The 72,089-nt window shown below is 41.2% G+C and overlaps 1 protein-coding gene across 1 annotated transcript; it reads left to right on the top strand.

The window, feature by feature from the left end:
- The first annotated feature begins 20,551 nt into the window (after positions 1-20,551).
- Positions 20,552-70,039, top strand: wdfy1 (WD repeat and FYVE domain containing 1). Its single transcript, XM_073040961.1, has 12 exons — positions 20,552-21,127; positions 24,460-24,527; positions 31,594-31,667; positions 37,280-37,334; positions 46,420-46,570; positions 48,459-48,571; positions 54,594-54,720; positions 56,839-56,944; positions 58,839-58,940; positions 63,074-63,204; positions 66,602-66,710; positions 67,780-70,039. The coding sequence occupies exons 1-12, from the start codon at positions 20,835-20,837 to the stop codon at positions 67,837-67,839; spliced, it is 1,389 nt and encodes a 462-aa protein (XP_072897062.1). The 5' UTR covers positions 20,552-20,834; the 3' UTR covers positions 67,840-70,039.
- The last annotated feature ends 2,050 nt before the right edge of the window (positions 70,040-72,089 follow it).

Raw genomic sequence — 72,089 nt, 5'->3', positions numbered from 1 at the left:
ATCATGAAGAAAATTGCAATAGGGGCATTTTTCCTCTTTGTGTGTAAAGAAGCGCAATAAGAAATCGGCAAGTTGTATTACATGTTGGCCAAAATAGAAATAAAAATCAAGGGGAAGTCAACCAGAGGTCAGGCAGGAATTAGACGATAAGCCATGGAGCAGAATTAAGCCATTCAACCTGTCGAGTCTTATCCTCTGTTTCATCATGCTTGATCCATTTTCCTCAGAATCTCAGTCTCCCGCCTTCTTCCCATAATCATTCATGCCTGGACTAATCAAGAAGCTATCAACCTCCGTAATAAATGCACGCAATGACTGGGCCTCCACAGCCACATGGGTAATGAATTCCACAGATTCCCACCTTCATGCTGAAGAAATTCTTCCCCGTCTCTGTTCTAAATGGACATCCCTCTACTTTGAAGCTGTGTATCTGCTGCTAGACTCTCCCACCAAAGGAAACATTCTCTTCACATCCACTCTATCTAGGCCTATCAACATTTGATAGGTTTTAATGAGATCTCTCCTCATTCTTCTAAATTCCAGCGAATACAGGCCCAGAGCCTTCAATCACTGTTCACATGATAACCCTTTCATTCTCAGAATTCTCGTGAAGCTCTGCAGTACTCTCTCCATTGTCAGCACATTCTTTCTTAAATAAGGAGCCCCAAACTGCTCACTGTTGAGTGGGGCCTCCCCATCCAGCCTCAGCATTACACCTTTGCTTTTATATTCTAGTCCTCTTGAAATGATGTTAACATCACATTTGCCTCCTTCAAAAATTTTCCAACCTGTGATTTAACCTTTAGCGGACCCTGCATGAGGACTCCCAAATCCCTTTGCACCTTGGATTTTTTAATTTTCTCCCCATTTAAAAACTAAACTATCTTTTATTCCTTCTAACAAAGTGCATGACCATACACTTCCTGACAGTGTGTTCCATCTGCCACTTCTTTGCCCCTTCTCCTAATCTGTCTAAATCCTTCTACAGCCATGTGCTGTATGTGCTTCTTCAACATGTGCTTCTACAGCCTCTCTGCTTCTTCAACAGTGCATGCTACTCTACCCATCATTGTATCATCTGCAAACTTGCCCACAAAGCCATCAACTTCATCATCTGAATTGTTGAAAAACAATGTAAGCAGAAGTGGTCCCAACACAAACCATTGTGGAACACCACTAGTCACTGGCAGCAAATCAGAAAAGGTTCCCTTTTTTCCCCACACTTTGCCTCCTGTCAGTCAGCCAATGCTCCATCCATGATATTATCTTTCCTGTAATACCCTCGGCTCTTATCTTGTTTACTAGCCTCATGTGCAGCACATTGACATAGGACTTCTGAAAATCTAAGTACACATTACCCACCAATTCTCTTTTCTCTATCCTGCTTGTTATTTCTTCAAAGAATTCCCACAGACTTGTCAGGCAATGATGCCCCCTTAAGGAAACCATGCTGACTTTGGTCTACTTCATCATATGTTTCCAAGTACCCCAAAACCTCATCACTAATAATGAACTCCAACATCTTCCCAACCAATCAGGCTAACTGGTCTATAATTTTCTTCCTTCTGCCTCTCTCCCTTCTTGAAAAGTAAAGTGACATTTACAATTTTCCTGTCCTCCAGAACCATTCCAGAATCTGTTGGTTCTTGAAAGATGATTACTAATGCCTCCACAATCTCTTCCACTGCCTCTTTTAGAATCCTGGGGTGTAGTCCATCAGGTCCAGGTGACTTATTTATCATTAAACCTGTCAGTTACCCAAGTACCACTTCCATAGTAATAGCAATTGAACTCACTTCTGCCCCCCGACAATCTCAAACTTCTGGCATGCTACTAGTGTCTTCCATATTAAAGGCTGATGCAAAATACTTATTCAGTTCATCTACCATTTCCTTGTTCCCCATGACCATCTCTCCAGCAACATTTTTGCAACGGTCCAGTATCGACTCTTGCCTTGCTTTTACTCTTTACATATCTGAAAAAACCTTTGCTATTGTTGGCTAGCTTACCTTCATATTTCATCTTTTGAATTGAAAGGCAGCTGCAAGTACAAAATCATTGAAACATATTTTTGGAAGTAATAGAGTATATCACTGATAGAAGTTCAGTGGTCATCATAAATGAATGGGTACTACAACATCATTTGATTTTTTAAAAATGTATCGATATGATTGAAGGGCACTACATGGAACAACGTAAAACAATGAATGGAGCTTAGGAGCTTTGACCAGCAACCAATCAGCATTTGGGATTGACTTGGCAAGAATAGATTAAAGTAAAGAAGGGGCAAATGGAGTGGCCATCACCAGAGCGGCCACTGTCGGAGTGGACAGAGTCAGAGCGGCCACTGTCGGAGTGGACAGAGTCAGAGTGGCCACTGTCGGAGTGGACAGAGTCAGAGCGGCCACTGTCAGAGTGGACAGAGTCAGAGTGGCCACTGTCGGAGTGGACAGAGTCAGAGTGGCTTTAGCTCTTTGAGGCTTCAGTCAGATAAGGCAAAAACAAAAAGTTGAGGTACAGGATTCTACCCCCTCCCCCCCCCCCACCTCCTTTACATTAGCTCAGTTAGGACATTAGAGTTGCCAGGCAGGATAGTGGAATGTTCCTCTTGCAGGATGTAGGAAGGCAGTGTCCCTGACAACAACTCCTGTGAGAAGTGCATCCAGTTGCAGCTTCTAACAGCTGCGTTAAGGAGGTGGAGTTGGAACTGGATGAACTCCGGATCATTCTGGAAGCTGAAGTGGTGATAGATAGGACATACAGAGAGGTAGTTACACCCAAGGTGCAGGACACAAGAAACTGGGTGACAGTCAGGAAGGGGAAGGGGTTAAAGAGCCAGTGCAAAGTACCCCTATGGTCAAACCCTCAACAACAGGTATATCACTTTGTATACTGTTGGGGAGGGGGAGATGGCCTAGCAGAGAAAAGTCACAGCAGTCGGGTCTCTGGCACTGAGTCTGGCTCTGTGACTCAGAAGGGAAGAGGAGAGAAGAGGCGATCTGTGGTGATAGAGGACTCGTTAGTTAGGGAAACAGAAAGGGGGTTCTGTGAGCGAGAATGAGGTGCTCAGATGGTATGTTGCCTCCCAGGTGCCAGAGTCTGGGACATCTTGGATCGAGTTCTTGGTATTCTGAGGTGGGAGGGTGAACAGCCGGAGATCATGGGTAACCATGTAGTTACCAATGACATGGGTAGGACGAGTGACAAGGGTCTGCAAAGGAAGATTAGGGAGTTAGGTGCTGAGTTAATGGGCAAAACCTCCAGGGTTGTGATCTTGATGCACCATCAATAACTCTGAGACGTGGGTTAAAGTAGGCTTTCATTGGCTGGAAGAAAGCACATGCAGCAAGTGACCATCACACGACATCCTGGAGACTGAGGAAGGGTCTGTGGCTCCAATCGCCTTTATACCGGGGTCTGTGGGAGGAGCCACAGGAGCAGTCAGCTGGGGGGGGGGGGGGGGGGCATGTCCAGACAGGTATATGTAGTTCACCACAGATCTAAGGATTGCTACCCGTACTATGTGCTAGTGAGACGAGAAATAGGAAGATTGTACAGTTTAATATGTGGCTAACAAGTTGGTGTAGGAGGGAGGGCATACGATTTTTAGATCATTGGGCTCTCTTCCAGGGAAAGTGGGACCTGTACAGAAGAGGTGGATTGCACCTGACCTGGAAGGGAACTAATATCCTATCGGGAAGGTTTGTAAAAGCTGCATGGTGGGATTGAAACTAGAGTTGGAGGGGGATGAGAAACCCGAGTGTCAGAACAGTTAGTGGAGAGAGATATTGGTAAGACCTCAGATGAAGTCAGGAATCAAACGATTGAGCACTGTGTGACTAATGTCCAGAGTTCATGTATTTCAATGCAAGAAAGACGAATGAGCTCAGGGCACGGATCAAGACGTGGCATTATAATATTGTAGACATTTGTGAGTCTTGGTTGCAGGAGAGGGCAGGATTGGCAGGTCAATATTTTGCAGTTCCGTTGTTTTAGACATTACAGAGGGGGAGTGATTAAAGGAGGAGGGGTGGTGGTAACAGTCAGGGAAAATGATAAGGCAGTGCTCCATCAGGACAGACTGGAGAACTTGTGAGCCATGATGGGTGAAACTGTGAAATAAGAAAGGTATGACCAGGTTAATAGAGCTACGTTACAGACCACCCAACTGTCTGCGGGATTTAGAGGAGTAAGTTTGTAGAGAGATCACAGATTGTTGCAAGAAACATGAGGGTATTATAGCAGGTGATTTTAACTTTCTATATATTGACTGGGTCTCCCATACTGTCAAAGGACTAGCTGGGATAGAATTTGTCAAATGTGTTCAGGAAAGTTTCCTTAATCAGTCAATGAGAGATTGTGCAATATTGGATCTGTTATTAGGGAATGAGACAGAAGTTTATGTAGGGGAATACTTTGCATCTTGTAACCACAATGCCATTAGTTTTAAACTAAACATGCAAAAAGATAGGTCTGGCCCTCGGGTTGAGATACCTAATTGGAGAAAGGCCAGTTTTGATGGTAACAGAAGTGATCTGGCAAGTGTGGATTGGGACAGGCTGTTTTCAGACAAAGGAGTACTTGTTAAGTGGGAGGCCTTCAAAAGCAAAACTTTAAAAGTGCAAAGCTTGTACATAGCAGTCAGAATAATGGGAAAAGATAACAAGTGTAGAGAAATTGAGGCCCTGGTTAAAAGAAAAAAGGAGGTGCATAGCAGGTATAGGCAGGTAAGAACAAATGAGATACTTATGAAGTATAAGAAATGCAAGCGAACACTTAAGAAAGAAATCAAGAGGGCTAAAATAAGGCATGAAGTTTCTCTAACAGATGAGGTGAAGGAAATTCCTAAGAGATTCTACAGATATGTTAAGAACTAAAGGATTGCAACGGACAAAATTGGTCTCTAGAAGATCAGGATGATAATCTATGTGTGGAGTGTGTGGAGCCAGAAGAGATGGAGGATATCTTAAGCAATTTTATTCGATCTGTATTTACTCAGGAGATGGGCACAGAGTCTCAGGAAGTGAGGCAACACAGTGTCAACTTCATGGAACCTGTGGAGATTAGAGAGGATGAGGTGTTTGCTATCCTGAGGCAAATCAGAGTGGATAAATCCCCAGGATCCCACGGGAGGCAAGTGCAGAAATTGCTGGGGCCGTAGCAGAGATATGTAAATCATCTTTTGCTACAGGAGAGGTACCAGAGGACTGGAGGATAGCTAACATTGTTCTGCTGTTCAGGAAAGCCTCTAAACATAAACCAGGAAATTATAGGCCAGTGAGTTTGACATCAATTGTGGGAAAGTTAGTGGAAGGTATTCTAAGCGACCGATATAAACATGGACTGATTAAGAATAGACAGCATGGCTTCATGCGTGGTAGGTCATGTCTAACCTATCTTATAGAGTATTTCAAGGAAGTTCCCAAGGAAGTAGATGAAAAGAAGGCAGTGGATGCTGTCTACATGGACTTTAGTAAGGCATTTACAAAGATCCTGCATGGGAGGCAAAAGTGTTCTTGGTAAGCGTTAGGCCCTCAAAAGTGACATTCTGAGAGCACAAAGCTTGTATGTGCCTGTAATGGTAACATAGTGGTTAGCACAGCAGTTTACAGTAGAGGCAATCTGGGTTTAATTCCCTCTGCTTCCTGTAAGGAATTTGTACATTCTCCCCATGACCGCATGGGCATCTTCCAGATGCCCCAGTTTGCTCTCACAGTCCAAAAGCATACAGATTGGCAGGTTAATTAGTCACTGTAAGTTGTTCCATGATTAGGCTAGGGTTAAATTGCGGGTTGCTGGGCAGCACAGCTTGAAAAGCCAGAATGGTCTATTCTGTGCTGCATCTCAATAAATAAATAGATATATAGAAAGATAGATAGATAGATAAATAAATAAATAAATAAAAGGTAAATACAACTCTGGTTTTTAAGAGATATTGAGACCCTGGTTTAGAAAAAAAATGATGCATAGCAGGTATACACAGGTAGGAACAAGTGGGGTGCTTATGGGGTCTAAGAAATGCAAGGGAACACTTAAGAAGAAATCAGGAGGGCTAAAAGAAGCCATGAGGTTGCTCTATCTGAGAAGGTGAAGGAGAATCCTAAGGGATTCTATAGAAATGTTAAGAGCAAAAGGATTTCAAGGGACAAAATTGGTCCTCCAGAACATCAGAATAGTAATACATGGGTGGAGCCAGAAAAGGTGGGGAGATCTTAAATGCAGTTTTTGCATCTGTATTTACTTAGGAGACTGACGCAGACTCTATGGAGTAGGCCAAAGCAACAACTTCATGGACCCTATATAGATTACTGAGAAGAAGGTGCTTGTTGTCTTGAGGCAAATTAGGGTGGATAAATCCCCAGGGTCTGACAGGGTGATCCCTTGGATACTGCGAGAGGCAAGTGCAGAAATTGCTGGGGCCCTAGCAGAGATAGACAGCGGCAGGTGAGGTATCAGAGGATTAGAGAAAAGCCAATGTCGTTCTGCTGTTCAAGAAAGTTTCAAAAAATAAACCGAGAAATTACAGGTCAGTGAGCCTCACATCAGTAGTGGGAAAGGTAGTGGAAGGTATTGTGAAGGACCAGATATATAAGCTTTTGGATACACCTGGACTGATTAAGGATAGTTAGCACGACTTTGTGTGTAGCAGGTAGGAAGTTACCAGGAAAGTTGGTGAAGGCAAGGCAGTGGATGCTGTCTACATGGACTTTAGAAAGGCAAGTTCCCACATAAGTGATTCAGTTGCTTAGCATTTAAGATGAGGTAGCAAATTGGATTTGACATTGGATTTGTGGGAGAAGCCAGAAAGCGGTAGTAAACGGTTGCCTCTCTGTCTGGATGCCTGTGACTAGTGGAGTTCTACAGGGATCGGTGCTGGGTCTGTTATTGTTTGTCATTAATGTCAATGATCTGGATGTTAATGTGGTTAACTGGATAAGCAAATATGTGGAAGACACCAAGATTGGTGGTGTAGTGGACAGCAAAGAAGGGTATCATGGCTTGCAGAGGGATCTGGATCAGTTGGAAAAATGGGCTAATAAATGGCAGATGGAAATTAATGCAGACAAGTGCAAGGTGTGGCACTTCAGTAGGACCAGCAGGGGAGGTCTTACACAGTGAATAGTAGGGCTCTGAGGAGTGTAGTATAACAAAGGGAATACAGGTCCATAATTAATTGAAAGTAGCATCACAGGTATATAGGGGTCGTTAAGAAAGCTTTTGGCAATGTCTTCAGTACAGGAGATGGGATGTTATGTTGAAGTTGTATAAGACATTGTTGAGACCTACTTTGGAGTATTATGTATAGTTTAGGTCATCTACCTGCAGGAAAGATGTAAATAAATTTGAAAGAGTACAGAGAAAATTTACAAGCATGCCGCCGGGTTTGGAAGACCTGAGTAAATAGGAAAGATTGAATAGGTTGGCACTTCATTCTAGGGAATGTAGAAGATTGAGAGGAGATTTGACAGAGGTATACAAAATTATGAGGAGTATAGATAGGGGAAATGCAATCCGGCTTTTTCCACCAAGGTTGGGTGGGATTACTACCAGAGGGCATGGGTTAAGGTTGAAAGGCAAAAAATGTAAAGGAAATAGGAGGGGAAGCTTCTTCACTCAGAGGGTTTTGGGAGTGTGGAATGAGCTGCCAGCACAAGTGGTGCTGTGAGCTCAATTTCAATGTTTAAGTGAAGTTTGTATAGGTACATTGATAGTAGGGGTATGGAGGGCTACAGTCCCAGTTCAGGTCGATAGAAAAAGGTAGTTTAAATGGTTTAGTACTGACTGGATGGCCAAAGGGCCTGTTTCTGTGCTGTACTTCTCTATGACTATGAATGCTGCGAGTTACATACATTGAAGTGCAACGTATGTAACTCGCAGGATGCATAGTTATAGAGAAGTACAGCACAGAAACAGGCCCTTCGGCCATTTAGTCAGCACTGAACCATTTAAACTGCTTGTTATTTGGTTTTGGGTGGAATTTAATGCATAATGTACTTATATAGTATATTATTTTATCCTGACTTGTGAGTCAATATTTGGCGATTTTGGATTTTGACTGCAGCATGTGCATTATTTATGTAAACTAAGCCAACAGACTACAATGCCATTTCTCAAGGGATGTTGTTTGACTCTGGAACTGCCAGATTAATTCTTGGCATTGCTTTGACAGTCATGTGTTAACCAACACCAACAACATATTGTTCAGACCAAGATGAATTTTACCTGCAGCAATTTATTAATATTTCAATTGCTTTCATGTTTACTGATCTTAATGTTCTTGACATCACTGATGTTTAGCTTTGAACGGTACACCTAAACTTTAGCTTAAACCTTTTGCTGCTGGCCACAGATCACATACAGGGAGAACATAGAAGGGGCACACATAGTGACTATGCAAATGGCCACATCCGTGGTGTTAGTATTTGCATATCATTCTGGTGTGAACTGATTTATAATTTTTTACAATTAAAGTTAATGTTTTGTTTTTAATCATGTTAATAATATAATTTATATTGTTAATCTTATTAATATTAGCTGCACAACCACTCCCCTCCCCTCCATTATTATCATTTGGCCGAGAGCTCCAATTCACAAGTTTAAAAAAGACTCTGGACTCCTTGTTCAAGCAGCAATATTTTCAAAGTTGGTGAATTTAGATGAATACTGTATATGGTATGACTAACTGGCAGTGTCTAGAAACCATGATAAAATGGTAAGACTTGGATTATGAGAATATTTGACCTTAATGCTCATCCCTGTTTGGTAGAGTGCCTGCCAGTGAGTGTATTACAGGTACTAATTTTTCAGGCTTTCTTGCAGTTGATGGAAGATGGGATTTGCTGGTAGATCCACTCAACTTTGCTATTTGGATGAAATAATTAAACTTGCTATACATATTGTTGGAACTTGACTCCTCATATCAAACTTGCTTACTTCCTGATTGACAAGATCCTTAAAATGGCTTCTCTTTCACCTCAGACATGTCTCCAAGGTTTCCATCAAGTTCTGCAGTCACATTGGAAAACTGGGATCTCCTCTTCTTTCACCTGGATTCTGCCATCTCTGGTGAAGCTACTAAGTTCACCTCCAATGCAGTTGCATTCTCAGAGCCTCACCTCTTTAAGACATGAAAACCTGGCTTCAATCAATATTAGTTTTTATGATGGTTGCTCATAAAATTGAATCCATGGACATGCCTTGAGGCAATAAATAGGATTGACTATTTTTCTAGAAATTATGGAGTTAAAGTTTTATTGTGCATTTTGAATATGGGCTTTACTTGATGAGCTGGCTTGCTGAGCATGCCCTGTGATCCCAAAGCTCAGCTAAACAATCTTTGTTTATCTGATGCTGGATTAAATCGTATAATTCCATCTCTGCTACATTTAAAAACATCCATTGTGCTTTTGGCATCCTCCAAATGTCCAGAGCAGATCTCTGCTGTCAGAATTGAACGTAACAGCATCAAAGTAAAATCCAGTGGATACTAAAAACTTGAAGTAAAAATAAAATGTACTGGAAGCATAGTGTTAAGGATATTATAAGGGTCTTCAACGTGAAATCATATCTTTAGCTTTACTCCCATTCCACTGATACTGCCTCACTTGCTATGTTTTACTCACATTTTCTGTTTGACTTGAGCAGCATGTCTGTATCTTCTATGCAAAGCAAAGTAGAGAATATAACCATTTTATTTGGGGAACTGAATGGAAACTATTACTCCCTGACAAAGCAGAAAAGGGGGGGGGGTGTATAAAGGAAGTAACTGTAAATAACTCAGTAGGAATGAGATGGGTGGCAACTCATTAATTAAATATGGACAATCTTAGTTATAATTGGTAAATTGCATTATTATTGTCGCGTACTGAAGTGCAGTGAAAAACTTGCCTTGCATACTGTTCATACCACTCGATTCATTACAACAGTGCATGGAGGTAGTACAAGGTAAAACAGTAACAGAATGCAGAATAAAGTGTTACAGTTACAGAGAAAGTGAAATTCAGGTAGGTAATAAGGTGCAAGGTCATGACAAAGTAGATTGAGAGGCCAAGAGTCCATCTTATCATACTAGGGAAATAATTGATTGGATTATCACGGCAAGTCAGAACCTGTACTTGACCCTGGTGATACACTCTCAGGGTGGCAATGGCAAAACCGAGAGGACATGCTTTTAAGGTGATTAAAGGAAAGTATGTCGGGGGTGGGGGGGGATGTCAGAGGTAGATTTTTACACAGAGTGATAAGTGCATGGGGTGTACTGCTGGGGGTGATGGTAGAGATACTTTTAGATAGGCCCATGGATGAAAGGAAAATACAAAGGATTCTAAGTACATTTATTATCAAAGTATGTACACAGTGTACAACCTGAGACTTGTCTTCTCCACAGATAGCCTCGAAACAAAGAAAACCAGGGAACCAATTCAGTGGAAAAAATACGTCAACCCCCCCCCCCCCACACACACACACACACCAAAAAGCAAATCACACAAGTGGCAACATCAACACCTCCCCCCACCATGCAAAAAACAAATTGCACTAACAGCAACAAGAAAGTACAAGCAAAATCACAGAAAATAAAGCACAAAATTGAAGATCCATATTCAGCCAGCTGAGTGTTTATTATCTGCAGGCCACCCCAATTCAAGGTCGCCCAAAATAGCAAAATAGCAAAAGAAAAAGAAGCGACCAGGAACTACAGAGCAATCCGCAAAATGCAGACACAGAACTTCGGCACCACCCTCCATCAGCATCTAGGGAGCAAGAGGTCATTCAAACACAGGAGCTTTCCCACAGTTGCCACAAATGAGGGAGGGGGGGGAGAGAGAGAGTGAGAGAGAGAGAGAGAGAGAGAGAGTGTCACACACAGACACCTTCCTCCGGCAGCAGCGAGCAAGAGGCTGGTAGACAGCGCTCACCTCCAGTTCATTGGTATTTGAGATACAACCCACTATGGTGGTATCGTCTGCAAACTTGTTAAATTAGTATCCTGGCCACTCAGTCATGAGTGTACAGGGAGCTGAGTAGGGCATAGCTTGTGGAGCACCAATATTGAGAATAATCATGACAGATGGGTTGTGGTGGTCTGTTGGTCAGGAAGTTGAGGAGCTAAGTGCAGAGGGAGCTGTTGACTCCCAGGTTTCAGAGTTTGGTCATGAGTTTGCTTGGAATCATAGTACTGACGGTGGAGTTGTAAGTCAAGATTCTAACATAGGCATCCTTACTCTCCAGAAACCCCACAAATGTGTGTAGAGTCAAGGAAATGATGTCCACCAGGGACCTGTTTCAGCGGTAGGTGAACTTCAGTGGGTCAAGTTTGTCTGGAAGACTGGAACTAATGCATGGCATTACCAGCCTCCCAAAGCACTTCACGATGGTGATGTCAGAGCCACTGGGTGTTAGTCATTAAGACATGTTACCTGTTCTCCTTTGTACCAGGATCATAGCGGTCTTCTTAAAGCAAATGTCTGAAAATTCCCCCCACCCCACTGCCAGATGATCTGCATAGGAACTAAGGACAATGCCAGGGCCGCCATCCAGGCCAAATGCTTTCAGTGGGTTCCCCCCCCAGAACACTGCAGTGGTGATTTGGGCTTATGTGTATTGAAGACTATCTGGGTGGCTGGTGACATAGTAACCACTTGTGTTCAAAATGTGCAAAGAATGCATAAAACTCATTCACTAAGGGATGTGCTGTTGTTGGTGATGCTGCCTGACTTTGTTTTGTACCCTATTATAACATGTAGGCTCTGCCACAGCTGTCAGCTGGTCTTGGACTCAGCTTTGGACAGTATTATCCAGAATACTACTCTGGATTATGGCGGTCATAACACAATGTCTTTTACAGGTCAGGGGCACCTGATTTGAACCCTGCAATCCTGGACTTCTGGTTTGGGTTTGGGTTTGGGTATTTGATCCTCCACAATATTCCGCATGGGAATTTAAACTGAAGGTGGCAGTATTTTTTTTACGAGGTCGAGTTGCAAGCTCGACATCAACCAGGCATGGATGGAGGGTGCGCTTGGGAGCGGTCTGTCACTGGATTGAACTCGGGGACCTCCGTTCTCGAGCCTGGCGCTGATCTCACTGCACCACTAGCTGACCTCATCCATGGTTTCTAGTTAGGAAACATCTGGATTGTCCTCTTTGGTACACAGTCCTGAAAATACATTCTGATAAAGTCCATGACAGTGGTAACATACTCACCTAGGCTGGCATTTGAGTTTTTGAACATGAACCAATCTTCTGACTCAAAGCAGTTCACCTAATTATTCAGAGTAGCTCTGCACACCTTTCTGCATTGGTTCCTTTTGCTTCAGCTTCTGCTTATACGCAGGGAGCAGGGAGCAGGGCTTGGTCTGATTTACCGAAGTGTGAATGGGGAATTGCTTGGTAGGAATTGTTGTAGGTTACAATGGGATATAGACAACAGGCTGCATAGCAATGGTCAGGGATGCTTGTGCACCTACTGGGACAGGAATCATGGTACAGTAGTAGCATTTTAGTAACATGCTCTTGTAGGTGGCCTTTTTGAAATCACAAGCAATGATGAAGAGGGCCTCCAGGTTTCCTGTTTCAAGGCTGTTCATTGAGGTTGGTGATTCTGAGGTGGGATGTAGGCTGCCAGCAGGTGAGCAGGATCTTGCCAGAACTATCATTCCAAGGATCATGAGATGATGATTAAGAAGCAGATCCCTACATCTCTAACTTTATCCAAGGACGCCATGCAATCCATCCAGTGAATTGAAAAGCTCTCAGGTTCAATGGTGTAGTCAGATGAAGCAGGTGTAATCCATGTTTTTGTGAGACAGAGCACACAGCGGTCCCTCAGTTCTCAACAGTAGGTCAGTCTTATACAGGTTTGAGTCTGTCAAGTTTGTCCAGGTTTGTTTAGAAAGAAATAGGTTAGTAAGTTTGCAGATTATGAGAAGTTTGATAGTGTTGTGGATAGTGTAGAAGGTTGGTGTAGATTAAAATGGGATATAGACAGGATGTAGAATTGGACTGAGAAGTGGCAGTTGGAGTTAAATATAGAAAAGTGAGAAGTGATACACTTTGAAAGGTCAAACTCAAAGGCAAAGTGCAAAGTTAAAGGGTTTTTACACAGTGGAACACACTGCTAGGGATGGTGGTAGAGCCTGACAGAATAGGGGCACTCAAAGGAGCCTCAGAGTGGAAGCTGGATGTAAGAAAAATGGTGGGTTATGAGCTGTGTAGGAGGGAAGGGTTAGATTGATTGTGGAGCAAGTTTATATAATTCAGTTTAACATTATGGGTCTATGCTCTACATTCCAAATCTAGAGAAATTAAAATAATCTGGTTGCAAAGGTAATGTAACTTTCTGGATCAGGAGGACAAAGTATATTCCTAGACAAAATGGTGCATCAGAGTAACTAAATATAAATAAATAGGATATGACATTCATAATATTATGATGAAAAACAGAAAACTGAAAGTACAAGTAATAATAGCATGAACATTACACATGGAAACTTATCAAACTAGTTGGAGACATTAAAAGGCAGAACTGATGCTGACATCTGCTCTCAATTCAATAGCCCCAATGCTAAGTTTCTATATGCTCCATTGTGCTAGACTGGCTGGTCATTTGCCCAAAACCAGCCTTCTGAAACAAACCTTCCATTATGAACCGTGCAATGGCATGAAATTGCAAGTTGGGCAAAGGAAAAGATTCAAAGAAGTATTCAAAACCTCCTTTAGAAATGTGACATCCTCACTGACTCACAGTAACCTCAGAGTCATGAAGTTCCATTATGTGTTGTGTTGACAACCTTGAGCCAAGGACACTCAGCAAACCAAAATAAATGATGGGAATGCGCCATTTCACAAACAACATCCCACGAACGATCATAAATCACATTTTACCCCATGTGTTGTGAATCTTGGATTGATACCACTTTATTACTGATGAATGTAACAACTTGAAACAGTGCATAATGCTGACCTCTACTAAGCCAAAGAAACATTACTTCAATTACTTCAGAGGAGTGGCAGACACTTCATTCTAATTACAAAAGCTGGCACCTGCAATTGAGGAGATAACAACCCAAAAGATAACCACTTCCCTCCTCCCTCCTCCCTCCAATCCCAGAATTACCTCCTGTGTCTATTAAAGTTACTTAACAAAATCTTGCATGCCTCAGAATTCTAAGACAAATTATTGCAAATCCTTTATTATTTATAGTGTCAATATGTTGCAAATTGTCATTTAATTCCACTTGAGGTAAGCCATCCCCTTATTGAGAATAAACTGCTTTTAAGAAGAACTTCAAGTAGAATAGTATTATTTTTCACATATATACACTTCATATCTGCAATGCTGATTTTCGTACTTGAACATATTTCTTATATGCTTTTGGGTTTCCAGCTCTGGTAAGTTCTTCATAAATTTAAAATTTCTTATTATTGAGGGTATATCTAAAGTGTGTCATCTCAAAACATAGCATATTTTAACATTCTATGCCTTACATGTGGAGTGGAGGCCAAGTGACTGATTATGTTAAAAGTGGAAGTTGATGAGGTTCTTCAAATCACAGACAAGCGAGAATCTGAAGATCCTGGAAATCCAAATAACTAACACACACACACACACACACACACACACTCCCCCCCCCCCCCCTCTACCTACCTACCTGGAGGAACTCAGGAGGCCAGGCAGCATCTATGGAAAAAAAAATACAGTGGATGTTTTGGGCTGAGAAGGGTTCCTGATTAGTAAGGATGTCAAAGGTTACGGCTAGAAGACAGGAGACTGAGGTTGAAAGGGAAAATAAATCAGCCATGATGAAAAGAAAGGTTCAAAAAACTAGGTAATAATAGATATCAAGAAAATGATAAGGCTAGCAGAAGGAGCTTAAGAATGAAATTAGGAGAGCCAGAAGGCCTTGGCGAGCAGGGTTAAGGAAAACCCCAAGGCATTCTACAAGTATGTGAAGAGCAAGAGGATAACATGTGAGAGAATAGGATCAATTAAGTGCGACAGTGGAAAAGTGTGTATGGAACCGGAGGAGATAGTGGAGGTACTTAACGAATACTTTGCTTCAGTATTACATATGGAAAAGGACCTTGGCGATTGTAGGGATGACATACAGCAGACTGAAAATCTTGAACATATAGACATTAAGAAAGAGAATGTGTTGGAGCTTTTGAATAGCATCAAGTTGGATAAATCACTGGGACCAGATGAGATGTACCCCAGGAGATTGCTGAGCCTCTGGCAATGATCTTTGCATCATCAATAGGGACAGAAGAGGTTCCGGAGGATTGTAGGATTGCAGATGTTGTTCCCATGTTCAAGAAAGGGAGTAAAGATAGCCCAGAAAATTATAGACCACTGAATCTTACTTCAGTGGTTGATAAGTTGATGGAGAAGATACTGAGAGGCAGGATTTATGAACATTTGGAGAGGCATAATATGAAAAGTAATAGCCAGCATGGCTTTGTCAAAGGCAGGTCGTGCCCTATGAACCTGATTGAATTTTTTGAGGATGTGACTAAACACATTGATGAAGGTAGAGCAGTAAATGTAGTGTATATGGATTTCAGCAAGGCATTTGATAAGGCATGCCATGCAAAGCTTATTGAGAAAGTAAGGAGGCATGGGATCCAAGGGAACCTTGCTTTGTGGATCCAGAATTGCTTGCCCACAGAGGACGAAGAGTAGTTGTAGACAGGTCATATTCTGCATGGAGATCAGTGACCAGTGGTGTGTCTCAGGGATCTGTTCTGGGACCCTTACTCTTCGTGATTTTTATAAATAACCTGGATGAGGAAGTGGAGGGATGGGTTAGTAAATTTGCTGCTGACACAAAAGTTGGGGGTGTTGTGGATAGTGTGGAGGGCTGTCAGAGGTGAGAGCAGGACATTGATAGAATGCAAAACTGGGCTGAGAAGTGGCAGATGGAGTTCAACTCAGATAAGTGTGAGGTGGTTCATTTTGGTAGGTCAAATATGATGGCAGAATATAGTATTAATGGTAAGACGGGATCAGCATGGAGGATCAGAGGGATCTTGGGGTCCGAGTCCTTAGGACAATCAAAGCTGCTGTGCAGGTCAACCGTATGGTTAAGAAGGTATACGGTGTATTGGCCTTCATCAATCGTGGAATTGAGTTTAGGAGCCGAGAGGTAATGTTGCAGCTATATAGGACCCTGGTCAGACCCCACCTGGAGTACTGTGCTCAGTTCTGGTCACCTCACTACAGGGAGGATGTGGAAACCACAGAAAGGGTGCAGAGGAGATTTTCAAGGATGTTGCCTGGATTGGGGAGCATACCTTATGAGAATAGGTTGAGTGAACTCGGCCTTTTCTCCTTGGAGCGATGGAGGATGAGAGGTGACCTGATAGAGGTGTATAAGATAATGAGAGGCATTGATTGTGTGGATAATTAGAGGCTTTTTCCCAGGGCTGAAATGGCTAAAACTCGAGGGCACAGTTTTAAGGTGCTTGGAAGTAGGTACAGAGGAGATGTCAGGGGTAAGTTTCTTATGCAGAGAGTGGTGAGTGCGTGGAATGGGCTGCCAGCGAAGGTGGTGGAGGCAGATGTGATAGAGTCTTTTAAGAGACTCCTGAATTGGTACATGGAGCTTAGAAAGATAGAGGGCTAGGGGGTAACCCTAGGTAATTTCTAAAGTAAGTACATGCTCGGCACAGCGTTGTAGGCCAAAGGGACTGTATTGTTCTGTAGGTTTTCTATGTTTCTAAATGGCAGAGCAGACTCAATGACCTGAATGGCCTAATTCTGCTCTGTATCTTATGGTCTGATAAAATGACAATCTAAATTCTAAGTTAAATTGTACTACTGATCAATTGTTCATTTTTCTTTTTTCCTCTGTGCAGCCCTTGAGATTGATGATGATGATTGCTTCCATTCCAGTTCTATGAGTTCTCAAGTCACTGATGAGGTTAATGTGGTACCTGAAACTTCTACCATACGTGAGTGGTAGAGTTATGGAATGATAGTCATAGAGCTGTTGAGGTGCTGCTGTGGGTGATTTATGTTTGGGTGTGGGACGATTTTTGTGAAATGTTGCATTCCCACCAATTTTTTTTTGGTTTACTGAGTGTCCTTGGCTCAAGATTCTCAATACAATGCCAAATGCTCCTTCATTGCCCATAGATTAATGTGAGTTACTGAGAATGTTATACCTTTAAAAGAGGTTTTGAATACTTCTCTGAATCTTTGCCTTTGCCCATTTTGCAATTTCATGTCATGATGTAACTCATAATGGAGTGTTTGTTCCAGGAGTTTGGTTTGGCATATCTGAACAACATATCTAGCACAAAGGAGCTTATGGAAGCTCAAGACAAGGGCTATTGATTTGGGATGTTTGTCAACATTAATTCATTGATTCTGGTAATGGACTTGGAGAAGTTTGCAGAGACTGCATTAGTGATATCTCTCCAACATTTTCAGTTGCTGCAGTCCATGTCTTGGAAGCACACAGTAAGGCAAAGATCATTGATGCCTGGTATAGAATGAGGTTTGTGTCTGTTTTTAGGACTTGATCTTCAAATACTTCTTTGGCACCCAGAGGCTGGATTGACACGCTTAAGGTAATGGTCATCATCAATATCTGTCTTCAGTCAGTGATGGCTCCCAAGAAATGGGAGATGATCCACCTTTTCCAGGATTTCACTGCGAGCCTTTATTTTTGGAGGTGGTGTTGGTGTTATTTTTGGTGTACTTCCATTCACCATTGGAAGTACACCAAAGGTAGAAGACCGCTGTTTTGTGGCTCTTGAATGTAAAGGCCCACTCTCCTGAATTTGGTGAATGATCTGGCAAAGACTTAGATCTTGGAACTTAGAACATCAATTGTCAGATTGATATGCAAACACACAGACAATATGATTTGATGTATTCCAGGTTGGTTGCTGGATGTGAATCACAAGATTCTTGCCATATATATAAATTCTGTAAACATTTAGTAATTGGTCTGAAACTATTCCCATCAGATGCTTTATAATAAATAATACACTGAAGCAAATGAAATGCATTTTTTTTACAATAGTTGATTATTTTCTAGGAGAGAAAGTGAGGACCATGGCGACTTGGGCTCCTTGGAAATTTTGACCCTTCGGAAGTATCTTAAAGCATATTGTGGTTTTGAATTTGAAGCTAAAAATAACTGAATGTTTCTTTTTATTATTGAGGGATGATTTTAATTTTAGTTTGACTTATATTCAAAGATCAGTGAAAACATAATAAAATTATATATAAGTACTGATCAAGAGGACATATTAATTTTATTGCATACTCTAAATTGAGAAAGATGTCTTATCTATCCTTGAGAGTAATGGTAGCATTCATGCATATACATTGATGAAGGGTTTTGAGAGGCTGGTGTTGAAGCATTTCAGCTCCTGACTGAATAGTGACTTGGATCCACTCCAATTCATCTACTGAAGCAACAGGTCTACAGCAGATACCATCTCATTGTCTCTTCACACAACCCTGGAACACCTGGACATCAAAGATGCATATATCAGGATGTTCTTTATCGATTACAGCTTGGCATTTAACACCATCGTCCCCTCAAAACTAATCAGTAAACTCCAAGACCTGGGCCTCAATACCCTTTCGTGCAATTGGATGCTGGATTTTCCTCACTTGTGGACCCCAGTCAGTTCAGATTGGCAAAAACACCTCCTCCACAATCTCCATCAGCACAGGAACACCACAGGGATGTGTACTTTGCCTCCTACTCTACTCCTTTTACATCTATCACTGTGGCTAAGTACAGCTCCAACACCATATACAAATTTACTGATGACACCACTGTTGTGTCATACAGGAGGGAAATTGAAAACTTGGCTGAATGGTGCAATAACAACAACCTCTCACTCTATGTCAATAAGACCAAGGAATTGATAGTAGACTTCAGGAGAGGGAAACCCGAGGTCCATGAGCCAGTAATCATTGGTGGATCAGAGTGGAGAGGGACAGTAACTTTACATTCCTGGGAGTCACTATCTCAGAGGACCTGTCCTGGACCCATCATATAAATACTATTACGAAGAAAGCACAACAGTGCCTCTACTTCCTCAGGAGTCAGCGGAGGTTCGGCATGTCATTGAAAACCTTGGCAAACTTCTATAGATGTGTGATGGAAAGCCCGCTGACTGGCTGCATTATGGCCCATTATGGGAACATAATGAGTGGAAAATCCCACAAAAAGTAGTGGATTCTGCCTCCCAACCATAGAAACACATCTACATGAAACATTGCTGTAGAAAAACAGCACCCTCATCAGAGATCCTCACCACACAGGCCATGCTCTTTACTCACTGCTGCCATCAGGTAGAAGGTACAGGTGCCGCAGGACTGGTTTCAAGAACAGTTAACTACCCCTCAACCATCTCTTGAACAAAAAGGGACAGCTACACTCATTTAAGGACTCTGTTATATTGTTAGCTCATGCTTGTTATTTATTGCCATTTATTTATATCTGCATTTGCACAGTTTGTTTACAGTTTACAGCTACTGTTCTATAGATTTGCTAAATACGCCCGCAGAAAAAGAATCTCAGGGTTGTATGTGGTGACATGTATGCACTGAGATAACAAATTTTACTTTGAACATCCGGCCAATCAATGATGCATGGTGTGTTTTCCATTTATACATGTGATAAATCTTTCTTCTGTCCTTACTTTCCACGTGTTTCCTTCAACAGTTTTTAAAATCAAACACCATTGATCTGTAACTTCCAATGGACGGTCTTCTGAGTTGTCCAAAGGTGCTGACTGGAACAGTTTTCACAATACTTCCTGCTGGGGAATGTTACCAAACACCAAAGTTCATTTATTGTCAACTGGAGATATGCCTTAATAGGGTATTTATGAGTGTTTCCTTTTGCTGTCAGAATGACATAATTGAAAAGTGTCACAATGTGATAAGAAAACATAATTACTGTATGTCAGTCCAACAGTTTATCATTCACCACTCTGATGAAACAGGCAGTTGGGAGAAAAATAGATAAGCAATATATGACCATAAGACATAAAAGTATAATTAGTCCATTTGGCCCATCGAGTCTGCTCTACCATTCAATCAAGGCAGATCCTTGTTTTTGTAATTACATATTAAAATATATGTAATGTATTTTAATAATTGTCTATTGTCTAATATGCTACATTATATTCTGTGGCAATATCTGAATTTTATTTGCATTTTAATATTTTAGTTCTTTCATGTACACAATATGCCATTATTTCTCCAAATCATTGGTAAAACATAAATATTTAGCATTCAAAGGCAACATGAGTGAATCTGCAGATGCTGGAAATAAATAAAAAACACAAAATGCTGGCAGAACTCAGCAGGCCAGACAGCATCTATGGGAGGAGGTAATAACGACGTTTCGGCCCCCCCCCCCATGATTAAGTCATCCCTCCCCCCACTTCTTATCCCCCCTCGACCATCCCATGTTACTTCACTCCTGATGAAGGGTTTCAGCCCGAAACGTCGTTATTACCTCCTCCCATAGATGCTGTCTGGCCTGCTGAGTTCTGCCAGCATTTTGTGTTTTTTAAATATTTAGTATTCAATTGCAAGCAATGGGATGGACAGATAGATTTACAGAGTGGGGAGAAAATGGTATATTAACATATGTTGGAAACGTTCATAATAGTTGAAGTATGGTTATAAGAAACGTGTTGTAAGCTTGGAGACACGAGCGTCTGCAGATACTGAAACCGCGGCACAAAAATAGCAAACTGCCGGAGGAGCTCAGCGGGTCGAGTAGCGCTTGTGGAGGAAAAAGAGAGTGTCAAACACCTGCATCAGGACTGGCGAATTTATAACATGCTTTTTTATGCCCATGTATCTCGATCAAACCAATTGCATTTGCAGCCCGAAGCTGGATGCCAATCATTTGCTAATTACAGCTTGTTTCGGCCTCCTCTATTGGAGTGAATACGGTAAACAGAAAGAAAACCTGTCAGCTGATCACTGTCTAAAAGGCAGAAAGATGGCGGCAGAAATCCATTCTAGGATGCAAAGCAGTCGGCCGGTGCTGCTGAACAAAATCGAGGGGCACCAGGACACGGTAAATGCGGCGATCCTTATCCCGAAGGAGGACGGGGTGATCACAGTGAGCGAGGACAGGTATGGAGAAGCATCTGGGGCTGCAGATTTGGGGTCGGGAACTCTTCTTACGTAAAAAAAAGCAGTGTAAATGTTGGGAAGACAAGAAATTCTGCAGATGCTGGAAATCCAACTCACACAAAATGCTGGAGGAGCTCAGCAGGTCAGGCAGCATCTATGGAAACGAATAAACAGTCGACTTTTCGGGCCGAGACCCTAGTCAGACTCAGAAGCCTTGTAGGAGGAGTGCGTGCGGATTCCGTGTGTGTCCGTGTGCATCCGTGTGCATCACTCTCGTCCCGAGCAGACATCGGTTTCTTTGTGAAACTAACGAGCTCCTGGGCGATTTCACCACCGGTACATTTGTTTACATCCTGTTAGGGCGCACAACAGTCACTCAACTCACCACCTCTCCTGGCTCCTGGTGTGTGTGAGCAACGATGGAGTTTTTCCCACCCTTAGTATTTTTGGAAGAAGTCGGTTTCGGTTGTAAAAGAAATCGTCATTCTTCTGGCTTCGCCTGTTTCTTTTTCAACTGGAAACATTTTACGACCTGAGGGATGTTTTACGAGGTTTGAACACGTACATTAAACATCCCGAGGTGGGAGATAGACTGAGCTAACTTTATTAAAAGTCTTAAAAAGAAAGCACTGTCTATCAATTGTCATTCTGAGACGTTAATTGGCGCTGATCCAGATATTGACAGCTGCATCTCTTTTGAAATTTTCATGGCTTGCACAAGGGAAGTAAGTTATGTTTTTCAACAAACTTTTTTTCAGGTTGTACTGTGGTCGCAATCTCTTTATAATTGGTAAAATTAACATTACATTTAAAATGATATGGAGGAATGGAATGAGATTTTATATAAATGACTAAAGTTTATTTTTTTCTCTGGTACGTTAAAGTTTTCTGCCTTCGTGGAAAATATTCTGACTATTTAACCTAATCCCTACAACAAAATGTGTGTTAAAACGTGTTAATAGCTGTTCATTGTTACCTTATATGGCTTAAATGATAAATTCAGTTTTGATTTAAACAAAATATTTAGTTTTGCATGTTGAATGAGCTATTACCTTTCCAGTTTATATGTATCCCAAGTATTAATGAAAGTCAAAGGTGTGTAACGTTTATAAATCCTGCTATACTGTTTCTTTCCTCAAGATCAAAGATTTATTTCAACCAGATATCCTGATTCTAAATATTAGACTAATTTCATATTTTTAAGAAAAACAATCTGTAAACTGCCACTACTCAAATATTTTGAATTAGAAAATGTACTAAAGTTTCCGTATTGGTTCTTAATCATTGCCTATGCTACTTACTGCTTCATTAAAGCAGCGAGAATAATCAGAGACCACACCCATCCTGGATACTCTCTTTTTCCTCTCCCGTCAGGTAGAAAGGAGTGAAATCAGGCATCACCAGGTTTAATGAATGACAGCTTCTATCCCACTATTATCAAACACTTCAATGGGTCTCTTGTATGATAAGGTGGACTCTTGACCTCACAATCTACCTCCTCGTGATCTTACACTTTATCGTTACCTGCACTCAATTTTTAGGTAGCTTTTACACTTTTTATTGCATAGTTTTGTTTTACCTTTTTCTAGCTCAATGCACTGTGTCACTGTATAATAGCTAGATAGTTACTTTATTGATCCCAAAGAAAATGATAGTGTCACAGTAGCATCACAAATGCACAGATATATAAATATTAGAAGAGAATAGAAAGAATAAAAATAAGTTGCCTCAAACAGTGTAACAGGTGGGGGGGGGGGGTCATTACTTTCCTGGCTATAGTTGACTCATTTTTGAGCCTAATGACTAAGGGTAAGAATGGCCTCATAGCACTCTTTGGAGCAGGGCAGTTGTCTCAGTCTATTACTAAAAGTGCTCCTCTGATCAGCCGAGGTGGCATGCAGAGGGTGGAAGACATTATCCAGAATTGCCAGGATTTTCTGTAGGGTCCTTTGTTCTGCCACAGCCTCCAGTGTGTCCAGTCTGACTCCTATAATAGAGCCAGCCTTTCTAATCAGCCTATTGTGCCTGGTGGCATCACCCATGTTGATGCCTTTTGCCCCAGCACACCTCCACATAGAAGATTGTACTGGTTGGTGACAGCAGACTGGTAGAACATGTGATGGAGAGGCTTGCATCCTCATTCTCCTCAGGAGGTAGAGGCAACTCTGGTCCTTCTAGTTCACAGTCTCTGTGTTGGTGGCCCACTCAAGCCTGTCATCCAGGTACACCCCCTGGTACTTGTAGGTTCAATTTGGTCTGTGGAAACAGTAGGTATGACAAGTTTTTCATTGTAACCTTGGTACATGTGACAATAATAAACCAATTACCATACAATGAATTAATAGACCTATCAAGTAATAAATGAATTGATTTTCATTTTTGTTGACGAAAGTGACGCTCGCACGCCCCCCCCCCCCACACACACACACACACACACACACACACACACACACACACACACACACACACACACACACACACACACACACACACACACACACACACACACACACACACACACACACACTTCAAGCACCCTTATCCATATAAATTTTCTGTCCTACAATAGACATTTTTCATTTTGGAATATTCTGAGAAAATTGAAACAAATATTTTAGTAGTCAAATTGACTTTGCTAGCTATTTACTTCAAAAACTGGACTTTTAATAATGAGGATTGTTTTGTTTTAATTTGCCAACAAAGTAGATGTGCTTTTTTTTATTTGAATATTTCACTGTTCTAATGGAAATCACATAGTTATGCCGGTCATGATATGACTGTTGAATTTATTCTGAAGAAAAATTTTAATCTTAACTAGTAGCAGCAACTGGGAGACTTTATTAATGCTTCCTTCATTCTGCTTGCGATGCTGTGTTTATGAAATTTTAACTCGTATTTCTGACTCGTTTTGTTTATGTTCTCTTACACTCACTATACTTATATGAGACTTCTGAAATATTTGTACTGTCTTGAACTGTTTTTCAATGTAAGTGTATTTGTTTTAATTAAGTTTGATGCAGAAAGCCAGTCTCCTTTTGCAATTATATTAGGCCTGGTATATCCTGCACAGCAAGTAATACAGTTCCCTTCTTAAAAGGAATTCAATATTTCCCTTGTTCAAGATCCTAAATATATGAATTTGAAATTAAGGAAAACTAAATTGCTGAATAGATATAAATGTGTAGGTTTTTTTTCCATATGGGGGAGAGAAAGTGTCTGCATTTTGCTATGGTTGGAGCATTTTTATTGGGGGAAAGACTTCCATTCCAGTTGGGATATTTGCAAGAATTTTTCGTGCACTATTTATAAGTATTTTCATGTACTTTCTGCAGAACAATACGTGTGTGGTTGAAACGAGACAGTGGTCAGTACTGGCCAAGCATCTTTCACACAGTATCAGGTGAGAAGAGTGTTTAAAAGTGTATTTTCTAATTGCCTTCAATAGAGCTTTTACCAGGTGTGACCCTTCTCCCTTCCTTGGTTGATGTGAGGAGCTTGTTTTGCAACAAAGTACTGCAATGCCAGATCAGCTTCTGTTGTTGCTTTAAGGATCCTCCTTCATTAATCTGATATGCAAAAAGGAAGCATCAACCGTGTCTATGATTCTTTGATAATCTTTTTCCCCACGTTGTGATGATTGAGAAGCATGAATGACGTAGGTGGAATTTTACAGAATACACTGCATTCTGATGGGCAGTAAAAGCTCAACATCATTTGACAAAGCAGGTTTTAGTGTGTACTGGTGACAACTGACCAAATTTACAAATTACATAATGAGACCCGCTGAGGAAGTGTTTCACCAGTGGCAGGGAGGTGATAAATCTGATTGTACTATCAACTATTTGAAATTGTGGATTCAGGAGATGCCTCATTACAACCCATGATCTATGGTCAAGTAAGGAGAACAGCTGATAAAGTATAAATGTGAACTTGAAATATTTAGTTATTAGGCCTGTTGACTTCCTTTTAGCCCAATCTCTTGACAATGACCCAACTCCCCTCCCCCCCCCCCCCCCCCCCCCCCACCCAAGCAATCTACGCAGTCGATTTGGAGCTCCCTATTGTTTTGTTGCCTGGCTGCCCATCCCAACGTTTGGAAAATCAGAACTAGTAGACATAATCCAAGGAGGACCTGTAGCAGGAGAAGGCAAATGAGAGTCAGGTTGAATATCACTGGCATGTGACATGAAAGTTGCTGTTTTGTGGCAGCAGTACATTGTAATACATAATGATTTAAAAATAACTATAAATTACAATAAGGAATATATATAAAATTTTAAATTAACATGTGCAAGAAGAGAGTGAAACAAAATAGTGAGATTGTTTTCATGGGTTCATTGTCCATTCAGAAATCTGATGGTGGAGGGAAGAAGCTGTTCTTAAAATGTTGACTGTATGTTTTCAAGCTCCTGCACCACCTCCTTGATGGTAGCAATGAGAAGAAGGCATGTCCTGGGTGATGGGGGGTCCTTAATGATGGATGCCACCTTCTTGAGGCATCTGAAGGTGTCCTCAGTGCTGGGGAGGCTAGTGTCCATGGCTTAGGTTTAGACTTTCTGCATATTTTTCTAATCCTGTGCAGTGGCTGCTCCATACTAGATGTTGATGTAACCAGTTAGAATGCTCTCCATGGTACAACTGTAGAAATTTGCGAGACTTTGGTGACGTACCAAATCTCCTTAAACTCCCAATGAAATATAGCCACTGTCATGTCTCCTTTGTAATTGCATCAGTATATTGGACCCAGGATAGATCTTCAGAGATGTTGATACCTGGGAACTTTTTCCACTGCTGATCTCTCAATGAGAACTCTCAGTGAGTGAAAGGTTGTTGCTGTGACACCTCTCAACCAGCTAATCTGTCTCACTCCTGTACATTTGCTCATCACCATCAGAAATTCTGCGGACAATAGTTGTGTCATTCTCAAATTCGTAGATGGCATCTGAGCTGTGCCTAGCCACACAGTCATGGGTGTGGAGAAATTAGAGCAGTGGGCTGAGTTTGCATCCTTGAATTGCGACAGTGTTGATTGTGATTTCTGATCCGCACTGACTGTGGTCTCCTGGTGAGGTAGTCAAGGATCTAGTTGCAGCGAGAGGTATAGAGGCCCCGATTTCTGACCTTATTAATTAGAATTGAGGGTATGATTGTGTTGAATGTTTAGCTATTATCAATAAATAGCAGCCTGACATAGGTATTACTATTGTCCAGGTGATCCAAAACCTATTGGAGAGACAGTGATCGCATCTGCTGTAGACCTATTGTGGCGATTGGCAAATTGTAGTGCGTTCAGGTCCTTTCTTAGGTAGGAGTTGATTCTGGCCATGACCAACCTCTCAAAGCATTTCATCACCGTAGATGTGAGTGCAATTGAGGGATAGTTGTTGAGGCAGCTTGCCTTGCTCTTTTTGGGCACAGGTATGATTGTTGTCCCTTTGAAGCAAATGGGAGCCTCGAACTGCAACAGTGAGAGATTGAAGATGTCATTAAACATTCCCACCAGTTGGTAGGCACAGATTTTCAATGTCCTACCAGGTACACCATCAGTGCTTGACACCTTGCTGGGGTTCATGCCCCTGAAAGATGCTCTGCCGTCAGCCTCTGAGACAAAGATCACAGGATCACTAGATGCTGCAGGGATTCTCAAAGTGTAGCTTTTTCTCCCTTTCAAAGCATGCATAAAAGCATTAAGTTCATCTAGGAGTAAAGTATCACAGCCATTCTTGATAATAGACAATAGGTGCAGGAGTAGGCCATTCGGCCCTTCTAGCCAGCACCGCCATTCACTGTGATCATGGCTGATCATACACAATCAGTACCCCGTTCCTGCCCTCATATCCCTTGACCCCGCTATCTATAAGAGCTCTATCTAACTCTCTCTTGAATGCATCCAGAGACTTGGCCTCCACTGCCTTCTGGGGCAGAGCATTCCACATATCCACCACTCTCGGGGTGAAAAAGTTTTTCTGCATCTCTGTTCTAAATGGCCTACCCCTTATTCTTAAACTGTGGCTCTAGTTCTGGACTCGCCCATCAGCGGGAACATGCTTCCTGCCTCCAGCGTGTCCAATCCCTTAATAATCTTATATGTTTCAATCAGATCCCCTCTCATCCTTCTAAATTCCAGTGTATACAAGCCCAGTCACTCCAATCTTTCAACATATGACAGTCCTGCCATTCCGGGAATTAACCTTGTGAACCTACGCTGTACTCCCTCAATAGCAAGAATGTCCTTCCTCAAATTTGGAGACCAAAACTGCACACAATACTCCAGGTGGGGTCTCACCAGGGCCCTGTACAGCTGCAGAAGGACCTCTTTACTCCTATACTCAATTCCTCTTGTTATAAAGGCCAGCATGCCATTAGCTTTCTTCACTGCGTGCTGTACCTGCATGCTTGCTTTCATTGACTGATGTACAAGAACACCTAGATCTCATTGTGCTTCCCCTTTTCCTAACTTGACTCCATTTAGATAGTAATCTGCCTTCCTGTTCTTGCCACCAAAGTGGATAACCTCACATTTATCCACATTAAACTGCATCTGCCATACATTTGCCCACTCACCCAACCTGTCCAAGTCACCTTGCATTCTCATAACATCCTCCTGACATTTCACACTGCCACCCAGCTTTGTGTCATCAGCAAATTTGCTAATGTTATCTTTAGTCCCTTCATCTAAATCATTAATGTATATTGTAAACAGCTGCGGTCCCAGCACCGAACCTTGCGGTACCCCACTGGTCACAGCCTGCCATTCCAAAAGGGACCCATTAATCGCTACTCTTTGTTTCCTGTCAGCCAGCTAATTTTCAATCCATGTCAGTACTCTGCCCCCAATAACATGTGCCCTAATTTTGCCCACTAATCTCCTATGTGGGACTTTATCAAAAGTTTTCTGGAAGTTCAGGTACACTACATCCACTGGCTCTCCCTTAGATGTTAGGTTTTGCCTTGTAGGAAATAATGGCCCACAAACTCTACCAGAGCCGACGAGCATCCGATTCTGTTTCTCCCATCAGTGGGAATTGTATTTTTGCCCTTAAAATAGTCTTCTGTAGGTCGTACCAGGACTCCTTGAATAGTTCTGGATCAACTGGTCCACTGGTACCCATGGCTGTGTCTGTGGATTTCAGCTCTAAAAGTCCTAAACAAGAATATTTGATTATTGCCATCAGAGCTACATGCAAAGAGTTGCCACTTATCAGCAAAATCTTGTAAGATAAGTGTGCTGGATGAATGATGTTTCTGATTAACCTAAAACAAATTCTTTCTCCATGGTGTTATTTGTCCATTTATTTCCAGCACCCGTAATATTTTTATATTCTTGTACTCATTGAGCTTGGCTTTCTGATAGCTTCCATTTATTAGGCTGCCTGATTGGTCTGGCTCTGATCCCTTTACTTTTTAGAAAATGACAATCGAGAAACTGCAGATGCTAGAAACACAAAACAAAAACAAGAAAAGTTTGGCAGCCTCTCTGGAAAGAGAAGTAGAGTTAATGTTTCAGGTTACAGATCCTCCTCGTCACAGGCCCTGCACAGAATCTGTAGGTTGTTCTTGAAATGTGTTGCTGTCCCAGTCACTTACCAGTCATGTGTCTCCTATCCCCACACAATCAATGGCTTTATTCTTTCTTTGTTGCTCTGCTTAGATCAGCTTGATGGCAATTTTCTGCCCCACTGATCTGCTGAATTTGTTTATATCATTGTGCTGCACTTATGTCCCATCTTCTTCTGACATTATTCCTGTCCCTTCCTGCGCCCGTGTATTATTATTACTGGTAAGCTTGGAGTCTGAGTCTGGCATGCTACTCCTTCAACAGAGCCTCACAAGAAGCCCTGGGGCTTTTCCTATCTACAACTCCTTTCTATTCTATCAAGTGTTAAAAAGAGCATGTTGTAAATATATTGCAGGCTTCTAACTCAACTGTGCTTTTGGACCGTCACTTAAGACCTTTGGTATTCTCTAGGGTGAGATAATTTTCCTCAATTGTTCTGTAATCATTCTGCCAATTGCATTACGTCCATGCTTCCTAATCATTTACCTCACAGTGGAGGGAGGGAGGTGTTTCAGTATTTAGGCCTCTCAGTTTTATGCATACTTTTTTTGCTCTTCTGTCTTTTGGAAAGAGTTGATGAATTTCATTAATTTCTTCTGTTACTGTAGCATCTTTCCTTTAATGAGGCAGTTCCATGTTGTACTGCAGCTGTGCTTGAACTAGTCCTCTGGTTCCTGATTATATACAGGGCACCCCAGGTTACAGATGACATGACTTCCAGAAATCTGATTTTGCACAAATTCTCTGAATTTTTTTCAAGATAGTTACAATATTAATAAAATGGTTCATGGTATTTTTAACAACTGGATATAGAACCTATACCATTAATTTAATTATGGGTAGCATTGTGATGAATCTTCAATGTAAGTAAAAGAATCAAAGTGTATGCAGAGTGATACAAAATGGATAGCTATGGAAAATAGACATTTCTGACTTAAGAAAATTCAGATTCTTGGGAAGAGAACCTGAGAGCTGCTTGTATTTTAGATTTTCATTACCACAAACTATTAGGTTAGATTAGATTCAACTTTATTGTCATTGCGCTGAGTACAGATACAAAGCCAAGTGAAATGCAATTAGCATCTAACCAGAAATGCAAAGAATAGTTACAAATTAACTGCGAATAAAAAGTAAGTGCTACAGCACACAAATATAAAAGTACTGAGACAGTCCAAAATGGGTGCAATACTGCTTAGCGCTGTGATGTGAGGTTCAGCAGGGTCACAGCCTCAGGGAAGAAGTTCTTCCTGTGCCTGCTGGTGAGGGAGCGGAGGCTCCTGTAGCACCTACCGGATGGGAGGAGAGTTAAAATGTCCATGGTTATGGTGAGATCCATCTTTGATGATGCTTTTCGCCCTGCCCAGGTAGCGTTTATGGTAGATGCTCTCAGTGGTGGGCAATTGAGTGCCGATAATCCACTAGGTAGTTTACACCACCCGCTGGAGTGCTTTGCAGTCCGAAACAGGACAATTGCCATACCACACTGAGATGCAGTTGGTGAGTATGCTCTCAGTGGTACAGCGGTAAAACTCCGTCAGTATCCTGGGACAGAGGTGAGCTTTCTTGATGCTCCACAGGAAATAAAGGCGCTGTTGTGCCTTTTTGATCAGGATGGAGGAGTTCAGGGACCAGGTGAGATCATTGGAAATGTAGACACCAAGGAATTTGAAGCGTGATACACGCACCACTACAGCTCCATTGATGTAGATGGGGTCGTGAGTGTGGCTCCTAGCATGCCTGAAGTCCACAATGATCTCCTTGGTCTTCTGGGTGTTAAGGGCCAGGTTGTTGTCACCACACCACATGGCCAGATGCTGGACCTCGTCCCTGTAGGCCGTCTCGTTATCCCCTCTGATCAGGCCAACCACCGTGGTGTCATCTGTGAACTTGATTATGGAGTTAGAACCATGTATAGGAGCGCAGTCATAGGTGAAAAGGGAGTACAGAAGAGGGCTCAGCACACAGCCTTGAGGCACACCGGTGTTCAGGGTGAGAATGGAGAGGAGAGGTTGTCTAACTTAACAGATTGGGGTCTGTTAGTCAGAAAGCCCAAGGTCCAGTTGCAGAGGGATGAGCTGATACCAAGCTGGCAAAGTTTGGCGATCAGCTTGAGGGGGTCACAGTATTGAATGCCAAACTAAAGTCAATGAACAGCATTCTGACGTAAGAGTTGGGGCTGTCCAGGTGGGTCAGGGCAGAGTGGAGTGTCGTGGAGATGGTGTCCTCTGTTGACCTGTTGGTGCAATAAGCAAATTGATGGGGAGTGTTGTAATATCACAGATTGTGGCTTTCAGAGTACATGTAATAGTGCATCACAAACTGAGTGAAAAACACCAAAACTGATCTTGTTCCTCTTTCTAACAAACATAAAGCAAAGTGGGAACTTGTGTATAAATTGCTGAACTTGTTTATGTGGCTTGAACGTAAGTAATTTCTGTACAATGAAGAATTTGGGATGTCCCAGGGCCATGACAGATCCCACTCAAGAACACTTTTGTTCTTTTTATATAAACGGGGTTATTTCTTTGTTTACAATGTTCTTTGATTTAAGGGATATTACATGAGCTAAAGCTGCTGCTGCTACTTCTGCACTAACAGCATTATCAATGTAAGGAGCTCTTGCATTTTCAGTTCCTTCTAAGAGTGTCATTAGCATGTTATTGAAAGGTTTGAGTTAGGATTATTACTGGAAACTATTCTAGTGCCACCGATTATCTTTGTGGCTAGATCAACAAAAGGAAAAGCTAAAATATTGAAGTAGCCCTGTTTGAAGGGGAGAAACCAATCTAACAGGTATGAATTTCGCAGTTACAGAAATTTGTGAATCTCCTGTGTATTTTCCTTCAAAGAGTAATCTTTTGTGATGTGATCAGATGACATTAATAACTAAATTTCATTTTTTTTAAAGCACCCTGTTCTGCCATTTCCTACAACCACGATAACAAACGGATTTTTATTGGACAAGATAATGGAGCAATTGTGGTATGTTTGCCTGCCTGCATTATGTTCTATTTCTCTTCTGGGCATACTGGTTAAGATTAAAATAGATTAAGTTTTTTTTAATCGCCATAGCAAGAATAAAACTGATCTATGTTCAGTGTTAGATGTAAAGTCTGTTTACTTTCATTCTTTTGTATCTTTGCTAAGTCCTAAATGTGTACATTCAAATGTTGTTTCACTTGGGTATTTATGGCTTCCTGCTCCCTCCACACCCCCTCCTCATTCTACAATTTTTTTTGCTGTTGTTGGTGATTAACTGTTTTGGAAGATTTTATTAATGCTCCACTTATACTCGCTGTTAGCCTCAAAGAATGTGACATGAAGTCATTTTCTCCAGAAGGATGAACTGCTTCGAATTCCAATTATTATTCACCACTTCCTGAACTCACCAGGGCATGGCAGATTTGGCATTTGCCCCAAGATCTTTGCATGCTAAGCTGTTTTGCTGCTGCACCTTGTGTAACATTCAGCTTCTATCCTAAACCATTAGGATTTCCAAATGAATGGGTTGCACAGTGAATTCATGAAGGGTGTCAGTCATAGAAAATGACAGCACAGAAAGGGGTAATTCTCCCTATAGTGTCCATACTAGCCAAAACTATGGACAATGTTGGCTGCTTTGGCTTTCCAACTTAGCCTTTTATATTCCATCATTTCAAGTGCTCGCTCAGGATTTTGATTGCTTTTGTCTCTGTTGCTCTTTTAAGTGGTAAGTTCAAGAACCCCACTTCTCTCTGGGGCAAAGATCTTTGGATGATTTTATATTTCTTCCCCCAATTCATTCTGTTTTTTAAAAATCTGTATTTTAGTGAATCAGAGTCATACTCCGTGGAAATAGGCCACAAGCCCACCAAGTCCATGCCTACCATCATGTAACCATTTATAGCGATCGCCTTTTATTTTTCCCACAATGCCACCCACTCTCTACAGATACTGCAACTTACTTGTACATTAGTTTACAGTTGGGACTTAAATAATCAGCCTACATATCATTCTGATATGAGAAGAGACCCATGTTATTACAGGAAGAGCATGAGCTGCAGCTGAGTTCAGGATTGAACCAGGGATGCTGAGGCTGTGACGTAGCAGAGCTCTTAAAAGCATCACTGCCTCCCCTGGTTATTGACCTATTTTCTAAAAAAAAAAGATTAGTCCTTCCTAATTATTCTTTCTGGAACTCCTGGTTTCAGACACTTGATTAAAGCTGATTCTGGAAAATAGGATTAAGCTGCTACAGTCTTGGCAACATTCTCTCCTAAATCTCTCTCTGGTGCTGTTAAGTCTTTCCTGTGGTGTGAACTGAGCTGTACCCAGTCTTTCAGCTGTGGCCTAACTTGAGTAAAGTACTCAGTTCTGACATGATCTGCCTGTTCTTGTTTTCTGTGCTGAATAATAAGGACTCTAGTACCTGGTTAGTGCTCAGAATACATACCCTGGAAAGAGCACCAATGGAACCAAAGCCTTAAAGGAGTCAGTGTATTTGTATACAGACTGGTCTTTGGCTATTGAGCTCATTACCTCTGGTTGGGAAAAGAAATGCAGCCAAACAAGGAGGGATGGGTGGAGATTGCAGCTTCCATTGCACCCAGGTAAATTGTCAATATGTGGAGAGGCTGCTGGTGGTTCTCAGCAATCACCCACACTAAAAAGGATGCAGCCTTAGGTAAAGCTGAGTGGCAGGCCATTTCCTCCAGCCCTCACTTCTTGGAGCATGCCATGGATGATTCATTCTGTGGGAGTACCATTGGAGGGAGGGCAGTCATTCCTGGCAGAGAGTTGAGCAGAGCTTCGCAAGTTTCCAGTGCAGCCTTTCTGCCCCTGTGATCTAGGTTCGCTCCTGATCTTTGGTGCTGTGAGTGTGGATTTTGCATATTCTTCCTATGACTACAGGCATTTTCGTTCAGTCCTCCAGAATCCTCCCAAATCTTAAAGTTTCAAAATGTAATTAGGCTGTTGCCAATTGACCCTAGTGTGTAGCTGAAAGGTTACATCTTGAAGGAGTTGAGAGGACTGCAGGGAGAATAAAGTGGAATTAGTGTGTACGTAGGTATTTAATAGTAGGTGTGGTCCCAGTAGGCAGGCCGAAGGTCCTGTTTTTATACTCTGATTCCATGATAGATGTTGTTTTGTTAAAGCTCATTGAGGTATGATATTGTGAATACTCAGACTCTCAGAGTAATTGTGTGGTAACTAATCAGCATTCTGTGGGATGGTACTAAACAAATTTTTTTGTACTAATTATTCATAAAATGTGCTCTGATCTTCATCTAAGTCACAGTAATGGACAAACACAATCTGCTTAAACTAATAACACACGAACAATTGTACTTTTTCTCTAATCAATACTGAGTACACCATTAAAACAATCACAGTCCAGGTTCAAAAAAAGTATGTGAACCTCTGGGGTAATGCCTCTTACAAAAGTTATATTGAGTCAGGTGTTCCAATCAATGAGATGAGATTGGAGGTGTGGGTTGTAGAGGTGCCCTCCCTATGCAAGAAAGACACACAGTCAGGTTACTGACAGAGCCTGCTCTTCTCAAGAAAGATCTGTTTATGTGCACCATGCCTCGATTAAAACAATTTTCAGAGGTCCTTAGAGGAAGAATTGTAAAGATGCATGAATCTGGAAAAGACAACAAAAGCATCTCCAAAGACCTGAGAGTTCATCAGTCCACAGTTGGAGAAAGTGTCTACAAATAGAAGAAATTCAGACCTGTTAGATAGATAGATACTTTATTCATCCCCATGGGGAAATTCAACTTTTTTTTTCCAATGTCCCATACACTTGATGTGTACACTTGATGTAGCAAAACTAATTACATACAACTAATTAACTAATTAACTAACTAACTAATTGCTACTCTCTCTAGGAGTGGAAGTCCTGCAAAGTTTACACCAAGAGTACAATGTGCAATGCTGAAAGAGGTGAAAAAGAACCCAAGGGTAACAGCAAAAGACCTGCAGAAATTTCTAGAACTTGCTGAAGTCTCTGTTCATGTGTCCACAATAAGAAAAACACTGATCAACAATGGTGTTAACATAAGAGATAGGAGCAGGAGTAGGCCAATCGGCCCCTCAAGCCTGCTCCGCCATTCAACAAGATCATGGCTGATCCAATCTTAACTCTAGTTTTCACCGAATCCCACAAGGCAACAGTGCCAACCAACAGGGTACCATGCCGCCCATTTTATTTTATCATTCATCCCGCCCAAACCCATGTGATCACCCGGGGAAAAAAAACGAATTGCCAATTGAGGAGAAAAAATCTGGAAAATTCCTCTCCGACCCATCCAGTGCTATCGAAAACTGGTCCAGGAGATCACATGGCTGATCTAAACCTAGCCTCATGTCCACTTACCTGCTCGCTCACCGTATCCCCTAATGCCATTTTTATCCAGGAAAATGTCTATCTCCGTTTTGAATTTATTGAGTGTAGTAGCTTCCACAGCTCTCTGGGGCAGTAAGTTCCACAGCCCCACTACCCTCTGAGTGAAGAAATCTCAGTCCTGGAACGGCATCCCCTTATTTTAAGATTATGCCCCTAGTCCTAGTTTCACCCATCATTGTGAACATTCGACCCGCATCCACCCGATCAAGCCACTTCACAGTCTTATATGTTTCAATAAGATCGCCTCTCATTCTTTCGAACTCCAATCAGTAGAGTCCCAATCTACTCAACCTCTCATCATACATCAACCCACCCATCCCCGGAATTAACCTAGTGAACCTTCTCTGCACTGCCTCGAGAGCCAGTATGTCCTTTCTTAAATATGGACACCAGAACTGCACGCAGTACTCCAGGTGTGGTCTCACAATACCCGGTACAACTGCAGTTGTTCATGGAAGGATGCCATGGAGGAAACCACTGCTCTCCAAAATAAAAAATTGCTGCACATCCCAAATTTGCAAAAGACCACCTGGATGTTCCACAACACTTCTGGGACAATGTTCTGTGGGCAGATGACACAAAGTTGAACTTTTTGGAAGAAATGTTCTGACGAACAAGGGCACTGCACACCAACACCAAAATCTCATTGCATCTGTGAAGCAAGGTGGAAGGAGCATCATGGTTTGGGGCTGCATTGCTGCCTCAGGGCCTGGGCAGCTTGCAATCGTGAGCAAACGATGTATTTAAAATTCTATCAAGATATTTTACAGGTGAATGTTGGGGTAGTGGTCCATTCCCTGAAGCTTATTGGAAATTGGTTGATGCAATAAGACAATGACCCGAAACACAAGAGTAAATCAACAACAGAATGGTTTAAAAAGAAGAACATTTGCGTTTTGGAATGGCCAAGTCAGAGTCCAGACCTTAGCCCATGTTGTGGCATGACCTGAAGAGGGCTGTTCAAGCAATTATCTGAGAAGTATTGATGAACTGAAACAGTTTTGTATGGAGGAATAGTTTAAAATTTCTCCTCCATTATGCAAGGCTGATCAGCAGCTACAGGAAACCGTTTGGTGGAGATTATTGCTACTAAAGGAGGTTCTATGAGTTATTAAATACAAGGGTTCACATACTTTTTCCAGCCTGGGCTGTGAATGGTTAAACAATGTGTTCAATAAAGACATGAAAAGTCCAATTGTTTGTGTGTTACTAGTTTAGGCAGATTGTGTTTGTCTACTGTTGTGACTTAGATGAAGATCAGACCATATTTTAAGTGTAATTAATGCAGAATACCAAGTAATTGCAAAGGATTCACAAACTAATTCCAATCTCTATCCATATGGCAGTGACAAAGCCCAATTTGGTTGTTTCCTTCTACAATACCTTATTAAAAGAATCCAGCTTTTTCCCCCCCTTTTTGATATTGAAGGATTTTTTTAACAAATTGGACCAAAAGGAACCACCAATATTGTGTAGACTGCTGAGGTTAAATGGTATCTTTACCTGGGTCCCACAGTGCAATTATTAGTTAAGGGCTGTGACAGTGATTTTCTAGAAAGGACTTTGATATACATCAATTGCCAAGTTTGTGTGTGTGTGTGTGCATGAGTGAATGAGAGAGACCGACCTAAAAATATTGATTATGACCTCTTTTTGAAAATATAGTTATGAACTCATAACTAACTCGAGTATGTAAGAACAATAAACTTCATCTAGCCCACAAAGATGGATTATGACTGTACCGTCTGCATAGCACTAGCTGACAGCTGTACATTATTCATAGAATGCAATCTAGAATTTATTCCTCTGACCATCAATGTTGGCAATTCCCAACTGAGTCAACCGGAGCAAGGTTCAAACTCCAGTCACAGTTGTTTCAGAGCTCTTGTTATCTATCTGCATGATGCTTTCCCTGCTGGGTGTGGTTGCTCCTTCCTGTTGTTATTATGGGAACCCATAAAGTCACTGGTGGTTTAGAAATGATATCCTGTAAACTGGTATAATATCTTTGCAGTTAATTTCACCATTTCACAGTAATCTCACAAGGCATTTGTGGGCATGAAAACAATAAGATGGCATGTTGTACTACCCTTCTTTTTACCAACACTACATAGCCTTTGGGCTTTGGTAATTATACCTTTGTAATCATTTTGTCTAAATTATTGAATAAGTATTGATTACAGATATTTACATATATTTTAAGGAGTTCCTCATGGCTGAAGATTTCAATAAAATGACTTACGTAAAGACTTACCCAGGTATGTTGCCTTAATTATTTCGTATCAGTCATCACTATTTGACACATAGCAGTATCAAATGTTATGTCTTTTGAGCTGGCAGTTTATTGGTAAATCTTGACTATAGCTTATGAATATTTGGTGTAGGAAAATCTTGGTACTATTTACTACTGATCTGACCTTTGTATTATTTGACAGACTGGTGGTGACTGAGGTCCTAAATGAGTTTTAAAAAAAGCTGGCCCAATCATGATGTTGGAAGGATATGATTACAAGAAATAATTAACAACTTTGGTTTTGCCTTGGTTGGTCAGATTTCTCATCTTTTTTGTCTCCAGTCCTGCTGAAGGGTCTTGGCTCAAATCGTTGATTGTTTACTCTTTTCCATGGATGCTGCCTGGCCTGCTGAGTTCCTCTAGCATTTTGTGTGTGTTGCTTGGATTTCCAGCATCCACAGATTTTCTCTTGTTTGTGTCTTAAGAAGGATTTTGCTTTGATTAATTCTGTTTTGAACCCATTGATTTTTCAGTGGGGAGGTTTGAGATATGATTGTTTTTTTAGTGGAATGGTTTTAAATCTGAATTGATTTTGTGACAATAATTGAAATTCCGATTTCAGATTTTAAAATCTCTGGTTCACTGTTTCACTACAGGCTGACTAAATATGCATTTGAGCCTGTTACTTTAGAGCTACAGTTTATTAGAGAAGCAAGCATCTGTTTCTCATTGTAATCTGCATTGGGCTGACTTTAATGACTATTATTAAACTAGTGGCATGTAGAATAATATAGAATAAGTCCATATGTACCTTTCAAATTGCTCTATATTTTAACTAGATTGATCTGCAGGCATGGTAAGGGAGGTACGAATTCAGTGTGCCCTTATGCTGATTATACCTGCGGGGTGTTTTACATGTTGACACACAATATCTTTTTGAGATAAATGATAATGTTTTAAATTATAGCCTCTTGGTTATATCTTAGAAATAATAAAACAATATCTTGAAATAATAAAACTTTATTGAAAGGCAACATTCAGTAACCTTCAGAACAGTGGCTTCTCTAAGACAAACATAAAATTGCAATTAAAGGTTAAAGTATAAACAAGATGCTAGAAATGCTGATATCTGACAACATGCGTTGGTAGTGGGGCAGGGGTGGAAAGGTTAATAATTCAAGCTGAGGCTTTTCATTGGAAATATTAAAAGTTGAACCTTTTGAAGAGGAGGAGGGGAGTAGAAAACAAAGGGATCACCAGGATTTCAAGACTGATGAAAACCATTAAGCTGCGTTAATTCTTTCTCTTTCTCCACATGTGTTGTCTAACCTGCTGCATATTGCCAACATTAATTTCTTATTTTGAACTTCTAGCATTTGTAATGCTTTTCTTTCTCTTGCAATTCAGCAACTTTTTCCTCTATCCATGTTTTTATTTGCCGCCTTTAATCCGCCTGCCCCCCAGCAAAGATTCACCTGTTTCCTGGGAAGAGTGTTGGAGAAGACTCAGAATATATTTTCTAGAATTTAGAAGAATGAGAACTAATTCATTGAAGTTTGTGAAGGACTAGATGCAGAGAGGATAGGAGTGAGATGAGTTCAGTTGCCAATACCACTGCTTCAATACACACCATGAATTGTATCATTCCAACGCCACAAGAAACTCTACAAGAGAAATTTCTCCAACCTGTCCCATTCTCTGCAATTTGAAACATGCTTTGTGTTTTGAATTTTACTGGTACTCGTGAACCAGTAACCTGAAAAGTTTAACTCTTGAGTTTTTCTAGCATTTTCACATTTGCGTTTCAAGAGTGTTTTTGTTTACAAAATTTTTAAAGGTTGATGGTTTTGGCAGAGGGAACTTAAACTATGATCACTGATTTATTTGGAAATTAAAATATGTATAAAACATTAATTCCAAAATTGTTTATTGTCATTTGTCAGTGTAATGGAGAATAAAATGATTATTACTTTGGATCCGATGCAGCATAGAAAACACTAGGCATAAAGAACGCAATAAGTATAAATGCACAAAATTAGTGTATATACATGTGCTGATTGCATGTACATAAAATGATGCTAGGTGCAGGAGTGTCTGTACGTAAGGTGACTCTGAAAGGAAATGATAGTGATGGTGGGGGATGTAGTGGGCTTTAAGAAAACTTAAAGAATCTACTAAAAAGGGTGGAGGAATTTGTCATCATGATGTCTTGGTTTTGAATCTGGTGGCCCTGGTCTATGGAGAGAGTGTTCTGGGACCATGAGAGGCTATGCGAGATGTGATCCCAGGAGTTTGAAACAGCTCGCAGTTTCCACTGCTGTACTGTCAATGTTAAGAGTGAGTTTTCCTCAAGTCGATAACCATCCCCTTTGCTTGTTGACATTGAGGAGGAGGTTATTTTCCTGGCATCAGGCCTCGAGCTCCAGCTCCTCTCTGTGGGCGTCTCATCATCGATGATGATGACCCCCACCTCTGCCTTGTCTTCGGCGAACTTAACACTGAGATTGCTGGGATGTTTGGCCATGCAGTCATGTGTGAGTAGAGTGCACGGCCATGGGCTCAGCACACAGCCCTGGGAGACGTCTGTGTTGAGGATGATGGGGAAGGAGGAGCTGTTGTGCATCCTGACTATCTGAGGTCTGTTGGTTAGAACTTTTGAATAAGTACTTTGCCTGCTATGACTAAAAGATACTTCGAGATTTCTTTTGGAGTGACCAGTCTGATTTTTCTCTTGCTCTTAGCAGTCAATATCTATTCATGTTTGAACTTATTTTATATATGATGCTGACCAGCATTTCCTAGTCTGCTTTGCCTGGGATCAGTGAATGAAAATCTCAAATTTCATTATTTGCACTATTGAAGTATTCTCTTTGAAAAACCTAGATTGTTTTGAGGAAAGGAAACAGGAAGCACACAAGATAAATTGCTTTTTGTATCAAATGTCTAGCTATATATTGCTGGAGTAATTAGTATACAGTGCTTTGTGATAGTTAACCTGCACTCATATTAATGCTTCTGCCTAGTACTCATTTTTTATAAATGAGCACCACAGCCCCTGGCTTTAAGCTTGATGACATAATAGTGTTCAGTTACCCTTCTGTAACTTGAGTACATCTATCTGTGGATGCAGCACATTTAGCTTTAGCATGGTGCCTAATAGAAATACTCAAAATGAACAATTCACAGCTGACTGTGTAATGTTTCCGGGTCTTAGCTTGCATGCCTTCTTTTTTTTTTTGCTTTGCATCGTAGTTGCTGCCTTTTGCCCTTTCTTGATTGTTTGGAGCAGAACGTCGTGCTGCAAATGTATAGTACCTTGGTGAGACTGCATCTGGAACATTGTCTATGGCGTTGGACTCTTTACTCAAGAAAGGATGTTTTTGTCTCCAGAGGGAGTGCAAAGAATCTATGATGTTTCCAGGGATAATGAGAGAGAGAGAGAGAGTTTGGGGAAAAAATGACACTATATTTTCCAGAGATTAGAAGAATGAGAGGCAATTTCATTGAATTTTATAAAATTTTTAGGGGTCCGACAGTCTAGATGGATATTTTCCCTGACTGAGGGTACAGTTTGAGAATAAAGAACAGGTTGTTTAGAGTCATAGAGCATAGAAAACAGGCCTCTCGGCCCAACTGGTCCACACCAACCAACATTCCAAATTTGCCCCTCGGGTTACAATTAAATTCCTCCCCTCGCTGTATAAACCTACGCTCTCTGATTCTTGATTTCCCCCAACCCTCAGGGAAAGATTCTACTAGGCAAGTATGCATCTCCCTTCAAGACTTGTTCACAATGCATATGGCTTTGTTTGCCATGAAACAAACTACGATTTGTTTCTTTTTTACCAAATTGAAGACTAAAGCGCAAGTTAACATAAAAATGTCATGATTTCAGAATGGAGGTGATGATGACTCGGAAAGGACTTTATGACTGCTCAGAACGCAGGGGAGAGTGACTCATAGTGACCATCCATAGAAGAGTTTGAATTTACCTGCAAAGTTGTGATTTGCTTGATGTGTTCACACACAAGTTGTTTCTTCTCCTGAAGCCAAACATTTAATCAATGATCAGTGTTTGGAGAAGTATGGGGAGCTATGGTCCAGGTGCCGGTAAATGGGATTAGGCAGAATTATAGCATAGATTAGATGGGCCAAGGGGCCTGTATCTGTACTGTAGTGCTCTATGACTCTTAAATGCCTACTGTTTATTTTGATTGGTCAGGGCATGAAGGGATATGGGAAGAAGGTGGGAAATTGAATCTGAGAGGAAAATTGGATCAGACATGATGAAATGGTGGAGCAGACTCGATGGCTCAAATGACCTAATTCTGATCTTATATCTCATGATCTTCCATAAAATTTTGGTAAGTCTCTTGGCAGTGTGGAGGATCAGCGAGATCAGAGGGCAAGGATTCAAATTTCTGGATCATTGGCACCTCTTTTGATGCAGGTGTGACCTGTACAAAAAGGATGGGTTGCACTTGAATCCCAGGGGGACCAACATCCTGGTGGGGAGGTTTGCAAAGGCTATTGGGGAGAGTTTAAAATTGACCCGCTGGGGGGGGGGGGGAGTGGGAACCGAACTGAAGAGACCGAGGAAGAGGCCGCTGGCTCACAAATAGAGAAAGCTTGGAGACAGTGCAAAAGGGAGGATAGGCAGGTGATAGAGAAGGAACGCGCTCAGACTGATGGCTTGAGATGTGTCTATTTTAATGCAAGGAGTAAAATGAACAGAGTGGATGAGCTTAGAGAGTGGATCTGCACTTGGAGCTATGATGTTGTGGACATTACAGAGACTTGGATGGTTCAGGGGCAGGACTGGTTACTTGGAGTGCCAGGCTTTAGATGTTTCAGAAAGGACAGGGAGGGAGGCAAAAGAGGTGGGGGTGTGGCACTGCTGATCAGAGATAGTGTCACAGCTGCAGAAAATGAAGAAGTCATGGAGGGATTGTCTACAGAGTCTCTGTGGGTAGAAGTTAGAAACAGGAAGGGGTCAATAACTCTACTGGGTGTTTTTTATAGACCACACAATAGTAACAGGGACATCGAGGAGCAGATTGGGAGACAGATTCTGGAAAGGTGTAATAATAACAAGATTGTTGTGGTGGGAGATTTTAATTTCCCAAATATCGATTGGCATCTCCCTAGAGTGAGGGGTTTAGATGGTGTGGAGTTTGTTAGTTCAGTTCAGTTGAGTTCAGTTTCAGTTTATTTTCATTTAGAAACCACAAATGCAATACAGTTTAAAAATTAGACAACGTTCTCCAGAATGATATCACAAAAGCACACGACAAAACAGACTACACCAGAAAATCCACATAACATTTGGCAATCCCCAATCCAGAGTCCGGAGAGGCTGCTGCATATTAATATTGCGCTACCATCTTAGCGCATTCCCCAGAAAGGAGCTCCGAATCCACCAGACAAAACAAGACTACCCAGACACACCAAATCAGGAGATCAACTCTACCACCCAACAAACCAAAAACTAAAGCTACAAGACCTACACAAAACCACATAGTTACATATAGTTATAGTTAACATGTAGTTACAACAGTGTAGACAATACCATAGTTGATTTAAAAAAAACAGACCATGGGCACAGTAAAAATAGTCCAAAGATGTTTAAAAAAAACTATAAGTTCTAAAGAAACCACCACACACAGTTTCCACAAGTCCTCAGGGTCCTGATAGACTCGTCATCCCACGCCGGCGGCAGAAAGGAATACCCCCGCTATGGACTTCCACAGTGCGCTGGACTCGGCCTCGCAGACGCAGCACACAGTGAAAGCACTCCAACCACAGCGGACTCCGAGTCCATTGAACCTCCGAGCCTCTGACCACCCCTCCGGCACAGCCTCTCTGAGCACCATGCTCTGCCGAGCGCACTACGAAGCCCTCGCCACCGGCAACGCGACCCCGAGGACTGGGGGCCTGTTCTTCTCAGCAGAGACCTGGACCTCACAACAGCAGCAACGAAGAAGGCCTTCCTGGAGATTTACAGATGTTCCTTCGTGCTCCCACATGTTTTTCATCAGATTAGGATTGTGCACGGCACCCCGCTTAACAAATAACAGATAGGTGTGTTCAGGAAGGTTTCTTGACACAGTATGTAGAAAAGTCTACAAGAGGAGAGGCTGTACTTGATCTGGTATTGGGAAATTAACCTGGTCATGTGTCAGATCTCTCAGTTGGAGAGCAATTTTGAGATAGTGATCATAATTCTATCTCCTTTACCATAGCATTGGAGAGAGATAGGAACAGACAAGTTGGGAAAGTGTTTAATTGCAGTAAGGGGAAATTATGAGGCTATCAGGTAGGAACTTGGAAGCATAAATTGAAAAGAGGTGTTCTCGGGGAAAAGTACAGAAGAAAAGTGGCAAATATTCAGGGGTATTTGCATGGAGTTCTGCATAGGTACTTTCCAATGAGACAGGGAAAGGATGGTAAGGTACAGGATCGGTGGTGTACAAAGGCTGTTGTAAATCTAGTCAAGAAGATGAGCTTATGGAAAGTTTAAAAAAACTAGGTAGTGGTAGAGATCTAGAAGATTATAAGGCTAGCAGAAAGGAGCTTAAGAATGAAATTAGGAGAGCCAGAAGGGGCCATAAGAAGGCCTTAGCGGACAGCATTAAGGAAAACCCCAAGGTATTCTACAAGTATGTGAAGAGCAACAGGATAAGACATGAGAGAATAGGATCAATCAAGTATGACAATAGAAAATGTGTTTATGCAACTGACGGAGATAGCAGATGTACTTAATGAATACTTTGCTTCAGTATTCACTACGGAAAAGGATCTTGGCACTTTTAGGGATGACTTACAGTGGACTGAAAAGCTTGAGCATGTAGATATTAAGGAAGAGGATGTGCTGGAAAGCATCAAGTTGGATAGGTCACCAGGACTGGATGAGATGTACCCCAGGCTACTGTGGAAGGCGAGGGAGGAGATTGTTGAGCTTCTGGTGATGATTTTTGCATCATCAATGGAGACAGAAGAGGTTCTGGAGGATTGGAGGGTTGCGGATGTTGTTCCCTTATTCAAGAAAGGGAGTAAAGATAGCCCAGGAAATTATAGACCTGTGAGTCTTACTTCAGTGGTTGGTAAGTTGATGGAGAAGATCCTGAGAGGCAGGATTTATGAACATTTGGAGAGGCATAGTATGATTTGGAATAGTCAGCATGGCTTTGTCAAAGGCAGGTCGTGCTTTATGAGCCTGATTGAATTTTTTGAGGATGTGACTGAACACATTGATGAAGAAAGAGCAGTAGATGTAGTATATCTGGATTTCAGCAAGGCTTTTGATAAAGTACCCCATGAAAGGCTTATTGAGAAATTAAGGAGGCAGGGGATCCAAGGGGAAATTGCTTTGTGGGTCCAGAACTGGCTTGCCCACAGAAGGCAAAGAGTAGTTGTAGACGAGTCATATTCCGCATGGAGGTCGGTGACCAGTGGTGTGCCTCAGAGATCTGTTCTGGGACCCCTACGCTTCGTGATTTTTGTAAATGACCTGGATGAGGAAGTGGAGTGATGGGTTAGTAAATTTGCTGATGACACAAAGGTTTGGGGTGTTGTGGATAGTGTGGAGTGCTGTCAGAAGTTATAGCAGGACATTGATAGGATGCAAAACTGGGCTGAGAAGTGGCAGATGGAGTTCAACCCAGATAAGTGTGAGGTGGTTCATTTTGGTAGGTCAAATATGATGGCAGAATATAGTATTAATGGTAAGACTTGGCAGTGTGAAGGATCAGAGGGATCTTGGGGTCCGAGTCCATAGGATACTCAAAGCTGCTGCGCAGGTTGACTCTGTGGTTAAGAAAGCATATGGTGCACTGGCCTTCATCAACCGTGGGATTGAGTTTAACAGCCGAGAGGTAATGTTACAGCTATATAGGACCCTGGTCAGACCCCACTTGGAGTACTGTGCTCCATTCTGGTCGCCTCACTATAGGAAGGATGTGGAAACAATAGAAAGGGTGCAGAGGAGATTTACAAGGATGTTGCCTGGATTGGGGAGCATGCCTTATAGGTTGAGTGAACTAGGCCTTTTCTCTTTGGAGTGACGGAGGATGAGAGGTGACCTGTTAGAGGCGTATGAGATGATGAGTAGCATTGATCTTGTGGATAGTCAGAGGCTTTTTCCTAGGGCTGAAATGGCTAACACGAGGGGGCAAAGTTTTAAGGTGCTTGGAAGCAGGTACAAGGGGAATGACAGAGGTAAGATTTTTACACAGAGAGTGGTGAGAGCGTGGAATGCACTGCCAGCGACAGTGATAGGGACAGATACAATAGGGTCTTTTAAGAGACTCTTAGACAGGTACATGGAACTCAGAACAATAGAAGTTTATGCAGTTTGGAATTTCTAGGCAGTTTCTAGAGTAGGTCATAGTCGGCACAACATTGTGGGCCTGTAATGTGCTGTAGATTTTTACGTTCTAATATTTTCTATAAGCTGACTGACCCATTATGCCTTAATATTTCTGGTTTTAATCTATTCTTTTGTAATTGTAATATTTTACAATAATGCGATTTTTTACAATAATAAGGATCAGTTCAGCTTATCTGTTGTTTGCTGAGTCTTCCTGACCACCACCCCACACCCCCACCAAAGCACTTGAGAACACTGTCTAGAGTGAAGTTTAATGTCGAAGGGTTGGGCCAGCAGAACTCTCTCAGTCCTAAGCATCAATTTTCTCCAAAATCAGAAATATAATGTTAGCATATTGTATGATTCAGATGACTAATCATCAAGATAGTTATGCTTGCACTAAACCACATTGGGAAGGTCTGAATTTTTGAAAGATTAAATGAAATGGAAGCTCTTTAGTTTATAATGTTCAGAAAGCACTCTCCCTTTGAGTTGAAGGGGATACTTTGTAATTCTGACAGATTGTTTTCATTGCCACAAGTGGAGGAAAGTTCATCCTTGCACTCGACATAATTGACTGCTAAATTTGATTCCATGAGTTAAAAATTTGCCCTCGGTTTAGCAAAGCTGCATTTGGGTATTTGGTTTGAGAGATTTTCAACATGCCCTCAGTGTTTTAATTGGCTTTCTAATTAGTAAAATGTTAATGTGTTTTTTTTTTCCCTCTCCTCTGCCCTTCCAGCACATCAACATCGTGTTTCCGCAATCATATTTTCTCCAGAGAGTGAATGGGTTATAAGCACGGGGCACGACAAATACCTCAGCTGGATGTGTACCAGAAGTGGATGTCTGCAGGGAAGACACTGCTTTAGTGCTTGGGCTTCATGTTTACAGTATCCTTAACATTTTGTCTGAGAATGCATTACTTGATATCAAGATGGGTTACTGCAGAGGTTCCCAACCCTTCTTTATCCCTTCGAGCCTTACCATTAACTAAGGGGTTCATGGAACACAGGTTGGGAACCCCTGGGAAACTAACGGTCCCTTGAGTGGTGGGAATAAAGTAAGAGAAGCAACAGTAGTTACACCCCAGGAACGTGCATTTTTTTATCCCAACAATTTAACCAATGCTTTGTGTATCCCTCTGGTTCATCATTTTAAATGACATGCCATAATTTACAATCCAGACCACAATAACTGAAGCAGCAGAAATCTAAAGAGCTAATACCTTCAGAATGACAAGTAATCTGTTTTTGATTGTTCACTTTTATGACACTTTGGAAATGATAGTATTTCAGCAAATAATTAGCGTTTAACTGTATTTTTTAAAGGTTTCACACAGAATAATAAATAGATCTTTTGTTACTTCCTACTGTGAGCCTTTGAGCTATAAGGAAAAAAATGACCTTTCAAACCATGCCTTGGCCCAGAGTATGTTGGTTCCTTTCCTTTTGCTAATCTGATAGGAGATCTTGAAAAATGTTTTCAGAAGAGTTACCCAGACCACCTTTTGAACCATTTCAGAGCCTTGGCCTTCGGCACACTTATTTCTGTTAGACACCGAGAACCTGAGAATGTTTTTCTAATCGTGTGTGCATTATCTGTATTTCTGAAAGTCAAATCAGATTTCCCACAGGAGTCTAACCAGAATAACTAATTGTCCTTTTTAAAAATAAAAAAAATCACCAACTGGTGATTCCAGAAAGGGAGAAGGTATCCATTCCCACGTAAACTGATTAACAGTTAACTGGGTTCAATGGAATAGTGGTTCGACTGCTGGACTAATGTCTCGAAACTTGGGTACTCATTAGAAATTTGATTCTGGACCTCAACAAGGCAAGTGGGGAGTTCCAATTTGGATATTTAAGGAAAGCTACTTATGTAGCTAGTGACAACACACACAAAATGCTGGTGGAACACAGCAGGCCAGGCAGCATCTGTAGGGAGAAGCAATGTCGACGTTTCAGGCCGAGACCCTTCGTCAGGACCAGCATTTTGTGTGTGTTGTTTGAATTTCCAGCATCTGCAGATTTCCTCGTGTTTGCTATGTAGCTAGTGACTACAGCAGGGACCTCAAAACCACAATACAACCACGAAAACACCTGGTTTAATGATTTCCTCAAATTTTCTTTCACTGCCCTGTACATGACCTCTGAACCACAATGCAGAGGAGGAGCCTTTAACTGCTTTCTGAAATGGCATACAGGCCACCTCATTCAGGGAAGGTCAAGAGATGGTCAAAAACTGCTGACAAGGCAGCCACTTCCCCATCTGATGAGGATTTGCTGTTGCCTTCAGTAATGCTTGTTGATCCAGTAGGATCTGGTATGGATTTGGGTTCCAAGCCAAATACTTTAGACCCACAATACTGCAGAGAAGGGGAGAAACTCTACTCCCGTCATACTACTTAAAAACAATTTTAGTTAGGTGAGAATTTATAGTCAAACTGTTTCTGAAAGTAATTTGATTTATTTTCATCTTTTGAAAATGAGAACTGGGCTATGTGTTATCTGCTGTCTGCTAAGTTAGTATCAAGGGAAGGCTACCTGTTTCTGTGCATCATTGTCGTAAACATCGGTATTTTGTTTTTAAAACACACTTTAATGTAAATGCACCTTTTGACATTGGTACAAAATGCAGTAAATTCAGCAGTCACTTTACACACTGGCCACTTTTAATTGCTCTCTGAAAATCATAATTTAACCATGTAAGCTAGTGGGGCTGGCTGGAGAAAACTACTTATTTTCATCTGATTTTTTTTTTGACTACCAATTTATTAAGATATGATATGGAAACCAGCTATGCATTTGTTGGTGATGCCTCTGGACAGATCACATTATTGAAGCTCGAACAGAATTCTTGCAGTACCATTTCAACGTTAAAAGGACATGAAGGTAAAATGTTTCTCTTTTTTTTGCATTTTTCTGCCCCCCCCCCCACCCAGAATCAGAAAGGATGATTAGTACCCAGTTTCTTGATATTAAATTTCAAGTTATAAGAGCATTTATTCTTAAAAGTCAGGTAATTTGGAACCGGAGCTGTTTCAGAGTCTGGCTGCTTCCTCAAAACTGGGGGCAGGACAAGCGGGCATGGTGAACACTGCCATCTGCTGAATATTTCCTGACCTCTTGCTTTATCAGTGCCATACTCCCTCCGTTCCTGCCTGGAAAGGACCTTCCCTACTCATTCAGTGTATTAGGTGGTACCATCTAGATGATGGGCATCAGCCTGAAATGTCAACTGTTTCAAGTTCAAGTTCAAATTTTAATGTAGTTCTCGTTCATCCGTACACATGAATACAGCCAAATGTAACAATGTTTCTCCAGAGCCAACAGCACTTGGCATATATAGTTCTGGTAGCTGGAAAACATACAGTCACAAAAAAATTTGTAGCCCAAGTCCTTGAGTGGCATGGCCTGTGGATTAATGGCACATGGTCCTGGTCCAGTTTGCCTTATGCCAAGCGAACACTGGGGGCAGCACTGAGCAAACACTGGAGGACAGCAGTGAGTGACCGTGGAGCAGCACTGACAAAAGGGGCCAGTCCCCAACCCAGTCCAGATTCTAGCAGCTCTCTCCCACACTGCCTCTGGCATCTCCTCGCCTGGGCAGCTGCAACAGGTATGAATGCCTGGTCCATGCACAACCGAGGCAACGCAGCTCCCCCACTGTTGGTCTCACCAATAAACCAGTGAACTGGACTTGCAGTATTCTACATTACCAATGTCCAACAAGAGTCCTACGATCACAGTAACAATGTCCAAGGCAATCATCTGCACTATTTGTTGGACTGTAAGTACAGAAGATAACACAGCGGTATGCAACAAGTCCAGCTCCATCGCTGTTGAACAAGTTGCTGATGGGTTAGCCCTGCAGTTCTTGATGTTCTCAATATCCTGCAGTGTATTGCAATTGAAAAAAAGACAAAGGATGAGCAATTACACCTTTGGTTGGATCCAGAGAGGCCTCTGCGATTGTGTGTGCTGACATCTTCTTGGAAGGTCCATCTGTGTAGATGCTGCCTGACCTGCTGACTTTCTCCAGCAATCTAAAGGCCAATTTATACTTCTGTGTCGAATCTATGCTGCAGGTATGGCATAGCCGCGTACCCTACGCCGTAGCCTGACGCGCACCTCCTCAAAATTGTAACTACATGTCGCGGCGGCGCAGACCACAACAAATGTGATTGGTCCACTTGTACCATCACATTTCCTCCTACGCATTTCTGGTTGCTGCTGCTTTTCCGCCATTTTCGAATTAAGAGAGAAGAACGTAAGTTGGAAAATGGACCAAATCTTGTTCATTTATTAGTTCCAACTCCAACATGATACGCTCAGTATCAGTCGCCATTGTTTGAAATACGCAAAGAAACGCAACGCAGTGCCATAGAAACCCCACCGCCAACTAGCGTTTTGGTGGTGAATTACAGAGCTACGCAGACACACCAGTGCACAAGTATAAATGCTCACAACGGCGTAGGCCACTTGCGTAGGCTATGGCATAGAGCCTACGCAGAAGTATACATCAGCCTCGTGTTGCTCCAGTTTCCAGGGTCTGCAGTCTCTTGTATGTCCACTAGGTGGTGCATTGATCAATGATGCCAGCAGAAGCTAAATGCCTTGATCCATTTCTGGGCAGAGAACAATGTTCCCTCTAATTTATAATGACCAGTGTGCACAAAAATCTTGTGCTGAGCAATTTTGTGACCAGCAACAGCAACATATGTACACTGAATTTTGTAGAAAGAGGTATTCACTTTAACAGCTTGCAAAAAGCTGTCATTAAGAACTTTGATCTTTGGGTTTGACCGTTTTTGCTCTCATTCATCTGCACTTTCACAAAACATACGTAGCGGGCAATGAAGAATTTTGGCGCCAGAGCTTTTGCACACTGTCCATATGTGATATGCTTGCTAAATTACTCTTGGAAAAAGTCAAGTTTCCATATATCGCTCCACCTGCAAGTACTCCAGCAGCATTTGCATCACAACAATTCTCATAGGTAAGACCGATTTTGTATTGTACATAAATATTTCTCATAGCTGCACATTCCTGACCTCATGAGCTTTTGGTGTGGCAGTTTCTACTGTTTCATTAAGCAATTTTGCTTTAAGTGAACTTACAGTTCTTTTGCACTTCACACATTTTGCTTCTTTGGAATTCAACACAGTGAATCAATAATTTCTTCAATAAAAGCAGTATAACTAAGCCAGTTCTAAAACTTGCAGACAAGTTATTGCAAACTCCACATTGTCAACAGCGTCCTCATCGGAAACGGGAAAAGGAAATGTGATTATGTACAATCATGAAGCATACTTAACATGCCAGGCGTATTACAGGGTGACAACCTTTTGTGCACAGTTTACCAATAGTAGCACTAGTAGCAAAAGATGTGTGTGCGCACATGTGCACACCTTAGATGGAACATTGGTGGAGAAAAAGCTAATAAATTTCAAGAAAGGTGATGGAGCTAACCCTGGGAATTATAGACCAGTGAGTTTTATGCCAGTGATGGGCAAACTCTTGGAGAGGATTCTTAGAGACAGGATTTATGAGCATTGAGCGAAGCAAAGTCTGATTAGGGGTAGTAGGTGGGTGGGGGAGGGTATGAAGAGAAGCTGGAAGGTGAGAGGTGGAACAAGTAAAAAGCTGGAGAAGAAGCAATCTGGTAGGAGAGGACCGCAGACCATGGGAGAAAAAAGAGAAAGGATCGCAGGTAAAGAGAAGCGAAGATCAAACTTGGGCAAAATCCAGGATTAATGCCAGGATTCTTAACAGTCCGGTGGAACAGAGGGATCTTTGGGTCAATCTGCAGAAATCCCTCAAAGTTACAGCGCAAGTTGATGAGGTGATTGAGAATGTGTATGTTGTGTTGGCCTTTATTAATCGGGGGATTGAGTTCAAGACCTGCCAGGAAATGTTGTCACTCTATAAAACTCTGTTTAGAACATGTAGGGAATACTGTGTTCTATTCTGGTCAACTCATTATATGAAGGATGTAGGAGGTTTAGAGAGGTTATAGAGGAGATTTATGAGAAGGTGGCCTGGATTAGCAAGCATGTCTTAGGAGAGGTTCAGCTAGCTAAGGCTTTTCTCTTTGGTGAGATGAAGGATGAGTGGTGACTTGATAGAGGTGTACAAGATCATAGGAGGTGTAGATAGAGTGGACAGCCAGAGACCCTGTTCCTAGGGTGGATCTGGCTAATAAAAGGAGAATTAATTTTTTTTTACAGAGCGGTAGATGCATGGAATTTGCTGTCAGGGTGATGATAGAGGCAGATAGATTAGAGATATTTAAGAGATTTTCTTTCATAGGTGAAAGAAAACTGGAAGGGCTATGTAGGAGGGAAGGGTTAGATTGATCATGGATAGTTAAGTTGTTAGCACAACATCATGGACAGTAGGGCCTGCACTGTTCTGTGTTCTGAATTCCTTAATGTTTCCTCTGTGAACTGGATTTGATTTCTGATAAGTGATGGAAATGTGGCTTCAATAAATATTTTTTGGGAATGGTCCTCATTTTGTAATATTGTCCATCATAATGAGTTGTTTTGATGCCAGGGGTGCCTTGAATGGCAAATTTATGAAATTTAGACTGGAAATGGTAATTATAGAATAGTACTGCACAGCTGGAGGCTATTTAGTCCATTGTGGCTGTACCAGCTTGTTTGAAAACACCGTGGAAAAAATCTCATTAAGCTTCTCTCCCTCTAATTCTGAAATAATTTTCACTTAGGTACTTGTTGAAACTTGTTTGCAAGTTATTACGAAATCTTATTTTCCCACCCTAACAGGCAGGGCATTTCACAACTACCCTATACAGGTTTATCATCTCTTTTTCATCAGCCTATTTATTGACTTAGTACAGTGGTGTAGCAGTGTGCTACACGCAGCGCTAAAATAACAACACGGAGTCGGTAAACGGCAGTCAAAGATAAAGTTTATTCCAACTTCACAGTCTTGCTTTTAAAGCCTCCCTCCCCCGCCGGATGCCTCGAGAGGCACGTACTGACCAACCGCCTCAGGCTTTCTCCCTTTGTTCTGGACCTAGCCTTTGTGCCTGCACGCTGGCTAATTGTCAGCCGGTTCGAGTGTGCTAGTAATTGGGTCGCCACAGTGGTTCCCAACCTTTTCTATGCCCCATACCCCTAGGAAATGTTTGATTAATGTTCGCACCCCCTACAAAAGTAATATCACATTTGAAGATGAAGAAGTCTAATTTCTAATTTCTGATCCACATACAATACTGCGGGTGAACAAATTGAACTTAAAAAAAAAATAAGCCTTTAACTCACTGCATAAAATGCAAATATAAATTGAGCAATTAGATTCTAATTTATTCAGGAAAAATTGTAAACAGTAAGTTGATGAGACTCCTCAACTCTGAGGTGTAACTCCCAGGTAACACTGATGAGAATCCTCAATGCTGAGTCAGGCAGCGGGAGACTGGAGTGTGCTTGGGACTAACGTTACTACCACTTCTCAAGGCACACTGGCAGCTGGCTGAGTGATGACTCGTGACTTGTCACTCAAACACACAAGCCACTCTTTGTCGCACCCCCTGAAATTCCATCTTGCACCCCCAGGGGGTGCAGGCACCCCAGGTTGGGAACCCCTGACATAATATTTGTTTATTGGTTCCTGAGCTTTCAGCCACCAGATGCAGTTTCTCTCTATTTGCTCTACCAACACCCTTTGTGATTTTAAACACTTCAAATAAATGATTTAACTGGGAAGCAGCCTAAATTTATTGTTTTCTCCAGATAACTGAGATAGCCATCCAGTGCCATTGTAGAAAGTTACATGATGCTATTGGACTTTGAAGTATACTTTCCATATTCCCCAATTTCATCTGGGTGTAACCAAATTTCCAAATCTTTAAAATCTTTAAAAAGTTTCAGCCCCTTTCTTTCCCTTTAACATCTCCCCACTTCTACAGTTATGTGCTCCTCAAATTCTTGTGTCTGCTTCTTGTCACACCAGCTGTGCAGTCTTCCATTTGGACAGTTCAGAACTTAACATTTGTATCTTAATGTCTACTTTCTTCCAAGACAAATTTTTTTTGTAATTTTTTTATTGAAGTTCATCAAACAAACATTTCCGTAAGATGTATTTCAGACATTGTACATATATATCATATAATCATATATGTCACAAAATCTCCACAAAGTATTTATCTGGGGTATGCATTTAAAGAAAAGAGTGGAAAGAAAAAACAAGCAAAAGTAAAGAACTATGTACAAGTAGGGAGTGATCTTTTTTTTTACAACAGATTCATTGATTTGTGAGAATAAAATCAGGCCTATGAGGCATTATGTAGTTAAACCATTTTTCCCAGTATGAATCAAATTGTTCCAGCTTATGATTAATAGATGCTGTTATCTTCTCCATTGTAATTTCCATTCATGTATTTAAAGTTGGGCTCTCCTGTGATAACCATTTCCTAGTAAGACTCTTTTTACCAGCCACCAACAGTATATTCATTAAATATACGTATATCTCTTTTCAACCATTCTTGAGGTATATATCCAAAAATATATGGTCTAACTCTCAAAGGGTATTTCACATTTAAAGATGTCTTGAAGGGCATTGTGTATCCCCCTCCAATAGTTTTTGATAACAGAGCAGTCCCAAAAAATCTACTCTTGCAACAGAATCTTTGTTATTTGCCCTAATATCAGTTTGGGGCTCTATTCAAATTTCTTGTTTTCTCTGAAATTTTTTAATACATTTAAGTCAAATATCTTTCACTTCTGCACACTAATATGCCAGTGCTACCCATGATCACTAATCCCAGGCTGTTTGAAAACTGCAGTTAAAATATGTGTGTTACTGTATATAATGTTATAGTAAAATGTTTTACTGTTTCAAGGAAGATTGGATTTGTAGGCCCAATGTTTCTTTGCTTTTGTAACAGGTGGCATAGGCGCCCTTTGGTGGGATCCTCTCCAACGGCTACTCTTCTCTGGGGCATCTGACAACAGTATTATTATGTGGGACATTGGTGGGAGAAAAGGCAGGACTTTACTACTTCAAGGTCATCAGTAAGTGAAGAACCAAACCTAAATGTCACAATGGTTATATGCTACTGAAACCCAAGGCACCTTTTGCTAATTAAATATTCAGAAGTCCATCTCACCTAAAAATGTTAGGTTAGCTTTGCTGGTTTGATAAGGTTTTATTTTGTTTATTGTAAGGTTCAGTTTGTTTTAAGAAATTCCATTGAAAAATGTGGGGAAATTTTCTGTTTAGTTTCCCTTGTAAGCATTCCATTACTAATCTATTTCATCTGATACGTATTATGTTGTTTATTTGAATTATTTAAATTGTTCACATTCACTGCACTGTCTCTGCACTAAAGGCTATAGAGGATATGCCTAATGTGAGTTTACACCCATATAGATAATGTAAACTATAAAGACATATCCTGGAACTTGTATACTATGAAAGAGGTGGAAGTGAAATCATATCACTGACTTCAAACTGAATTAGATAGACATTTGCGAGAAATAGAATAGTCAGGGCTGCAGCAATAGAATGGTATTGTGACTGTATTGCCGTATGAAAAATGGGCCGAGGCTTGACAGAGGTATAAAATAACCTCCAAATTATAATAACACCGACTATACTGTATATTGAAATATTTTGGTTGTCTGCATCAAAGATGCTTTCTACCTGAAGGAAAGAAACTTGAATAAATACCAGAGAAACTAAATTGAATGGCCCCTGAAAAGAGACTCGTACTTAAATACTGTTTGTACTGTGATTGCTAACTCTGTAGGATAGATATTACTGAAACCATATAGATTGTGTCTCGTGTTGGTCAGGATCTGGTTGAAAGAATGAAAGTAAATTGAGGGATTTTTTTTTTTAAAGTCATGAAATGCAGCGTACAAGCATTTGAAAAAAGTGGAATGATTCTTGCCAAGTGCTGGCTTTGGTTCATAATTGTTCTCGGTCTCATTGCAACTTCCAAACAATTGGTTTAAACATAGGACCATAAGATATAGGAACAGAATTAGGCCTTTTGGCCCATAGAGTCTGCTCCACCATAGGGGAATTAAGGGTTATGGGGAAAGGGCTGGTAAGTGGAGTTGAGTCCATGGCCAAGTTAGCCATGATCTTACTGAATGGTGGACAGGCTCGATGGGCCGGATGGCCTACTCCTGCCCCTATTTCTCATTTCACCATGGCTGATTCCCTCTTAGGCCCAACTTCCTGCTTTCTTCCCAAATCCCTTCATGCCCTGACTAATCAAAAATCTACCAACCTCTGCCTTAAACATACCCAATGACTTGGCCTCCACAGCCACCTGAGGCAATTAATTCCATAGATTTACCACTCTCTGGTTAAAGAAATTCCTCCTCATCTCCATTCTAAATGGATGTCCCTCTATTCAGAGGCTGTATCCTCTGGTCTTAGACTCCCCCACCACAGGAAACATCCTCTCCAAATCTACTCCATCAAGGCCTTTCAACATTCGATAGGTTTCAGTGAGATTCCCCCTCATTCTTTTGAATTCTATATAGTACAGGTTCAGAGCCATCAAATGCTTGTCATATGATGAGCTTTTCAATCCTGGAATCATTTTTATGAATCTCCTCTGAACCCTCTCCAATGTAAGTGCACCCTTTCTTAAATAAGGGGCCCTAAACTGCTCACAATACTTGAAATGAAGTCTCACCAGTGCGTTATAAACCTCAGCATTACATCCTTGTTTTTATATTCTAATCCCCTTGAAATGAATGCTAACATTACATTTGCCTTCCTCACCACCACCTCAACCTGCAAATTAACCTTCAGGGAATCCTGCACAAGGTCTTTCCAAGTCCCTTTGCACTTCAAGGTTTTTGAATTTTCTCTCCATTTAGAAAATAGTCTGTACTTTTCTTTCTTCTACCAAAGTGCATGACTATACATTTCCTGATCTTGTATTCCATCTGCCACTTACTTGCCCATTCTCCTATTCTGTGTTGGTCCTTCTGTAGCTTCTCTGCTTCCTCAACACTTCCTGCCCTTCCACCTATCTTCGTATTGTCCTCAAACTTGGCCACAAAGCTATCAAATCCTTTATCCAAGTAGATGTTCCAATAGAATTCAGTAGCCATGTATTTTGGAAATGGGGGTCTCCATTTTTTAACAGACTTCTGATTTACTCACAGTGACAAAGTACAGTCTCTATGCTACTTGCAGCTAACACGACAGCTGATCTCCTGTGCAGCTGATGGGGGAATTGTGGTTTGGAACATGGATGTCAACAGAGAAGAGGTAATCAACTTCACTCTTACTTCAAACATGAACATGCAATTTTGTTAAATTTCCTGCTGCAACTCTTCAAGGTCTGTAAGCTAACTTGCAATGCACAGATATTAGATCATGATTCACAGATTGATTGAAAGTAACTAGATTGTTCAATTATCCAGTTAAATCATTGTAGTTGCTAAATGGCCCCAAGGTATCCCTGCTGCATCTTCTGTATTTGAAATTAACAGCTGTGACTCAAACGGGGTTATTTTTAGTTTGTTATTTGTATCATCATATTATTTCCATCCTTTCGTTAGTATCACCTGCTCTATCTACAATAATGAGAAGATTAATTGATATCTACTGAAGTATTCAAGGAAGGTTACTGATGTCAATGATGATGTGATGGTATATTAACAACAAATCTGTTTTATCAGATTATCCGGTTATCAGATCAGGCACAGAGTTTTAACAGCTTTGGAATGATAGGTAGTTACCTGTTTAATTTCAGCAGTAAACATCTTGTGCTAACAGTTATCTTTAATCAATTTGTGCACTTCTGCACACTATTTAGAAATGAGGAATATAGAGCAAACAAAAAGTAATAAATTAGTTGATTATTGTCGCATGTACCAAGATACAGTGAAAGCTTTATTTTGATGCCATTAATGCAGATCATTTCATCACATCAGAATGCCAAGGTAGTACGAGGGGAAACAATAATACAATGCAGAATAGTGTTACAGTTAGAGGAAGTGAAATGTGGGCAGACAGTCAGGTGCAGGACCACAAAACAGTTAATTGTGAGGTCACGGGATCACCTTATTGTGCTAGTGCCTGTTGGATAATTCTATAACAGCAGGATAGAAGCTGCTTTGAGCCTGGTGGTGTGTGCTTTCAGGCATTTGAATCTTCTGCCTGGTAAGGGAGAGGCAAAGGGGGAATGTCTGGAATGACTGGGATCTTTGGTTATGCTGACTGATTTACTGACATAGTGAGAAATGTATTTGGAGTCCATGGAGAGGATGCTAGTTTCTGTGATGTGCTGAGCTGTGACCAATGACAATGCAACATCTATTTCATCCTGAGGGAAACAGTGTAAAAATATATTGGGTGGGTTTAACAACATGGCAGCTAATCTCCCACCCTTCATAGCACAATAAGTCATGCTGAAGGAATCATGAAAAAGCTTCTACTAAATTTAAGGCATTTATATTAAAGAAAGGCAGTCAGATCTGATCTGGGCCTGATAAGTTTAGTGTCAGGTTATAAAATGAAATGTTTTCAATAATTATTTTGCATCCACAGTGCTTACCGTCGGAGCAAGATTGTTAATGGAGTGAGAAGAAGAAGATGATGCTTAGCATCAGATTTGCCTTTTTTTTTTGGATGATACAGATGCAACTATGCCATTGAAACAGGCTGTTCAGTTAAATGCTCATATTCCACTTTAGCAAAACCCGATCACCATATATCCTTACCGATTCCAAGCCCTTCGTATCTTTTTCTTTAGCTACCCACTAAACTTGTTTGTAAATGATAAACTTGTTTTAATCATCAACTCTGATAGAGGGATTTAAAAAGAAAGTGAAAATTAAAATCAGCACAATGTAAAGGGTACAAAATAATCAATACTAAATAGGTGCACAGACTCAGATTAATAAAAAATCATTGACTGCTGTATTTTCGCCATAAATAGAGGAATATGTATTTGATTGCAATGCGCTGCAAATATGGTATTGTAAGATGTTTTCCTTTTTATTTACCAATCAATAGCTGTATCCCAGTTGACCATGTCATTAATCACAAATTTATATTGTACTATTGGAAAATTATTCTAGACTGATTATTGTTATAATAATGGCACTGGCATCCATTTGCGTAGTCAAGTTATTTTTAAATCCTTGTTGCTCCATAGGCTCCTATATGGCAAGAAAGTGATTCTTGCCAAAACTGCAAACAGCCATTCTTCTGGAATTTCAAACAGATGTGGGATACAAAGTGCCTTGGTCTGCGACAGGTGGGTGCTGTGTGACTCTTCATAAATCTGAACTACTTCATAGCTTTCTCTAATGCCACGTCAGCATATTCCAGTTTTCTGTTTTTGGGTTAGATTGCACAGATCACTTTGTGTATTTCACTTGGTCTTTTTGTTTAAAGACGTTAGGGGCTACTTTGTCTGCAGCCTAGAGTTTGGGAGTCCATCACTTACCACTGATGACTTTTGCCTGTCTTCTCCAGCGAGTGAGGTAGAGAATTAAGAATTGTAAGTCAGACAGAGCAACATGTAGTCAGTACTTTTAGGTGGAAGACTTTCTTTGGTTCAGCATAACATTAGGGTTTTGTAACAGAATTGGACTGATTCATTTTCAAGTTACTTAAACATTATGTAAAAAATAAAATCTGAGCATCAAGTGTATTTACACTAATGTAAAATACTAGCAAGTTCCATAATCTTGGTTAGCCCAGTCCTTCTGTTAAACTTTTGCTAATGTAAAAATATTATACCTTCTGGGCTGCTTGTGGACTACAAAGGTCATCTCTGTTAAATAAAGGTCTGTTGGCTTGGCTCAGTAGCAGGGAAGCAGTAAATAAATTTACTCCCTCCCAAAGATTCCCTTTTCCACTTCAAAAACTTAATTATTTTCCATATTTGAACAAACCAAATTTGTGCCATTTTTTCAAAAGTTACTGCAGACCCCCTTTCCTGGATTGATAGACAGTCCCTAACCTCTTCCACATGAATACATGCTCCACAACACACAAGCTATGTTTTCTGCCTGAAGCTCACATGTAGTGTATCTGTCCAGATCATGGAGATCTATGCAATGGGTGTATGAACATTATGATATAGAAGGTGACCTTTCGGCCCATTAATTTTGTGCAATCCCATTAGCTTCATTCCCCTTATGCATATTTCTCTGTAGACCTGCAGTTTATTCACCACATGCCCTCCAGCTCCTTTGATTCTTTTGCTTCCTACCTACACTAATGGGTAATTTTTTACATTTTCACCTCCTATCACCTCCCTCTGGTGCCCGTCCTCCTTTCTCCTATGGTCCACTCTCCTCTCCTAATAAATTCCTTCCTCTCCAGCCTTTTACCTTTCCCACCCATCTGGTTTCACTTATCACCTTCTAGTTATCCTTCTGCCCCTTTCCCACCTTTTTATTCTGGCATCCTCCCTCTTCCTTTCCAGTCCTCATGAAGGGTCTTGCCCTGAAACGTTGACTATTTATTCATTTCCAGAGATGCTGCATGACCTGCTGAGTTCCTCCAGCATTTTGTGTGCGTTGCTTTGGATTTCCAGCATCTTCAGAATTTCCTGTGTTTATAATTTTTTTAAGGTGACCAGTTCAACTGCTGGTGTGTTTGTGAGATGTAGGAAGAAACCAGTGTTCCTGGTGTAAATCTGCGCAGTCGTGTGGAGACCATGTAAACTCCAGTGTCTGATGTCAGGATTTAATTGTTGCCTTTTTCTGACACTGTGAAATCACCATCTAAATCTTGCGCAGAATAATAATTGTGTCTTAATCTTTAATATAGACCATCATAGACCATCATATAATATAGGTAATCAGGAAGGCAGATTATTATCTGAACGGTGTAAAGTTAGGTAAGGGAGAAATACAAAGAGATCTAGGAGTCCTTGTTCATCAGTCACTGAAGGTGAATGAGCAAGTGCAGCAGGCAGTGAAGAAGGCTAATGGAATGTTGGCCTTTATTACAAAGGGAATTGAGTACAAGAGCAAGGAAATCCTCTTGCATTTGTACAGAGCCCTGGTGAGACCACACCTGGAGTATTGTGTACAGTTTTGGTCTCCAGGGTTAAGGAAGGACATCCTGGCTATAGAGGAAGTGCAGCGTAGATTCACAAGGTTAATTCCTGGGATGTCCGGACTGTCTTACGCAGAGAGGTTAGAGAGACTGGGCTTGTACACGCTGGAATTAAGGAGATTGAGAGGGGATCTGATTGCAACTTATAAGATTATTAAGGGATTGGACAAGATAGAGGCAGGAAATATGTTCCAGATGCTGGGAGAGTCCAGTACCAGAGGGCATGGTTTGAGAATAAGGGGTAGGTCATTTAGGACAGAGTTAAGGAAAAACTTCTTCTCCCAGAGAGTTGTGGGGGTCTGGAATGCACTGCCTCGGAAGGCAGTGGAGGCCAATTCTCTGGATGCTTTCAAGAAGGAACTAGATAGGTATCTTATGGATAGGGGAATCAAGGGATATGGGGACAGGGCAGGAACCGGGTATTGATAGTAGACGATCAGCCATGATCTCAGAATGGCAGTGCAGGCTCGAAGGGCCGAATAGTCTACTTCTGCACCTATTGTCTATTTAACAGCACAATGTCAGTAGTTACTGATTAGCTGCCTATTGGGATTCCCTTTGCTTTAATGCAACAGATTCCCTACCGTAGTGCTGCATGGAAAGGCAGGGACTGTCATTTTCCTGATGACACTGTGCCAGAAGTAACCAGGTTAGAGGGCTCAGAGCCACCACGAGAGACACCCAAGATAGAATGAGAAAGGAATGGAACATTCTCCCACTCAGAAACTTTCTCTCAGAAAATTAAATTTTATCTGCAAGCACTTTTTATAACATTGCACAGATGAATTTTAGCAGTTGTCTGAACAAGGTTATAACTGAATCAAAAATAGAAGGCCAGTGTCAGGATTATTAAAATGATGCTGAAAATCCGCCATATTGTTGAAATGCAACTTGCAATACAGTGTCTTTTGCATTGATTGAATTCCAAACGCTTGCACCAAGTGATCAAAGTTAATCATCAGCTGATGACAGCTCTTGTGGCAAAATGCAGGGTGGTTGTCCATTTCATTGTCTTAAGTGCCAGACGATGAGCTAGTGTTGACTTCAGTATGTCTACAAGGCTTTTGAATATGCTTTCTTCTTCTCTATCTTCCCACCATCACCCCCATAACAAAGACCAGCCTTTCACTGTAGTGCCCCCTTCCCATCTTGAACGTAGCTGGACATTTCAGTGTGTATGAGCCAAAGACCTGTAGTCTTAATAAAGATTCAAAATACATTTATTATCCAAGTATGTATGCGGAATGTAATTCTGAGATTCATTTTCCAGCAGGCTGCCATGAAATACCATGTAACCCATTCAAACAAAAACATCAAACACCTAACATGTGGAAAAAAGGAACAAATTGGGAAAATGACAAAAAGCAAGCGGACGACATATAGAATATAAAATATCAAACCAGGAGTTCAGTTTAATTCAGTTCAGCATTGCACCAATAACCAACTGCAGGACACAGAGCTGCTCTTCATTGTAGTGGCCCAGTCTGCATCGATCAAACCGCTCAAAGACAGCAGGAAAAAAGATCAGAATCTAGAATATGCAGCATGAAGCTGAAAGTCACCCCAAAGTGAGTCCTCAGCCTCCAGTATCACTGACCAATCCTTGCCACGTGGATCCCAAGACTCCTGCTCTTTCCTCCGACAGCAGCTAGCAAGAGGGAGAGGAGGGCGGGTCAAACACGGACAGGTGGCGGCAAACACCTGCCTGTCCTCCACTTTCATCTTCATCAACATCAACCTTGACCTAGCTCAGCGCCTCAATCACAGAGAAGCAATGGCGTTGATCATGGGCTCATACCCCACACCCAAGCTTCCAGGTCGCACACTCACTCCCAACTTCACCGAACTTTCCCAGAGACAACTAAGTGCCAGATTGTTCAATTGGTCCAAAAAACACACCATCAGAGTGTAAATCACAGGTTCCAATCGCACATAGCTTAGTAGTAGAATCATATTTGAAAGAAGCAAAAGAAATTAACTGTCTGGAAGATGTCGCTGTTGGTCACATAGTTCGCTGGTGCTGTCTTGAACATCCAACCTACATTTGTAGCAGAAAAATTTGTTTGAAAAAGTACATTTGTTTAGAAAGCACAATTGCTACTAGAAGTGTCATATTTCAATACGGATTGATGTCATATTTTCCTGCATATAATTAAATAGAAATTCATTGAAAAGAATCTGAATAACTTTCTTAAGTCTGACACAGACTACTTTAGAAATCCATGCCCTATTTGGAGAATGTTTTTGCTTTGCGTAGGGAATAGAGTGAAATGTTAACATTTTCTACAAATCTCTCCTTTCCACTTTTCTATTCAGCATCATTGTAGAAAATGTGGTAAAGCAATATGTGGGAAATGCAGCACAAAACGTTCCACCTACCCGGTGATGGGCTTTGAGTTTCAGGTACGAGTCTGCGATGACTGCTTCAGCACTGTCAAGGATGAAGAGTGAGTACATTTTAACTTCTGCCTGGTCTTTAGAGTTAAAATTTTCCATTTGGAATGGAGAATACTCTTCAAATCAATCTGGAATTTGGAGAGAGCACATTCCCAAATCTAAAGTCCTTTCAAGCAACACACACAAATGCTGGTGGAACACAGCAGGCCAGGCAGCATCTATAGGAGAAGCACTGTCGACGTTTCGGGCTGAGACCCTTCGTCAGGACTAACTGAAAGGAAAGATAGTAAGAGATTTCAAAGTAGGAGGGGGAGGGGGAAATGCGAAATGATAGGAGAAGACTGGAGGGGGTGGGGTGAAGCTGAGAGCCAGAAAGGTGATTGGCAAAAGGGATTCAGAGCTGGAGAAGGGAAAGGATCATGGGACGGGAGGCCTCAGGAGAAAGAAAGGGGGAGGAGAGCACCAGAGGGAGATGGAGGACAGGCAGAATGATGGGCAGAGAGAGAAAGAAAACAAAGGGAGGGGGAAAAAAAAAGCTATATATATCAGAGATGGGGTAAGAAGGGGAGGAGGGGCATTAACGGAAGTTAGAGAAGTCAATGTTCATGCCATCAGGTTGGAGGCTACCCAGCAAGGTTTTGTTCCTCCAACCTGAGTGTTGCTTCATCTTGACAGTAGAGGAGGCCATGGACAGACATATCAGAATGGGAATGGGACGTGGAATTAAAATGTGTGGCCACTGGGAGGTCCTGCTTTCTCTGGCAGACTGAGCGTAGGTGTTCAGCAAAACGGTCTCCCAGACTGCGTCGAGTCTCACCAATATATAAAAGGCCACACCAGGAGCACCGAATGCAGTATACCACACCAGCCCACTCACAGGTGAAGTGTCACCTCACCTGGAAGGACTGTCTGGGGCCCTGAATGGTGGTGAGGGAGGAAGTGTAAGGGCAGGTGTAGCACTTGTTCCGTTTACAAGTGCCAGGAGGGAGATCGGTGGGAAGGGATGGGAGGAATGAACGGACAAGGGAGTCGCATAGGGAGCGATCCCTGCGGAAAGCAGAAAGGTGGGGGAGGGAAAGATGTGCTTGGTAGTGGGATCCCGTTGGAGGTAGCAGAAGTTACGGAGAATTATACGTTGGATCCGGAGGCTGGTGGTGTTGTAGGTGAGGACAAGGGGGACCCTATCCCAAGTGGGGTGGTGGGCGGATGGGGTGAGGGCAGATGTGCGGGAAATGGGTGAGATGCATTTGAGAGCAGAGTTGATGGTGGAAGAAGCGAAGCCCCTTTGTTTAAAAAAGGAGGACATCTCCTTTGTCTTGGAATGAAAAGCCTCATCCTGAGAGCAGATGCGGCAGAGACAGAGGAATTGTGAGAAGGGGATAGCATTTTTGCAAGAGACAGGGTGGGAAGAGGAATAGTCCAGGTAGCTATGAGAGTCTGTAGGCTTATAGTAGATATCAGTGCATAGGCCGTTTCCAGAGATGGAGATAGAAAGATCAAGAAAGGGAAGGGAGGTGTCAGAAATGGACCAGGTAAGTTTGAGGGCAGGGTGAAAGTTGGAGGCAAAGTTAATGAAGTCAACGAGCTCAGCATGCGTGCAGGAGGCAGCACCATTGCAGTCGTCGATGTAGCGAAGGAAAAGAGGGGGATGGATACCCATATAGGCTTGGAACATGGACTGTTCGACAAAGCCAACAAAAAGGCAGGCATAACTGGGACCCATGCGGGTGCCCATGGCTACACCCTTGGTTTGGAGGAAGTGGGAGGAGCCAAAGGAGAAATTATTGAGGGTAAGAACTAATTCCGCTAGACGGAGGAGAGTGGTGGTAGAGGGGAATTGGTTAGGTCTGGAATCCAAAAAGAAGCGGAGAGCTTTGAGACCTTCCTGGTGGGGGATGGAGGTATATAGGGACTGGACATCCATGGTGAAAATAAGGCGGTGGTTACCAGGGGATTTAAAATCATTGAACAAATTCAAAGTGTGAGAAGTGTCCCAAACATAGGTGGGAAGGGATTGAACAAGGGGGGATAAAACAGTGTCAAGGTATGTAGAAATGTGTTCGGTGGGGCAGGAGCAAGCTGAGACAATGGGTCTACCATTCATTTTTTAAAGTCCTTTCATTTTTTTTGGAAGTGGGTTATTTGGAATGAGTCCTCGTGGATTGTTTTGCATCTTGGTGATTGTGTTTTGATTCGATCTATCTTAAATGGAAGAAGAAAGATGCCATCATATCCATGATATACATGGCTTTTAAAGGAAATGTAAAAGTGGGTTAAAATACCACATGGCTTTTGCTTTAAATCAGTAAGCCATGTTAAAATACTTTTCCCCTTCTTCCTCTTTTTTGGTGTTGATTTTGCCAGCAGAATCCTGTTTCGTAAAGAATGGAACTTTTTTGAGAGTTGAGGCATGTTAAAGGTTGCCAAAATGAATAATTGTAGACTTCAATTCTCCGTACCATTCCTACTCTGATCTCTGCCTTTGCCCATTAGCGAAGCCCAAATAAAGCTCAGGAAACAGTTTCTCTTCTTTCAGCGTAGCGCATTATAGTCCTAAGGATACGGCATTTAATTTAATCCTCTCAGATATCCAGTGTTTTTCAGAACTGACCAATATTGATGACAGATTATCAACCTGAGATTTGCTCTCTCATTCTAAATTGGCTGCCTGACAAGCTGAGTATTTCCAACATTTTGTGTTTACTGAATTTAGCTGGTTCTTTAAAAAGTGATTTTGGAGCCAAGCCATAAAGAACGCTTTGAATAAAGTCCAAAAAGTAGTGGCTCTGGAGGACTGCTTGCAAATTATTAGCCAGGTTAGCAAAGTTGCACGTAGTGCAATATTTGCATTTAAACCCAGAAATGGAGATAGGACAATATCTTCATTGGAAATTTGACTGGAAGAAAGAATTTGCATATTGTGCTGGAATAAAGACTGGATTTATCAGAAGCATAGGAACAGGAGTAAGCTGTAACACAATTAGATTGTGTGAGATTCATGTCATGACACCAGTGACTTAGTTCACATCCCATTAATAAACTCAAACTCATGTCTATCAATACTAGTTTTGGAATTTGCGTCAACATGGTTTCATGTTCTGTACTTCTGTAATACAGTTCTGTATTTCTGAAACTTGCATAAAGAAGTACTTCCTGACTTTACATCTGCACACCAAGTTACAATTATTCTGGACCAAAGAAAATAGTTTTTGCCTATCTCTAGAAATATATGCTATACCTCTGTCACTTAAAATATTGGGCTTGGTGCGTGTTTATTCTCACCAGTTGCTAAGGCAGGCTGCTATTTAAAAGTATGTGGACCAAATGGGTCCCGCAGTTAATTAATCTCAAAGACATTCTGTAAGAAGATTTCACTGCTAGAATATTCTGTTGCTGACTTTGAAGACTGCTTATATTATCTTTTTCTTGTTCTTGTTGTTGTTATAGTCGAACTTCCTTGGCAACATTTCATGAAGGCAAGCATAATATTGTACATATGAATTTGGACAGTGCAAGAGGATTAATGGTAACCTGTGGAAATGATCGCATTGTGAAGGTAATACAGTTTCTTGGTTGGATACGGGTTTGATTTATTTTGAATCTCCAAGACGTTTAATGCTCATGTTCTGTGCATTACTTGGGAGGTACAGTAGAGACTAGGATAATGTATTGATATCTCCATGAAAATGTGAGACACGTGAGTACATGGGTATGATTTTGCCTTCCATCTCCCTCAGGTCGGACTATCACGTGCACCATTACCTCATGAAAGAGATGAGTATTCCTAGTGGGTTAATGGAGTTGGTAATTGTGTGTGAGAAATAATACCTGTGGACCCAAGGAGGCAGGCGATCTGACATAATTCTCGCTATCTTAGGAGACACTATGAATTGGGAAATAAACAGCAAAACTGTAAAGCAAAGAGAAATAGAGTGGTGAATTGAATGTCAAAGTAGAAAGATTTAGAGAAACTTGCTGAACAATTCACAAGACAAAATAGTAAAACTTCACTGCTATAATGAATAACTTTCAGTGGCTAAGAGTTTAATTGGTAATAAAGTTTGTGCAAGTACACCAAATTTACATTATTTGCTTAGTTCCTGTTTTTTGTTTAGAACCTGGGTGGATAGAGGACCAACATTCAAGTGCGAAGTAGCCCTGGGGGGAAAAGGATGCAAATTAAGGACATTGCTTCAGGACAATTGAACAAATTCAGTTCGTTGTTATTACTCTGTATACTGAGCTGTGCCTGGCTGCGGGACTCCCATTACAGATCTCAGTGATCAGTGGAACAACAGTCACAATCCCCAAGTCCAAAGGAGTTAAACTGCTCAGCAAAAATTTGCCAGGGCCAAGAAAGCAAGTACATGGATAGGTGGGGTGTAAGAGGGACACAGGCCAAATGCAGGCAAATGGGAATAGCTTAGTGGGTGGCATGGATAGCAGAGCTGAAGGGCCTGTTTTATTACTCTGACTTTTTGATGCATAACCACTAAAGATGCTAGCTGTGTCAGAGAATGAACTGGAAATAAATATGTTAAACTGACCACGGGATAGAACACTGCATCTAAAACGGAAATTGCTCTTTCTCCCTGAAATCTATTATCTTTTCATCTTTCTTACAGATCTGGGATATGACACCTGTTATTGGCTGCAGTCTGGCATCAGGCTTTTCTTCCCGTTGACTTCCAACCTCCGTAACAATGCACTTTTCACCTACCCAGCTCGGCTGGCCCTGTCTACTTGTTACAAGGGGATAGTGCTATTACAGCTGACTAGAGGTTCGGCTGAGAAACTTCTGCTCTGCGTAAAGGACTGGACATCCACTTAGCAAATATTGTATCCAACTCCATAAGCACAGGAAAACTCTACAAATGGAAATTTAAAACTTTTATGATTAAAGAATTGTAACATAGTACTGATAATACATATAGTATATTCTATATTCTGTGCAAACGCTAAACAGATTTAATAGATGTCTATAATGAAGCAAAACTGTGGAAGACAATTTTTAGATACAAAATGTGAGATATATCCTGGTCAGAATGCAATTTTGAAATTGATTATTGTAGTGATATTGGGTCTGTTTACAGTAAATCATTTTCAATGGTGATTTAGTATTCCAACACAGATTCCTGTCATATGCAATTTATGACCAGGCATGAATAAACAGGAGGCACTTTATAGGGAATTCAGGCTGCAATTTTATATCAAAAGTGGAAATGTATGGGTATACAGGGGAAAAAATAGTCCATCAATCCATTTCTTTCAAATGGTGGTAAGTCAGAAGACCTGTTTTTCTTCCATGCTCACAAAGTAGGTACATATTTTAACAGCAGCTCATAATCTGATAGAAGCATGAAATAATTCTTTGGAATGTGCTGTAGAGACAGGTTCCTAGGCATTTTCATGAACTTTGAGAGTTTTGCACATGAAATTTTGAAATCCCTTTCACATGGTTTGTAGTATTTAATTATATCTTTAACTGGGTTTGACTTGTTAAGATTAAAGTAGCAATTAGATTAATTGTATGCAGATTAGTTTCAGTGAAAGTACATCCTGTTAGTTTTGTTGGCACCTGTTCTGTGATTTCACATGTTTGCTTTAGCAGCCTTGGCTAACGTTCCGGAAGTGGGGCTGCACATCTGCACTGAGCAGTTTGCAGAAAACTGAAGAATGGTGGTTGAAGTACTTCCTCCACTTTTAATTTAAACTAATTGTTCACTTTAAATGATAGGGTATTTTAACTCTGTGGTTCCAACAGTCATTCAACCAAGAAGTTAATTGACACTTCTAGTTTTGTTCTTTTTTAAAAACAATACAACCCTCTGCTACAATTTTTCATGAGGTTAGTTTCAAGGAACAGGAGATCAAAGGATGCTCATGACTTGAAAATGCAATGGCATTGTAATAAATTCACACCTGGCAAGGGAGAATACTGCTGCTGTAGCTGAACCACTTTTTAAAAGAAATGACTGACATAATTTTTTCCACTGTAATAAATAACAGCATCTGATGATTTACATGTGCACAATTATGAGAGTTTGCATTATTTTCCTTTCAGTTATTTAACATTCCACTTGTTTGGTTAAGGAGTGTATACATTTTGAAGTGTTTTCTTATTTTCACCACAGTTTTATCTCGGGGGATGGGGGGGAGAAATTTGTCCTTGTTAGCTGGCATTAATCACTAGCAAGAATATTGACCACTGGTTGGAATTATCATCTGACTTTTCCAATGAATTTCAGAGATAAATCCAGTCAGAGGACAATAATCTTGCTGGTGTTTAACAACCAAGTGTTGCTTCTCCCTTTCCCTATGTATGATTTATTTCTCCTCTTCCATTTCAAATGGTGTACTGGGTGAAGGGAGCAAAATAGGTAAGTGGACTGCTTTGTTAATATTTTTAAAGGTCAGACTAGTTCAGTTGTCATATTTGTATTTACAATACATGTGGTGGGTCTGAAGCAGTCAATAACAAAATTTGGTCCAGTTTTCCATCTCCTCACCTTTGCAAAACAAAATACATAGTTTAATCTCTCTATCTTGGTGAAGCTTGTTGAAAATAAGGCTGTCTGAAGCTGCAAAATGTATTCTTCTCAGTTTTCAACTTAGTATAGAGACAACTAACAGCAGTTCATTGTGAAAAGGTGGCATCAGTGAATACGTGGGCGTTTCTCAAAACTGTTTATTTTGAAATAGTCCGTTTGAATGGACTCAAACTCCCTACAAGTATTACTATATACAAGTGGAAAAATGCCAAGCATGTCCTTGGAGTTTCACATAGAATTCACCTTTTGCTTATGCTACTGAATTTCACAAGGTTCATGCTGTCATCAAAATTAAAATTGCTGCCATAAAATAAACTAGCTTCCTAAACATGAATTTTGTGAGTCTCTTGCTGTTCTGACTAGCACACATTCACAGCTTTCACTCTAGATATCATTTTATCTCATAATATGGAAATATAGTAAATATTTTATAAAGGAGTTTGTTGAAATCTCAGTTTAATGTTGCAATGATGTGGAAGGTCCTAATGTATTCATATTGTAGCATAAAGCCACTCTACCTGCATATTGTTTCCCTGCAATTTACCTGCAAATTTGACAAAATTTGTTTATTAATAAGTACAGTTACAAACTAAAATCAAAACCTATTGTATGCTTGGCACTGAGCCACAAATGGAAACCACAGGCTGCATTGAAAAGGGTTTTTAAGGTATGATTTAGAGGAAGAAAGGAGGAAATATATAGTTAATTTATAAAGGAGAACATGAGGATGACCTTAATTTCTTTACTCCGGAGCTATGTTGAAAGCTATCAAGCAAAAGCTGGAGGTAATGGACCTTTTGTCGTTCAACCAGATGTGACAATGAATAGCTAATCCAGTTACATACTGAAGCTGCAACACTTTGTCCCTGGGGCTCTGTGTCAGCAGTGATAATGATATTACTTGAAGGACAATTTCAGGGTGGGTGTTTGAGTGGGTCATTGGAAAATGAAGGACCAAGAACCAGACAATTAGTTTCATACTTCCAAAAACACAAAGGAATTGACAGTAGTTCTGAGGTGCAAACATGTGGATGTAAGGTAAAATAATCACACTATACAGGAACAAGCCCTCGGGCCTACCATGTACATTCCTATCATTGTACTTACCAATACCGATCTCATTTACCTGCACTTGATGCGTTGCCTTCTATGTATTAACAATTTAAATACTTGTCCAGGTACTTAAATGCTGTGAGAGTTCCTGCCTCCATTACCTCATAACTAATGCATTCCAGGTTTCAACTACTGTATGGAATATAATTCCCCTTCTGATTTTCTATAAACTAACTGCACCTTGCCTTCCACATAGGGAGTTTTGTTTTCAAGACATCTCTCCAAGTGGAAAATTATTCTCATAGTCGAGCCTATATGGTATTTGTTGCAAGGCCCCTTGTTGCAGGCTGGTCGTGAAGGTTAGGTCACATGGGAGTCGGAGGAGATGGAGAGCTGAATTCAGAATTGGCTCAATAGGAACGGAAGATGATAGCTGAAGGTCAGTGCTTCGACTGGAGGCCGGTGACTAGTGGGGTGTCCCAGGGGTCAGTATTGTGACTTCTGTAACTCAGTATTTATGTAAGAGATTTGGTTATGAATATACATGGCATGATTAGCAAGTTTGCCATGATACTAATTTAGGAGTCTTGGTACTGGTGAAGCAGGTTACAGTGAATCGCAGAGTCTGTGATCAGTAGAGAGATGAGCTGAAGAATGGGAAATGGATTTCAACTTGGATGAGAGTAAGGTGATGCATTTTGGATGTTCAAATCACAGATCACTGACTAGTGTTGTGGAACAGAGGGTCCTGGGAGTACTTTGTTGAAAGCAGCTGCACGTCTAGACAGTGTGGTGAAGAAGACGTTCAGCATGCTGGTCTCCATCTGGACCAGAGACCATGAGTTACTGGCAGAGGTTGGCTATGCTGGATCTTTATTCCTTGTAGTGCAGGAGAATGAGGTGTGACCTCACAGAAGTTTATAAAATCATGAAGGATATGGATAAGGTTGACTGTCAGAAACTTTTCCTCAAGGTTGGGGAAACCAAAGCTAGAGGGCACGGATGCAAGAGCGGAGACATCTAAAAGAGACCTGAGAGATGTCTTTCTTACGTAGAGAGTAGTAAGTACTTGGAATGAGGTGGCAGAAGAACTGTTCAAGACTATTACAATTGCAACATTTAAGATGCATTTGGATTGGTACATGGAGGGAGCATCTTGGAGGATAATGGGTCAAACACAGGCAATTGGGTCTAGCAGGGAGGATGTTGTGGTCAGGTTGAACTAGTTGGACTGAAAGGCCCATTTTCATGCTCTATCAATTAGTGACTAAAATGCCCCAATCTAGGCAACACCCTAGTGAATCTCTTCTGCAACTTCTCCAGCACAATCC

Source organism: Hemitrygon akajei, chromosome 3 (assembly GCF_048418815.1).
Source record: "Hemitrygon akajei chromosome 3, sHemAka1.3, whole genome shotgun sequence".
Lineage (NCBI taxonomy): Eukaryota > Metazoa > Chordata > Chondrichthyes > Myliobatiformes > Dasyatidae > Hemitrygon > Hemitrygon akajei.
This window is presented reverse-complemented; position numbering and strand designations above follow the sequence as displayed.

Bases quoted from the DNA above. Each gene is read 5' to 3' on its own strand.
- wdfy1 (XM_073040961.1), top strand. From the start codon at position 20,835: ATGCCCATGTATCTCGATCAAACCAATTGCATTTGCAGCCCGAAGCTG. The intron at 37,335-46,419 runs GTATGTTGCCTT...CTGCCCTTCCAG, and splicing joins TTACGTAAAGACTTACCCAG to CACATCAACATCGTGTTTCC. The intron at 46,571-48,458 runs GTATCCTTAACA...CAATTTATTAAG, and splicing joins GCTTGGGCTTCATGTTTACA to ATATGATATGGAAACCAGCT.